Source organism: Rutidosis leptorrhynchoides, chromosome 3, assembly GCF_046630445.1.
Source record: "Rutidosis leptorrhynchoides isolate AG116_Rl617_1_P2 chromosome 3, CSIRO_AGI_Rlap_v1, whole genome shotgun sequence".
Lineage (NCBI taxonomy): Eukaryota > Viridiplantae > Streptophyta > Magnoliopsida > Asterales > Asteraceae > Rutidosis > Rutidosis leptorrhynchoides.
In genome coordinates this window covers 94,605,660-94,677,748 of record NC_092335.1, presented here as the reverse complement: position 1 = coordinate 94,677,748, position 72,089 = coordinate 94,605,660, and the positions used below count along the sequence as shown (strand labels likewise).

Sequence of the window (72,089 nt, the reverse complement as noted above, 5' to 3'; positions counted from 1 at the left end):
CACGAAAAACACCGTAAAACCGGATTTACGCCGTCGTAGTAACACCGCGGGCTGTTTTGGGTTAGTTAATTAAAAACTATGATAAACTTTGATTTAAAAGTTGTTATTCTGAGAAAATGATTTTTATTATGAACATGAAACTATATCCAAAAATTATGGTTAAACTCAGAGTGGAAGTATGTTTTCTAAAATGGTCATCTAGACGTCGTTCTTTCGACTGAAATGACTACCTTTACAAAAACGACTTGTAACTTATTTTTTCGACTATAAACCTATACTTTTTCTGTTTAGATTCATAAAATAGAGTTCAATATGAAACCATAGCAATTTGATTCACTCAAAACGGATTTAAAATGAAGAAGTTATGGGTAAAACAAGATTGGATAATTTTTCTCATTTTAGCTACGTGAAAATTGGTAACAAATCTATTCCAACCATAACTTAATCAACTTGTATTGTATATTATGTAATCTTGAGATACCATAGACACGTATACAATGTTTCGACCTATCATGTCGACACATCTATATATATTTCGGAACAACCATAGACACTCTATATGTGAATGTTGGAGTTAGCTATACAGGGTTGAGGTTGATTCCAAAATATGTATAGTTTGAGTTGTGATCAATACTGAGATAAGTATACACTGGGTCGTGGATTGATTCAAGATAATATTTATCGATTTATTTCTGTATATCTAACTGTGGACAACTAGTTGTAGGTTACTAACGAGGACAGCTGACTTAATAAACTTAAAACATCAAAATATATTAAAAGTGTTGTAAATATATTTTGAACATACTTTGATATATATGTATATATTGTTATAGGTTCGTGAATCAACCAGTGGCCAAGTCTTACTTCCCGACGAAGTAAAAATCTGTGAAAGTGAGTTATAGTCCCACTTTTAAAATCTAATATTTTTGGGATGAGAATACATGCAGGTTTTATAAATGATTTACAAAATAGACACAAGTACGTGAAACTACATTCTATGGCTGGATTATTAAACCGAATATGCCCCTTTTTATTAAGTCTGGTAATCTAAGAATTAGGGAACAGACACCCTAATTGACGCGAATCCTAAAGATAGATCTATTGGGCCTAACAAACCCCATCCAAAGTACCGGATGCTTTAGTACTTCGAAATTTATATCATATCCGAAGGGTGTCCCGGAATGATGGGGATATTCTTATATATGCATCTTGTTAATGTCGGTTACCAGGTGTTCACCATATGAATGATTTTTATCTCTATGTATGGGATGTGTATTGAAATATGAAATCTTGTGGTCTATTGTTACGATTTGATATATATAGGTTAAACCTATAACTCACCAACATTTTTGTTGACGTTTAAAGCATGTTTATTCTCAGGTGAATATTAAGAGCTTCCGCTGTTGCATACTAAAATAAAGAGAATATTTGGAGTCCATGTTTGTATGATATTGTGTAAAAACTGCATTCAAGAAACTGATTTCGATGTAACATATTTGTATTGTAAACCATTATGTAATGGTCGTGTGTAAACAGGATATTTTAGATTATCATTATTTGATAATCTACGTAAAGCTTTTTAAACCTTCATTTATAAAATAAAGGTTATGGTTTGTTTTAAAAATGAATGCAGTCTTTGAAAAACGTCTCATATAGAGGTCAAAACCTCGCAACGAAATCAATTAATATGGAACGTTTTTAATCAATAAGAACGGGACATTTCATGTGTCCCCTCGAGTGTGCCAGTCTGTCACATCTACCCACGCGCCTGCTAATAGTAGTTGTCACTTTCTCTCTCCTGCCTTTTTCACCCAATCACAACGGTTAAAAGTGTGTTTTATCTTCCATAATAACATTTGGTTATTCAGTTTTCAAATTCACACTCCTCTCTCTAAAAATCCCCAAATCTTCATATCTTCACTTTCTACAATCATCAATGGCAGAACAACAACAACATCAATCACCACCTGCTGAGACCCAGCAACCGGAACAACAATCGCAGCAACCACAAGCACCGGTGGAACCACAACCGGAACAGCAGCCACCGCCGGCTATAGAGGAACAAATTAAACAAGGTCCACTATTCAACCTGCACCCCAATCTTGTTAGGGCTGCAAACGCACCTGAACACTCTACGATTCGCCTTTCACGAGGCAATGCTGCTCATGCCCTTTCTGTTCCCAAATCGAAAGTCAATACCGGCTATGAAGAGCTGATTTCTTATATCCGTCAATCCCCTCTGGCAAGAGCCATTACCGGTGTACCTTCACGATTATATCCAGCCTGTTTGGCCAGATTTTGGTATACTGCCACCATGGCCACCATTGAACAGAACATTCCATGTATTCATGGCATGGTGACTGACAACTTACCCTGTTCCATTACTGTTGACGCCATCCGACGAGCTCTTCAATTACCCAATGGTCCATTTGTAGATTCACCTACAAGTGATGAGTTTCGAAGGGAGGTACTGGAAATCATTGGCTACTCTCAACCAGTATCTCATACACCACTCAGGAAACACATGCCACCACTATGGTATTATTTCTTTGGGTTGCTGAATCAGTGTATCAGTCACAAATCTGGCAGTTTTGATCAATGCTCAGATTATGAGTTGAAGATGGGTCACGGGCTGCTGTTCAACCGCAACATAGATTATGCCAGTGAAATCTACTTAAGGTTAAGGGAAATGGTGATTGCACCTAAACGAACACATCTAATCCCCTTTCCAAGGTTTTTGAGCCTTGTTTTTGAAAATGAGCTGGGTGAAGCTTACCAGTAGATTACTGACAAATCATACGACCTGCCTCTAAAACAAGGGGGATGCCAAAGGATAAGCCTACTGCTCCATATGCTGCGTTGACACCAGCAATGCTTGAGTATCTAGCTGCTCAGGGTGGAGCTGCCCCATCAACTGCCTCTGGTATTGCACCAGCTGAGGGGGAGGGTCTTCAGCAAAAGCCAGCTGTCAAGAGGAAGAAGCCAGCTACCTCAACTAGTACAGCCACCGTCTCACATACTGGTAATGCAGTAGTTGTATTAGAATCTAGTGCTCTCTGATCATAAAGAACAACCCTAGTCTTATATACTGACTACCCACTTCTAGTATTGGAATCCATTGCTTAACTATTTCTTGGTAACAGGCAAATCCAAACGTGCAAGAGCTGGCTCCAAGCAAACCACAGGGGGAATTGCACCAGTCTCAACTGTTGCTCCTGCAAAGGATGTGGCTATGGAACCTGGTGCGTTTCTAGACCATACAGCAGAAAATTCTAACATAATTAAAAATCTTTTATCTGCTGACTTGAAAAATGAATGTGGAGTTCAAGGTATAACCCTGGCTCCCAAGCTGACTGGTTTTAAAACTAGTGTTAAGAAGAGTAGCAACCCATACTCTTCTAGCCAGACACTTCCACATTTTTCAAATTTGAACTTAATGTTATATCCTCTGCTACCAGTACAATCAGCAGAACACATACCTGACCCCCAAAGCAAAACTGAGCTGGCTCCTCATCGTGTTGAACCAGCTCAGGATACTGCACAGCCATTATGTTACTCGGATCATGCTAAGAGTCTCACTCCTACATCATTACCACCCAGAACTCTTACACTATCTGAGTCAACATGTGTCGCCAATGAGTCAGCAGAGTCACAGCTGTACTTACAGACACCTTATTCTGTCTCATTCGAAGGGCTGACCAAATCACCAGTCTGTCCCCAGAGACCAACAACAGATGCAATTGTTGAGTCAAATTTATTTGGTTCTACAGTTGTTCACATAAAATGTTCTATTGTTTCAGTTCTTAGCAGGGTAGATGAACAGGAAGAGGGGGAGCAAGTTAAAGATGATATTATTCCTACTGAGCAGATTGCTGCCTCTGCTACTGGTATTGGTGCTACTGTTTCTCCTACTGGTGGTGCTGATGCTAGTACTGTTGCTTCTACAGCTGCTGGTAATACTGCTCCCAGTATTGTTGATTCCACTACTACACCTGAAGTGGAAGATGAAATCATAGTGGATCCTCCTGTTCTTAAAAAGGTAATTGACAATATTGTCAAGGATGTTCTACTTGATGAACCTGTCACTGAACCAAAGGGTAACATTACGTCTGCTGCTGCTACCGATGCACAAAATGTTATCATGGAAGCTGGTACAAGTGCTACATTTCCATCTGATGTTATCATGGAAGCTGGTACAAGTGCTACTTTTCCATCAGATTCTGGTTCACAGGGTGATACTGTTCTGGAGGGTCTTGATTTTGTTAACGCTGGCTATGTTGGCTATGTTCCCACAGAGCCAACGGTGGATACTATTGCTACTACTGGAGATGCTGCTTCTTCACCTACTGCACAGTTACTTACCGCTGCTAATGGTTCTACGGAACCCGTTATGGATGCTGGTACCTCTGCTATTGCCACTACTGACTCTTCTCAGGCTACTGTTTCTGCTGAGAAGAAACCCTATGTGTGCCAGGTGCCAGATCCTGATGAAGTTGTCCCTAACTTCATCTATCGGGGAGCATCTATCACACCCAGAGTTGCTCTGCTGGTGGATCAGCTAACTTTTGATCCTCAAACCGCCATAGTCTCAGTCAGCAAATTGCCTCGCTAGGAGCTGACTGAACTATTGTCTCAGCTTGATCGACCAGCTAGAGAAGAGGTTTATGAGAGGCTGGCTACTTTAGAACAGATAAACGAGCAGCCATTTTATCATTATTTTGGCATGGCTCCAGCTGCTTCCCCATGGCCTGGTACATGGAGGCCTCTCAAATTCATCAGAGATCCCTCTACTGGTAAATACGTTATGCAGAATATTCCTAATTCGCCAGTACCTTCTGATTCATCAGCTTCTTCCTCATCATCTTCTTCTTCTGATGGTGATGCTGATAAAGGTACTGGTAAGGATGAACCAGCCATTCCTGATAATATGACTGGTTCCAAAGACAAACCAGTGGATCTCACAGATGATGCTGATCTTCATGCTGACAAGGATACTAGTGGTTCTAACCGGGTGAAGGTAAAAATGATGGTGATCATGGTGACGAGTCAGATCCTGACCTTCCACCTCCACCACCCCAATGAAGTGCTTCCGTGTCAGCTGCTTCTGACCAGCCCTCAACCAGCTATCTTAAATTTAATGCTGATGAGGTGGCTGATATTTCCACCTTCGCTGTGCTTAGGACACTCAGAGAAGTTACACCAGATCTATAAAACACCATTCGCACTGCTATTGATGATAGTGTAACCCAAGCCATCCGGAACGCTGGGCAAGTTACCTCTTCGAATATTGAGGCCCAGCTAGGACAAATACGTGCTTTTGCTGATCTGGCAGTATCAGCCATTGTCAAGCAGATGGAGGGGGAGGAGGAATTACAGCAGCGAATCCTTTCTCACAATGAGTACATGGAGGACATTGCTAGCCTTACAGCTGATTTGGAGGCTGCCAATCGCAGAATCCTGTTTCTTAATGAAGAAAATGCTGTTCTACATGAGAGATTGGAATCGCAAGAACAACAAATGGCTAACATGATTCCTGTCTCTGCCTATGTTCAAATGGTGGAGAATATGCAACGCCTGGTTGCTCTACAGGGTGATGTTAGAGCTATGGTTGAACAGATTGCCATGGGTGTTGCAAGGAATGAAGTTAGATCCTCCAACTTTCTACTTAGACAATTTGGTGTGGATCCTGGTGCCCATCTTACTCATGAAGTTGCTGATTGGAACAATTTTGCTTTCTCTGTTCCCAACTCAGATAGTGACCTTGATGCACAGGTCTCCCCTGTTCCCTCTCCTACCCCTGCTGATGACAAAAAGGGGGAGAAGAAGAAATCTAAAAGGAAATCTAAAAAGAGAAAACAATCAGAGGGGGAGCATGAGCATGAAAAGGCTCCTAAACAACCAAGGAGGGATGGTGATGGTGATGGTCAAGACTCTGGCACTAAGCCCAGCAATGCTCATACTGAAACTGGTGTACAGGCAGCTGGTGGATCTTAACCCAGTGAGTCTGTCACATCATCAGTGGATGATATTGGTTCTGGCAGTAAGCCCGGTGATGTTTCTAATATGGCTATTGCTAAAGCTCTTCTTGTCTCTTAGTCTATTGAAAGGAAAATGAAAAGAAAACTTGAGAGATATCAGAAGAGACAGCAAGACTTAAATGATGCCTTCAATGTCAAATGGGATTTCTATGTTGCTCTTAAACGCCACAGAATTGATCATAGGAGATGGCTGACTCAACAAAAGAAGGACATTGATGATGACCTGACTGGCATTGATCTATACAAAAAGGAAGCACGAAAAAGAAATGCCAAGTTTATGATCAAATACGACAAAAAGAGGGCAAAGTTGTATGCTGAGCGTGCAGACAGAATTAAACGAATGACTCCAGAAGAAATGAAAAATTATCTTGCATCTACTGGGTTAGGGGGAGGAGTTAGAGCTGATATTTTTATGAAATGGTTAGATGCTGTGTTAGAAACCAGCTCATCTCCTCGACCAACATCCACTGCTCAGCAAGCTACACAGCAACAACCAGCAGAAACAATCAATCTTGACGATGATGATACTCAGGGGGAGCATCTTGCTATTGTTCCCTATCTGCCTCCACAAGAACCAGTATCAACACAAGAACCATCAGCTGAACCCAAGCCTGTTGACAAACAAAGGGTGAAATCCACTCCAAGGGATAACCAGCCCCTCAGGAAAGGACCCCTATTTGAGGCAGCTGATGAAGATACTGTGACAGATGTGCCAGCTGATACTAATCAATCAGCTGGTACTGAAGACTCAGCAAGGAGTGCTGAGAAAGAAGACCCAGCCAGAAGTGTGCTGCTGGGTGACACAAGCGTTGAAGACCCAGCCAAGGTGGTTGAGCTGGGTGCTAAACCAGATGATGATACGGTTGATCCTGTTGACTTTACTATCTGGGGTAGAGAAGATCACTTATTTGTTCAATCTCCTATCTCTCCTCGGACCCTCACTTATTTTAATAGAACAAAGGATAACCGTGTCAATCAATTCTCAGTAAGTTCATCTGGCATAGATGAATCAAACATGTATCCTCCATCTTCCCCAAAACGTCATGGTAAACACAGAACCTGGGAAGATGATTCAGTTGCCCATAGTGAGCCGAATCTTTTCAGAATGAATCCAGATGAAAGAGAAGCTTACAGGCGGGAGATCACTATTCCAGAATTGCTTGAGCAAAGACAAGTAGAGCTTAATGAAATAATACGCCAAGTCAGATTACTGCATCATCCTCTTGATCAGCCACTCTACATCGCTGCCTTAAACTTTGGCGTTGATATTGGTGTATATTTGAATAACAGTGGTCAAAAGCTCTCCACTGATAAGGAGAAAGCTTAATTTCATGAAGCTCATCAGCTGAGTATGGATCTGAAAGAGTATCAGGTTGCTCTAAGAACTGAAGATGGAAGAAAAATGATTGAAGCAGTCAGATCTCTAAAAATTAGCCACACTGATTATCTGCTAGGCTTAGTGGCAGAACAGCAAAGAAGAGAGGCTGCTGATGCTGAATTTACTGAGAGATTAAGGCTTCAGGAAATAGAAGACAAGCTGGCTACCGATAAAAAGGAAGAGGCTGAGTCCCTCAAACTAATTCAAGCCATTGTCAAAGAACAGGATAAGGCACTTGATGAGAAGGAAGCTGCTGAGAAAGCACCTGCTACTGCTCCTATAAAACCTGTCAGTACTATTGAAGTTCCTGATCATTATTACAGGAGCAGATATGGTGATGTAATGAATAGAAGATCAAATCCCAGCAGGATCATCAAAGTGAACAGAGGGTCAAAAAGAGCCTTCAACGTTATAAGGGAGAATAATGTTCAAGAAAGGATTAACTATGATGAGTTAAGATCCCTTGGATTTAGTGAATGGATGGAGATACTGGAGTATTTTATTGGCAAAGGTGATAGTGCCATCAAAAATACAATTAAATCTGAACTCCAACAGCTCTTCAACAAAGCCACGAAGTTTGGGAATGCACCAGCAGTAGATGTAGAAGAGGTTCTTTCTCAAAAATTTAAAAGACATCAATCTACTGGTGAAGGACCAACCGGAAAAGGCACCATCATTCTACCTCCTTCTATCCCTGTTTTTGACCCTGCTGAGATACCTATTATGTTCTATGAATCCTGAAGAATCAAACAAGAGGAGCTATCAGAAGAAGAACGGGACAAAGATAAAGATAGATAGTCTCCTATATGCTTGAATTGTATCTTTTGTCTAACTCACTTTTCATTCTATTATCACTGTATTTAATGTATATATCCTGTTGTAATGAAAGTGAAATGAGTTTATCTTCAAAATCATATCGAATTATAAGATATAGATAACTCAGCAAAAGATCCCAAAACAAACTTAAAAAGGGACATTCTCATTGCATATTCTTATTTGTTCCCTTGTTGCTGGCTTTAGTGTTTTCTCTATAAGTCATAGGTTTTGTCATCATCAAATAGGGGGAGATTGTTGAGTCCCCAAAATAATTAAGGATTTAATTAAGAAAAAACTGTAGTTTATTTACACTAAAATGTTATGTGCAGCCAGCACAAGTTTGTTTATGTACTATCAGCTAATATAGCTGTGTCGAGTGTGTAGTATGCTGGCTGATCTACCAGCACAAGGTAGAATGTATTTGATAATGCTAAAAACGAACATATATTTCATAGCATTATTCCTCAAGAAAGACAAGCTTTTAGTTGCAATTGTCCTATTTACAAGTGATATTCGGTTAAATAATAAAAGGTGAAGACAAAAGATAGATTCGACGAATTGAAGACGCAAACGACCAAAAAGCTCAAAAGTACAAAATATAATCAAAGAGGTTCCAATTATTGATAAGAAACGTCTCAGAATTACAAGAGTACAAGATTCAAAACGCAAAGTACAAGATATTAAATTGTACGCAAGGACGTTCGAAAATTCGGAACCGGGACCAGAGTCAACTCTCAACGCTCGACGCAAGGACTAAAAATTACAAGTTAACTATGTATATAAATATAATATAATATATAATTAATTATATAAATTATATATATATTATATTTATATATTAAAACCGTCGGCAGACTAGGATCCAAACTTGTGTGAGCTGGATTTACGAACTCCGCGACTTGCGGAGTTTGTAGTGCAAAAATGCCGCGACTCGCGGAGCCCCAAATTCTGAAACTGCCTATAAAAGCCAACGCATTTGATCCGTTTTAAATATCATATATCAATCTATCTATCTATATGTAAACGTATATATATATATATATATATATATATATATATATATATATATATATATATTTTAATTTTAATTTTAAATCCTAATAATAAGGGTATGTTAGCGAATGTTGTAAGGGTGTAAGTCGAAATTCTGTCCGTGTAACGCTACGCTATTTTTAATCATTGTAATTTATGTTCAATCTTTTTACATTAATGTCTCGTAGCTAAATTATTATTATGCTTATTTAAGACGAAGTAATCATGATGTTGGGCTAGAAATATTAAAATTGGGTAATTGGGCTTTGTACCATAATTGGGGTTTGGACAAAAGAACGACACTTGTGGAAATTAGACTATGGGCTATTAATGGGCTTTATATTTGTTTAACTAAATGATAGTTTGTTAATTTTAATATAAAGATTTACAATTGGATGTACCTATAAATAACCATATACACTCGATCGGACACGATGGGCGGGATATTTATATGTACGAATAATCGTTCATTTAACCGGACACGGGAATGGATTAATAGTCACTAGAATTATTAAAACAGGGGTGAAATTATGTGCAAGGACACTTGGCATAATTGATAACAAAGTATTAAAACCTTGGGTTACACGCAGTCGATAACCTGGTGTAATTATTAAACAAATTATTAAAACCTTGTTACAGTTTAAGTCCCCAATTAGTTGGAATATTTAACTTCGAGTATAAGGATAATTTGACGAGGATACTCGCACTTTATATTTATGACTGATGGACTGTTATGGACAAAAACCAGACGGACATATTGAATAATCCAGGACAAAGGACAATTAACCCATGGGCATAAAACTAAAATCAACACGTCAAACATCATGATTACGGAAGTTTAAATAAGCATAATTATTTTATTTCATATTTAATTTCCTTTATTTTATATTTAATTGCACTTCTAATTATCGCACTTTTATTTATTGTTATTGTATTTAATTGCACTTTTAATTATCGTACTTTTTAATTATAGCAATTTTATTTTATCGCACTTTTATTTATCGCAATTTCATTATCGTTATTTACTTTACGCTTTAAATTAAGTTATATTTATTTTTAATATTTTACATTAGGTTTTAACTGCGACTAAGTTTTAAAATCGACAAACCGGTCATTAAACGGTAAAAACCCCCTTTTTATAATAATAATATTACTTATATATATATTTGTATTTTTATAAATTAAAACTAATATAGCGTTAAGCTTTGTTTAAAGATTTTTCCCTGTGGAACGAACCGGACTTACTAAAAACTACACTACTGTACGATTAGGTACACTGCCTATAAGTGTTGTAGCAAGGTTTAAGTATATCCATTCTATAAATAAATAAATATCTTGTGTAAAATTGTATCGTATTTAATAGTTTTTCCTAGTAAAATAAAAGCTATTTCATATACACCTCTGCGCACATCAAGTATTTTTGGCGCCGCTGCCGGGGACCAATCTAGCTTAAAAGCCGAAAGCGCAACGCTATATATATATATAAAAAGATTTTTATTTTTAGTTTACTTTTATAAAAAAATACGCTTTTGTAAAAATACGTTTTAAAAATTCAAAAATATAAAAAGAAAAACAAAAATTTATATATTTTTAAGAGTTTGTTAAAAGTTTTATAAAGTTTCTTTATTTTTATTTTAGTGTTAAAAAATATAAGTTTTATTTAAATATTTCGTATTTATTTAAAACATATATAAAAAAAACCTGTCAAACGAAACCAGCCTGTCATTTGAATTTGCATTCTCCGCGACTCGCGGAGTTTGTTGCCAGCTAGGCACCGCACTCGCGGAGTTTAACCTGACGCGCCTGACATAACCCTAATCGCATTAATTACGGAGTATTATTAATTATTATTATTAATAAACCCTAAATTAGTTTAATTATTATAATTATTTAGGTTACGTTTTTTAAATTAATTAATAATATTAAATTATAATTAGTTTTATTTGTATATAAAAAATTAATACTTTTATAAAATAAATAATATAAAAATAATATTTTTATAAAAATTGTAATTTTTACAACTTTTAGTATATTTTTATATTTTGTCTCTTTTCATTTGTTTTTAGCGTAATTTTTGTATTTTTCGCTCATTTTTACTTTTAAGATATAGTTTTTACCATAGTTATTTTTATTTCTAGATTTTTAGGCTTTGCCGTAAAATCCCTTAAGTGCTTTTTCTTTAGACTAAGATTTAGGTGCTTTAGAATTTTGCGACGTTTTTTTAGTTTTTAGTACCTTTTTAAGTTATTGCCATTTGGGATACAGTTTTACTTGTAAGCTTTAATATTTTTAGACGCAACTTTTAATTCTTAGTTTTTAGTTCCTTTTTAAGTTTCAACGCGCTACTTTCTTATTTTTATTTTTCGACGCCTTTTACCTATGTATCAATTATCACTCCAATTAGTAATCTCAATTTGCAATTTTAATTTTAAGTTAGTGATAATAATAAGGTTGGGTTAGTCGAGTGTTTTAAAGTTTTATAAGTCACTCTTTTTCTTTCTTATTTCTCCAATTTTAATTTTAATTCCGACGCGCTCTTTTTCTTTCTTATTTCTCGCCATTCTAGTTTTTAGGACTTAGAATTTTCTCTACTTCTTCTCTAAATTTCTTTAAATTACGAAAATTTATTTTAAGTGGTTAAATTGATAGACATCAAAATTTTCTTTTCGTATTAATAGTTGGATTTGTACGTGGACCGGGTTATTGGAGCCAAACAGTACTCAATTATATTGAGACCAAACGAATCCTGACCCTCTGCTGCATCTTTTGGCTATTCGAAACGTGGGCAAAATCAGAAAAGTCTATTAATTGGATAACTTATATAATTTTTCTTTCCTTTTAAAAACTAATAGGATATTCAGTGAATGCACCGAGCAAGACGTTCACCACCTTTTGTACGTTCACCACCTGTAACTCGATCAAGACATCTAGCTAATATTGTCGCCGTTGATTTTTCTTTAGAATCGTCATCCAGTCGACCAAGTACTCCAATTCAAATTTCCGATAATCCATTTTTTGAACCCGACCTCACAATTGAGAATCCGGAGAATATTCAGGGACAATTCATAGATCCCGAACCATTAATTTTTCCTCCGGAACCACCAATCATTCAAACAGAGATTGTTGAGGAACGAACCATTAAATCAGAATCCTCTAGTGATTCAGATTCAACAAATTCAATCATGGAAAATCTGGAACCTTTAAGTATGGAAGACCGAATAAGAGCTAAACGCACTGGCCAAGGTCACACAATTACTCATCCAGACATTAATGCGCCAGATTATGAAATCAAAGGACAAATTCTACACATGGTGACTAATCAATGCCAATTTAGTGGTGCGACGAAGGAAGATCCAAATGAACATCTTCGTACCTTTAATAGGATCTGTACACTATTTAAAATAAGAGAAGTTGAGGATGAACAGATATATCTCATGTTATTTCCCTGGACTTTAAAGGGAGAAGCCAAAGATTGGTTGGAATCGTTACCTGAAGGGGCGATTGATACATGGGACGTTTTAGTTGAAAATTTTCTTAAACAATTCTTTCCTGCATCTAAAGCCGTAAGACTTTAAGGAGAAATTGTTACGTTCACACAGAAACCAAATGAAACTCTATATGAGGCGTGGACAAGATTTGGAAAGTTATTAAGAGGATGTCCGCAACATGGTTTAGACACCTGTCAAATAGTACAAATATTCTACCAAGGATGCGACATCACTACAAGGAAAGACATCGATATAGCAGCTGGTGGTTCTATTATGAAGAAAACAGAAACTGATGCTTACAAAATTATTGATAACGCTGCTTCTCACTCACATGAGTGGCACCAAGAAAAAGATATCGTTAGATCATCTAAAGCAGCTAGAGCCGATTCTAGCCATGACTTAGATTCCATTTCCGCAAATATAGATGCTGTCGAGAGACGAATGGAAAAGATGACTAAAGATATTCACTCAATACGAATTAGTTGTGAGCAGTGTGGAGGACCACATTTGACAAAAGATTGTCTTAGTATTGAATTAACAATGGAACAAAGAGAGAATATTTCATACATAAACCAAAGGCCTGGAAATAATTATCAGAATAATTATCAACCGCCAAGACCAATTTACAATCAAAACCAGAATTATAATCGCAATGTTTCATACAACAACCAACAAGGTCCAAGTAATCAACAAGTATCCAACAATACTTACAACCAGCAAAGACCTAATTTTCAAAACAACCCACCACAACCCGATGATAAAAAGCCGAATTTAGAAGATATGATGACGAAGCTAGTTGAAACTCAAACGCAGTTTTTCACATCTCAGAAACAAACCAATGAACAAAATGCTCAAGCATTTAGAAATCAACAAGCTTCTATTCAAAATCTGGAACAAGAAGTAAGTAACCTAGCAAGGTTAATAGGTGAAAGAAAACCAGGAAGTTTACCTAGTGATACAAATGCTAACCCCCGGAATGAAACAGCTAAAGCTATTACCACAAGAAGTGGTATTACACTTAAACCACCTGAAAAACCTGAAATTTCTGATGAAGCTATTCCTACTCCACAAGAACCACAACCTGAACAAGATAAGGAAAAAGAACCGGTAGTTGAAAAGGTTAATGAAGATAACACAGTTAAGGCTAAACCTTATGTTAAACCATACCAACCACCACTTCCTTACCCGAGTAAAATGAAAAAAGAGAAACTTGAAGCCGAGCAATCCAAATTCTTGGATATGTTTAAACAGATAAATGTAAATCTTCCTTTCATTGATGTGATTTCAGGAATGCCTAGATATGCTAAATTCCTGAAAGATTTAATCACGAATAGAAAGAAAATGGAAGAACTCTCGGCTGTTACTATGAATGCTAATTGTTCAGTAGTGCTGTTGAATAAGATACCAGAAAAATTATCTGATCCAGGAAGTTTCACAATTCCATATTTTCTGGGTAGTCTTAGTTCAATAGAAGCATTGGCAGACTTAGGTGCTAGTATAAATTTAATGCCGTATTCACTATACGCTAAACTAGACCTTGGAGAATTGAAACCAACAAGAATAAGCATACAACTAGCCGATAGATTAATAAAATATCCTAGAGGGATAATGGAAAACATGCTAGTTAAAGTTGGTACTTTAGTATTTCTAGTAGATTTTGTTGTTCTGGACATGGAAGAAGATTCTCAAGTTCCTCTCATATTAGGAAGACCATTCTTAAACACGGCTAAAGCAATGATAGACGTGTTTGGTAAGAAACTGACCCTAAGTATAGAGGACGAGAGTGTTACCTTTTCAGTTGATAGAGCAATGCAACAACCACAATCTGCAGATGATACGTGTTATTATATTCAAACTATAGATTCACATGCAGAATTGTTAGAAGAATTTCCAGAATTACAAGGAACAGAAGAATGTTCTTTAGGAGAAGGAACTGAACCAATTGATGAAACTGAAATGTTAGCTACACTAATGGCTAATGGATATGAACCAACAACAGAAGAAATTCAAATGTTAACAGAAGAAGACAGATATCGATATAAATCATCGATAGAAGAACCACCGAAATTAGAGTTAAAGCCACTTCCAAACCATTTGGAATACGCTTATTTACATGGTGAATCTGAATTGCCTGTAATAATATCGTCTTCTCTTACTGAAAATGAAAAATCTCAACTCATTTCTGTATTAAAAGCTCATAAACCAGCCATTGCATGGAAGATTCATGATATTAAAGGAATAAGTCCTTCGTATTGCACACATAAAATCCTTATGGAAGAAGGTCATAAAACGTATGTGCAACGCCAATGAAGACTAAATCCTAATATGCAAGATGTTGTTAAGAAAGAAATTATTAAACTACTTGATGCAGGTGTAATTTATCCAATTTTTGATAGTCCATGGGTAAGCCCAGTTCAATGCGTGCCTAAGAAGGGTGGCATGACTGTCATCACAAATGAGAAAAATGAGCTTATTCCTACTAGGACTGTAACAGGATGGCGTGTTTGTATTGATTATAGAAAATTAAATGACGCCACCAGAAAAGATCATTTTCCCTTACCTTTTATTGATCAAATGTCACTTTCCCTTACCTTTTATTGATCAAATGTTGGAAAGATTAGCCTGAAACAGTTACTATTGTTTTCTAGATGGTTTTTCCGGATATTTTCAAATTCCAATAGCACCCGAAGACCAAGAGAAAATCACATTCACGTGCCCTTATGGTACTTTTGCTTATAAACGCATGCCATTTGGACTTTGCAACGCCCCTGCAACCTTTCAAAGGTGCATGATGGCAATTTTTCACGACATGATAGAAGAATGCATGGAAGTTTTCATGGATGACTTTTCAATCTTCGGTGATACATTTGAAACATGTCTAGTTAATCTTGAACGAATGCTTATTAGATGTGAACAATCAAATCTAGTTCTTAATTGGGAGAAATGCCATTTCATGGTTAAAGAAGGCATCGTTCTTGGTCTTAAAATCTCAAAGGAAGGAATTGAAGTGGATAGAGCTAAAGTAGATGTAATTGCTAAACTTCCACATCCCACCAATGTTAGAGGAGTTAGGAGTTTTCTAGGGCATGCCGGTTTTTACCGACGTTTCATAAAAGATTTTTCTAAAATTGCCACTCCTATGAATAAACTCCTAGAAAAAGATGAATGCATCAAATCTTTTAATATTCTTAAAGAGAAACTCACTAATGCGCCGATCATGATAACACCAAATTGGAATCTACCATTTGAACTAATGTGCGATGCAAGTGATTTTGCAATGGGAGCCGTTTTAGGACAAAGGATTGAAAAACGATTTCAACCTATATATTATGCTATTAAGACGTTACAAGGAGCACAAACAAATTACACAACTACTGAAAAAGAACTCCTTGCTATTGTCTTTGCTTTTGACAAATTTTGTTCATATCTCGTTCTAGCTAAAACGGTGGTCTATACCGACCATTCTGCTCTTAGATACCTATTTTCGAAACAAGATGCTAAACCAAGATTAATCCGTTGGATCTTACTCTTACAAGAGTTCAATATTGAAATCCGAGATAAAAGAGGAGCAGAAAATCTCGCCGCCGATCATCTTTCTCGTCTTGAAAATCCTGAATTAGAAGTTCTAAATGAATCGGCCATACAAGACAACTTTCCTGATGAATATCTATTGAAGATAGATCATAATGAAATTCCATAGTTTGAAAACTATGCAAGCTACTTAGTTTGTGGATTCCTTGAAAAAGGATTGTCGTACCAAAAACGAAAGAAATTCTTTAGTGATATAAAACACTATTTCTGGGAAGATCCACATCTGTTTAAAAGTTGTCCCGATGGAATAATATGCCGATGTGTATTCGGAGATGAAGCTAGTAAAATTTTAAACCATTGTCACACAGGACCAACAGGAGGGCATTATGGGCCTCAACTAACAGCAAGAAAAGTTTACGATGCTGGATTCTATTGGCCTACAATTTACAAAGACGCACACCTTCTTTGAAAATCCTGTGATGCATGTCAAAGGGCCGGAAAAATAAGTCAACGTGATGAAATGCAACAAAATGTCATTCAAGTATGTGAAGTATTTGACATTGAGGGTATTGACTTTATGGGTCCATTTCCAAAATCTCATAATAATCTCTACATTCTCGTAGCCATTGATTATGTATCAAAATGGGCGGAAGCACAAGCTCTCCCAACTAACGATGCACGAGTTGTAGTCAACTTTTTAAAACGTCTTTTTGCAAGGTTTGGAACACCGAAAGCTTTAATAAGTGATCGGGGTACTCATTTCTGTAATAATCAACTTGAGAAAGTTCTTAAAAGATATGGAGTAACTCATAAAATCTCCACCGCTTATCATCCACAGACAAGTGGACAAGTTGAAAATACCAACCGAGCTTTAAAACGTATTCTAGAGAAAACAGTAGGATCAAATCCGAAGGAATGGTCCATTAAATTGGAAGATGCACTCTGGGCTTTTAGAACAGCCTATAAAACTCCAATTGGAACCACACCTTTTAGACTCGTTTATGGAAAAGCATGTCATCTTCCAGTAGAAATTGAACACAAAGCATTTTGGGCTTTGAAGACATGTAATCTTGATTTACATGAAGCCGGACGTCTACGGTTAAGTCAACTAAACGAATTAGAAGAATTAAGACAAGAAGCATACGAAAATTCGTTAATCTATAAGGAAAGAAAGAAGAAATGGCATGATAAAAGAATCAGAAGTTCAAAAGAATTTAAAGAAGGAGATAGAGTTCTTCTTTTTAATTCACGATTCAAGCTATTTCCTGGAAAATTGAAATCAAGATGGTCTGGACCATTCATATTCAAAAGAGTTTTCCCATACGGAACAGTAGAATTAATAAATTCAAATGGGATTGAATTTAAAGTTAATGGTCACAGAGTTAAACATTACATAGATAGTCCAATGGAAGTTGGCAATGAAGTTAATCACAATTTCGATACCACAGCTAACTAAGTGTGGGGAGAATCAAGTCTTTAAAGGATAATATGTATTTCTGTTAGAGTTAGATTTTCTGTTTTTGTGTAGTTCTCGAAAATGGAACCCGAATGGTCTTTCCCTAGCAGACCCTAAAGAACTAGTCTTCTTCCCCCCATTCTGAATTTTTATTTTTTTAGGTTTTTACGAAATGAAGACTTCCTGTGAACTAAACCATGGTCTAATGCTACACGCTTTGATCACTAAACGTAATAATGACACACTTCCAAGTGAACTGGTATCAGTAATCAGAGAAAAATTGGACGGAGTAAGAAAAGAATCCAGATGCGAAGATAATAAGTTACAATTTGGTAAAGGAAAATCAAAATCCGCAGCGAAAAGAAGAGCACGACACCTTGAAAAATGTCACAAATGCGGAAAATGGTCACACGAAGGTAAATGTTCAAATAATCAAACCTATTCAAACACCGAATTTGTTACTTTATGCAGAGACGGACCGTTCATATGTTTAGAAGAAAAAACACTGAATGCTCGAGGTTACGCCTATGTAGCCATGGAAAACCAATTAGTCCGACTATCTTATGAGTGGGCTAGAGCATATCACTAAGAAATCTATTTCACAGGTAAGTTTGTACAGTTTTTATTTTTATTTTTATTTTTAACCTTTTGATAATAAACGCTAATTTGTTCGCTATAAAGTATTAAATTGGTATTCAATAAAATTAGGTCTTGCGACCGAAATTATTGATATCATACAAAAATTTATTACATCACTGCGAAATTTACCGTTTATTCTTAAGGTATAAATATCTTTAATCAATCAACCCAAAATATTTCAAAAATTTGTCATGAGTTAAATTAGGTTATGTAACCGAAATTACTTTACCGAAAAGAGGGGCGCATATTTTTGATAATATTTGATTGATTAAAGTGGAATAAAAGCCAAAAAGATTTTTAATTTTATTTTTACCATGTTTTTAAAATTAATATATAAATCTTAAAATAATATTGTAAACTTTTTAAATCAATATATTTAAAATTATAAATATTTGAAAAATTAATATTTTTAATATAAGTTTGTATGTATAAAAACAAAAATATAATTTAAGTTTGGTGTGAATTTAAAAACAAAAATTTACTTTATTTCGCTAAGTTAAAAATATGATTTTTAAAATTCGTCGTGAGTTGAAGACTAGGTCTTTGAAACGAAATTGCTTTACCTGAGGGAGGGACGAGAACTTTTATTATCATTATTTTTAATCTTATTGAATTAAAGTATGCCAAAAACATTAAAAAAATCCAAAAATCTTTACTTTTAAAACCGCGCTTTAAAATGACGAAATTTTAAAATTTTGTCGAGGGACAGACTAGGACAACGATCCGAAAAGCCCTCATCCTAAAAAGAAACAAATTTTTAAAATTGTATAAATTTATGTTTTAGAAATTATAACTTTAAAAAAAAAAACGCCAATATGTTTGGAAACTTTGGTAAAATTTAATCATTTCTACGCTAATCACCCTCAATAATTTAAATTGTTACTGATTTCTTGCAAATGAGGGCATTGCAAGATCTTAAGTGTGGGAAGGGGTTAAATTCTTTCGGATTTTTAAAATTTTTACTTTATACACTTGGTTATCATTAGAAATACTAGTAACGCAGTAGTTGTATTAGAATCTAGTGCTCTCTGATAATAAAGAACAGCCCTAGTCTTATATACTGACTACCCAATTCTAGTAAAATTTTCAAAATTTTTAATTAAATGAATTCAAAATCATGTTTATACATATTTATGAACAATAAAACTAGGTGTTAACACCGAAATTATTGTTACCTCGGAAAGGACATAAATTGAGAAACAAATCAAAATGTTAGAATTCATTTAAAATAGAATAGAGGACAATAAAAAGGCAAATAAAAGAAAATAAAAGCCAAGTGTGGGAATATTTACCAAATTATTTTAAACATATGTCACATATTTTTGTACAAATAACTGAAGATACTTTTGTTTTGGACAATTTCTAAAAAGTTTTACCCAATTTTCTGTAAGAAAAATGGATCTACACGATGAATAAATTCCATCATTAAAAGGAAGTAAAGTCTTCTGAAAAAGAAACGCGCTTCTTGATTTAGGTCATGAAGTTGTCGTCCAGACCAGCTGTAGGTTGACGAAAAACCTAGAAAAGTCATCTCTAAAATCAGCAGGAAATCCACGGACCTCAGCATAAAACAGGGTCGCCAAGTGGTCAGACTTATCCTAACCATGAGAGGATCTGTCTTGTAAAATGGGGAGGACGCCGTGCAAATTAGCTTGATAAGACTAATGAATCAGATCTCCAGAAAGGATAATCTCCTTAAAGATCAAAAATCAGCTTGTAAGACTGATATTACTCAATCCTAGAGATTGACCTTAAAGATTGAGAATTACAAACTCATGGAATTCGATGATATCTAAACTCGAGCTTGAACGAGAAAATATTTTGATCAAATTAAAACCGATTTGTTTTCTGAAAACCCATTTTCAATGCGTTCATTACCATTGAACGTAAAATCCTAGGAATTCACCTGGAATTCATTAGGTCACCTGAACCAAATCGGGTGTCAACCGTAAGAACGGTGGTTGCATAGTATGGTCAAAGACAGGACCTTGTGCCAGACCGGAAAATTATAAGGGTGAGCTTTACTATTGCTCCTACAAAGGATAGTAATTGCGTCCGACACATTATAGACCATAATCAAAAGCATGTCACTGGACATTGCCTTAACAGTTGCTTGTTCAACGCTTTCCTTTACAACCGGACGGTAGTTTATCGAAAGGTAATATACGGAGCAAGTATACTGGACGTGTTGCTTTCCTAATACAAGGTTAGCAAGTGGGTGACACAAAACCATAAGTTTTGACCTAAAATTTTCAAATCTGAAACCCACCAAACCCACAAAAACATTTTGCATACACCGGTGAAGGGTTATTCCGGAAAACTTATCTAGGGTAAAAACTAGATTTAATTTTCAAAAGATCAAATGTTTTCATAAAGATCCAATTTCCTTAATGGATCTAAATTTTTATAGTCATGTGGGACTGTAAACCACATCGTTACTACCATTGTTTATACCGCCGTATAGAAATCACTGATGTACAAAGTGTGAAGAATAAAGAAGTGATTCTAGTATTTCAAGACTATATTGCTTGAGGACAAGCAACGCTCAAGTGTGGGAATTATTGATAATGCTAAAAACGAACATATATTTCATAGCATTATTCCTCAAGAAAGACAAGCTTTTAGTTGCAATTGTCCTATTTACAAGTGATATTCGGTTAAATAATAAAAGGTGAAGACAAAAGATAGATTCGACGAATTGAAGACGCAAACGACAAAAAAGCTCAAAAGTACAAAATACAATCAAAGAGGTTCCAATTATTGATAAGAAATGTCTCAGAATTACAAGAGTACAAGATTCAAAACGCAAAGTACAAGATATTAAATTGTACGCAAGGACGTTCAAAAATCCGGAACCGGGACCAGAGCCAACTCTCAACGCTCGACGCAACGGACTAAAAATTACAAGTTAACTATGTATATATTATAATATAATATATAATTAATTATATAAATTATATATATATTATATTTATATATTAAAACCTTCGGCAGACTAGGATCCAAACTTGTGTGAGCTGGATTTACGAACTCCGCGACTCGCAGAGTTTGTAGTGCAAAAATGCCGCGACTCGCGGAGCCCCAAATTCTGAAACTTCCTATAAAAGCCAACGCATTTGATCCGTTTTAAATATCATATATCAATCTCTCTATCTATATGTAAACGTATATATATATATATATATATATATATATATATATATATATATATATATATATATATATATATATATATATATATATATATATATATTTTAATTTTAATTTTAATTTTAATTTTAAATCCTAATAATAAGGGTATGTTAGCGAATGTTGTAAGGGTGTAAGTCGAAATTCTGTCCGTGTAACGCTACGCTATTTTTAATCATTGTAATTTATGTTCAATCTTTTTACATTAATTTCTTGTAGCTAAATTATTATTATGCTTATTTAAGATGAAGTAATCATGATGTTGGGCTAAAAATATTAAAATTGGGTAATTGGGCTTTGTACCATAATTGAGGTTTGGACAAAAGAACGACACTTGTGGAAATTAGACTATGGGCTATTAATGGGCTTTATAATTGTTTAACTAAATGATAGTTTGTTAATTTTAATATAAAGATTTATAATTGGATGTACCTATAAATAACCATATACACTCGATCGGACACGATGGGCGGGATATTTATATGTACGAATAATCGTTCATTTAACCGGACACGGGAATGGATTAATAGTTACTAGAATTATTAAAACAGAGGTGAAATTATGTACAAGGACACTTGGCATAATTGATAACAAAGTATTAAAACCTTGGGTTACACGTAGTCGATAACCTGGTGTAATTATTAAACAAAGTATTAAAACCTTGTTACAGTTTAAGTCCCCAATTAGTTGGAATATTTAACTTCGGGTATAAGGATAATTTGACGAGGATACTCGCACTTTACATTTATGACTGATGGACTGTTATGGACAAAAACCAGACGGACATATTGAATAATCCAGGACAAAGGACAATTAACCCATGGGCATAAAACTAAAATCAACACGTCAAACATCATGATTACGGAAGTTTAAATAAGCATAATTATTTTATTTCATATTTAATTTCCTTTATTTTATATTTAATTGCACTTCTAATTATCGCACTTTTATTTATTGTTGTTGTATTTAATTGCACTTTTAATTATCGTACTTTTTAATTATCGCAATTTTATTTTATCGCACTTTTATTTATCGCAATTTCATTATCGTTATTTACTTTACGCTTTAAATTAAGTTATATTTATTTTTAATATTTTACATTAGGTTTTAACTGCGACTAAGTTTTAAAATCGACAAACCGGTCATTAAACGGTAAAAACCCCCTTTTTATAATAATAATATTACTTATATATATATTTGTATTTTTATAAATTAAAACTAATATAGCGTTAAGCTTTGTTTAAAGATTTTTCCCTGTGGAACGAACCGGACTTACTAAAAACTACACTACTGTACGATTAGGTACACTGCCTATAAGTGTTGTAACAAGGTTTAAGTATATCCATTCTATAAATAAATAAATATCTTGTGTAAAATTGTATCGTATTTAATAGTTTTTCCTAGTAAAATAAAAGCTATTTTATATACACCTCGCATAACATCAGTATTCTTCGAATCAGCACAGGATGAGTACTCAGCTAATTAACAATCTCAAGTGACTCAGCATATGAAGAACCAGTAAATCTGGATAGCATCATACAACACAAGACAGCCATGCTCCATTACAAGCATGGTAGTTTCCCAGAGTGGTCTACATCAACGCACTATTCAACAGAAGTCGAAGACAAAGTTGAACAGAAAAGGACAGGAGTCGGCGGCTGACAAGTGACCTTACAAGACCACATGGGAATGCAGAAGTGGAACGCATGTGCAGACATGTGTTATACTTTATTCATACCTAGGGAACACAACATTCCATTTGTTTAAAACAAATTGTAGTGCCAAACCGAATTGGTGTGTTCCTGCAAATAGCTACCTAAGAGGAAAGAAGGAGAGCACGCCTTCTGACATAATTGTCCCCACAAGTACAAGGCATCCTATGTACTAGTGGACAATAGATTAATTACACGGACAATAGGACTACTATATAATTGTTGTATTCACTGTTGTATCAACTAGTGGTGTGGGTTTTATTATTTAGAGTCCTAAACGTGTAATAGCTTTTAGTTTACCTCTTAGCTATAATCTACGTAATCTGTATCAACCAACTATCATTCCGCCAAGGATAGTTGTAATTCTTTGTGATTCAATCAATAAAGAATAACCGTTGAAAATTACCTGTGACTCTATCTAATTTGCATTCTTGAATACATAATCGAGTTTAACTGTTTAGTTAATTGAAAATAAATTGTATTCACCCCCCCTACAATACTCCTGTTGTTTTTAAGGGACCAACAGTTAGATCTAAGACTTTGATGTAACTTTGGTTCATCAAAACACTTGCAACACTTAAGTGAGTTGTGCTTCATGTCTTAGACTTGCACTTGGGTTATGATGGTCAAACCTTGGGGAAAATGATGCAAACACATCAACGAGTTGTACACTTGAAGCTACATGCATCAAGGATGAGAACCGTGATAAGCATCGAACACCAAGAACCACCGGAACCTACTGACCTGTCTGTTTTCTGTATTCTGGGTCTGATCAGTAAGACCTGAGCTGTTGTGATTATGATTTTCAAATAACTCTGTTCGAGTAGATAACTTTTCATATAGGACTCGTCTTAATCCGAGTTACGGTTTAGGATTTATGGCCCTCCGATCGTCACTATGTCCTTTTAACGTTGTGCAGAAATTTCTGGCCTACTCGCACTTAGACCGTCGCCACGGTCAAAAAAAGATGAGTTTGCTTCTGGGATTTTTACCACAACTAAAGGACTCATATACGGAGCTATGGCCACTGGTCTCACCTTATTTCAGTAGGTGTAGAGGCCGTGGTGACTGACTGAAGTCAGCCTTTATTTTAAACTGCTTTCATAAACGAAACTTACTTTACGCCTTTTGTTTGATGATGAATGATGATAACCCTTAAGACCTTATTTACATACTTTTAAACCTATTCGGACGATTTACTGACTTAGTACTATTTGACTTAGGTTGAGGACCCGTTTGGACAACCTTCATTACTTGCTTACTTTCCGAGTCATACTTTACCGCTACATTATCATTGTGAGTTATAACATTCCCTTTTTACTTTAACTTATTTTGGGAACTGAGAATACATGCGGATTTTATGTTTTACATACTAGGCACGAGTACTTAAACTTATATATGTGTGGGTTATACAACGGCATAAACATTCCCTTTAGCTCGGTAAGGTTTAATCATTGGTTTTTGAACCGTGAACGCGAATCTTAGATATGGATCCATAGGGTTTGACATCCCCACTCGGGCTAGTAGCGCTAGCATTTAACAAGTGTTTAATACTTCATAGACATACGCACTTGCCAAGTGTACTTTCAGGTGGTATAAATATTAAGTTAGTTACCAAGTGCCCACGGTTAACATATACTTTATCATATTGTTTTGAAACGCTCTTTGTAGCACTGAAATCTCGTGGCCTACCTTACATACTGTTATACTTAAACTATAGCTCACCAACCTTTGTGTTGACATTTTTAAGCATGTTTTTCTCAGGTGCTTAAGGTTATTTGCTTCCGCTGTCGTGCTAGTCTTGCCGTAGACACCCGCTGCTCTAGTGTTATCACCGCATGAACTGTTTATCTTGCATTCAGACTTTAATACATTTGAAACTATATTTTGTAATAACCTAAGGGTCACATACATTTATTCATGCTTCCTATTCATAGAAGCATACTGTTGGTGTAAAACATTTGATGTCGGTTATGACGTCACCTTTTTATCGTGAATGCAACTTCTTTTATTACAGCATATAGTACTTAACCTTGTAATGATCCTGTTGTTGATGATTCGTACACGATGGTTTTGTACGGGGCATCACATTTGCTATCAGAGCATTGGTTGTAGGGAATTAGGTTGCATTAGTGAGTCTAAGACCGACCCGAGTAGGATTCACTAATAGGACTAATCTACAACTTGCTAGTTTACTTATTTCCGCTGAACTTACTGCATGCTGCTGCTTACTTTTACTGCTATATGCCGTATGCTATTACATGATTTCACTACTGCATGATATTACTTGCTTTCGATTGCATGCTACTTCTGTACGCTTCGTTATTATTGCCATGCTACTTATTGTTATACATGATTTAAACTGTTGGCCTAATACGTGCTTGCTTTATGACTTACTGACATGGAAAATTTATTTTTCCTTATTCTGATGTCGGATGTTCCACCTGCTATCGTTTTGGGCAGTTTAGACTCGTCAGTCACCCCACCTGCTGCTGCTGCCGACACACCGATCCCGCTACCCACGAGTGACCCCGGCGCTTCATCTTCCGGGACTAGCAGCCAGGCGCCTACACACCAGTGGCTACTATTGATGGACACGTAGACCCTACGGAGATTCCAGCTCCGTCTGCTCCCGGACCCTCGGAGCCACAGCCCCGCATTGGTGGTGTTGTGATTCCTGCGGAGTTCGGGGAAGGACCATTTAGTAACCATATGCGCATGCCGTGCCGACGCGCTGCTAATGGACGTTTAGTGCCGATTCCGCCAGGCAGACACAGAGAGATGTTGGCCGCCTTCGGATTGCTAGTTCAGCCACCCGTGCCGCCACCACATGATTCGGACGACCCGTCATCCACTGATGCTTCATCCGACAGCACCTCCTCAGGCAACTCCAGTGATGATGAGGACCCTGCCGATATACCTATTCAGCCACCCTCCACCCCGCCGAAGAAGCGATATCGCTTCGACGGTACCATTATTCCGGAGATCAACGGAGGACGAACCTTCACTGACGCGTTTGGTCGGCGTCGTAGGGTTACTGCTCGTAAGCGGCTTGTGCCGTACCCTGCCACCCACAAGTGCGTAAGGCACCCCGTTACGTGCTGACTATTTCTGGAGCCGGAATGTCTGCACCCCGTTTCATGCGGTCTGCACCACCCGCACCACCTGCACCGCCTGCCCCACCTTCTCCCACAGTCGAGGAATTGACAAGAGAGGTGGGAATCCTCCGAGCTCGAGTTACTTAGCTCGAGGAGCAGTTGGCTCAGGTTTTAGTAATCCTACACCCACCTTCACCGTAGGACCTTTTGTATTAGATTTCATGATGTAATCTAGTTGTAGTTTCATATTTCACTTATGTATTGTACGAACTTATTCAGATGTATGAAACTTATTATTAATGAATGGAAACTTTGTGATGTTACTTTTTGCACAAGTGTTCTATTTACGTTACTATATGGTGTTTTGCAGTACTTGTATCAACTTGCGTTACTTAATTAACATGTGTTGTGCTGTTTACATGTTGGTTGTTATATACTATATTATTATATATTGAATGCTGGATTTTGACTTGAGTCAAAATGTTTGTATAGAACACCATGGCTAACGGTCGATCCACACCTACTGCTGCTCAATTTGAAGAGATGATCCAAGAACGTGTAGCCGCAGCCATTGCGGAAATGCAACCCCAAGCTCCACCGCCACCGCCACCACCACCGGTTATTCAACCCGTTCGAAATGGGTGTACTTACAAGGAATTCCAGAGCTGTAAACCACATAACTTCAGCGGCACTGAGGGACCGGTTGGTCTCACCAGATGGTTCGAGAAACTTGAATCAGTATTCCGAGTTAGCAACTGTTCGGAGGACAACAAAACCAAATTTGCTTCTTGCACGCTATCTGACGGCGCGCTCATGTGGTGGAACACAATGGCACAGGCACAAGGCATTGATGAGGCGTATGCTACGCCATGGGAAGAATTTAAGTGTGCCATGATTGAGGAGTATTGTCCGAGAACCGAGATCCAAAAGATGGAAATGGAATTCATGCAGTTAAAGGCCGTTGGGAACGACCTTGATGGTTACAACAGGAGATTTTTGGAACTAGCCTTGATGTGTCTGACAATGGTCACCCCAGAATTCAAGCAAATGGAGAGATACTTCTGGGGACTCCCTAAGAGCATTAAGGGAAACGTCACCTCGTCCAAACCACCGAATGTTCCCGAAGCGATGCGCATGGCGTATACTTTAATGAATCAGATAACCATCGATGAACCGGAGAAAACTAAGACTGAAGCGGGTACTAGTGAGAAGCGCAAATGGGATAACCACAACAACAACAACAACAGGGGAAGAAACTATGAACAGAACCCGGCGAAACGACATGGGGGTTTTAGGGGAAACAACAACGGCAGAAACCCCAATCCGAACACCAACACGAACCCGAACTACAAGGGAACCCTACCTCAATGCAAGAGGTGTTACAAACACCACACTGGGTATTGCAATGTTGTCTGCGAGAAGTGCCAACGGTCTGGACATGTTGGAAAAGACTGCAAGGTCACCACTTTGAATGGGAAGCCGAACCCCACAGGGCCAAGGAAGTGTTACGAATGTGGGCAGACAGGCCATTTTAGAAATGCGTATCCAAATAAGCGAAAAGATGGCGGACCACCCCGCGCTAGAGCTTTCAATGTTAATGCAAGGGACGCACGCGAAAACCCCGACTTGGTGACAGGTATATTCAAAATAACAATCTTTTAGCTTCTGTCTTGTTTGATACTGGTGCGGATAGAAGTTATGTATGTAGACATTTTTGCGATAAGATTAATTGGTCATTAGTCCCGTTAAAAGAGAGTATGCTTGTCGAGGTCGCCAATGGAAAACTTGAGAAAGTTGACCATATTAGTCGAGGAGCTATTATCAACATAGCTGGTGCAGATTTCGAAATTGACTTGATACCTATCAAACTGGGAAGTTTTGACGTGATCGTCGGTATGGATTGGTTGAGCAAGATAAGGGCCGATATTATCTGTGGAGATAAAACACTTCGCATACCACAAGGAGATGGTAAACCACTGGTTATCTATGGAGAGAGATGTACCTCGAAGTTTAACCTCATTAGTTGCGTGAAAGTGCAAAAGATTATGAAGAAGGGGCGTTTTGCTGTCCTAGCACATGTGAAAGCGGTAGAAACTGAGGTGAAGAATGTGAACGACGTTCGAATTGTGAACGAATTCTCCGATGTCTTCCCTGAAGAATTGCCTGGATTACCGCCACCGAGAGCAGTAGAGTTTCAGATTGATTTAGTGCCAGGAGCTGCACCTGTAGCTCGCGCACCTTATAGACTCGCACCTTCCGAGATGCAAGAATTACAGAGTCAACTACAAGAACTACTTGACCGTGGATTTATCCAACCAAGTTTCTCGCCTTGGGGCGCACATGTATTGTTTGTGAAGAAGAAGGATGGATCCTTCTGTATGTGTATCAACTACCGTGAGCTCAACAAATTGACTATCAAGAATCGGTATCCTCTTCCACGAATTGACGATCTTTTTGATCAACTACAAGGATCGAGCTTTTACTAAAAGATTGATTTGCGATCCGGTTATCACCAGTTGAGGGTGAAGGAAAGTGACGTGATGAAAACTGCATTCAGGACCCGTTATGGTCATTATGAGTTTCTCGTGATGCCATTCGGTTTGACAAATGCACCTGCCGTGTTCATGGATCTCATGAATCGTGTCTGCAAGCCGTACTTGGATAAGTTTGTTATCGTCTTCATAGATGATATCCTCATCTACTCTAAGAGCGAAGAAGAGCATGAGCAACATCTCCGACTAGTACTTGAACTCTTGAGGCAAGAGCAACTTTACGCCAAATTCTCCAAGTGTGAATTTTGGTTAAAGGAAGTCCAGTTTCTGGGTCATGTTGTGAGCGACCAGGGTATCAAAGTTGATCCCACCAAGATTGAAGCCATCAGCAAGTGGGAGACCCCCACTACTCCGACTCATATTCGCCAATTCCTAGGTCTCGCCAGTTACTACCGAAGGTTCATTGAAGGATTTTCTCTGATTGCGCGTCCTTTGACCACGCTGACTCACAAGGGCAAAAAGTTCATTTGGAAACCCGCACACGAATCAGCATTCCAAACTTTGAAGAAGAAGTTAACCTCCGCACATATCCTATCACTTCCTGAGGGCAGTGACGACTTTGTCGTTTATTGTGATGCATCGAAGAGTGATTTTGGTTGTGTACTAATGCAACGATAAAAGGTTATTGCCTATGCCTCCCGCCAACTGAAGATCCACGAGCGGAACTACACTACGCATGATCTTGAACTTGGAGCCGTTGTCTTTGCACTCAAATTGTGGAGACACTATTTGTATGGAACTAAGAGTACTATTTTCACCGATCACAAGAGTCTCTAGCACATCTTCGATCAAAAGCAACTGAATATGAGATAGGATCGATGGATTGAGACGCTCAACGACTACGATTGTGAACTCCGTTAGCATCCTGGCAAGGCCAATGTTGTAGCTGACGCTTTGAGCCGAAAGGAGAGGACGGCACCTCTTCGTGTTAGGGCTCTGAACATCACCATCCATTCGAACCTCAACAGCCAGATCAGAGTAGCCCAAGATGAGGCTCTCAAGGAGGAAAATATATCTCACGAATATTTGAACATACATGTCTCTTGATTCGAGGTTAGGGAGTCTGGACTCCGATGTTATGCCGGAAGAATTTGGGTACCTTATTATGGAGATCTACGGAACCTTATACTTGATGAAGCACACAAATCGAGATATTCGATTCATCCTAGAGCGGGCAAAATGTACCACGACCTTAAAGAACAGTATTGGTGGCCGAATCTTAAGAAGGACGTTGCAACTTATGTTGGTAAGTGTTTGACTTGCTCGAAGGTTAAAGCCGAGCATCAGAGACCTTCTGGGTTACTTCAACAGCCGGAAATCCAGCAATGGAAGTGGGAAATGATCACAATGGATTTCATTACTAAGCTGCCGAAGACGGTGGGCGGATACGATACCATCTGGGTTATTGTTGACCGCCTTACTAAATCTGCTCATTTTCTAGCGATAAAAGAAACAGATACAATGGAGAGACTTGCTCAACTGTACATCAAAGAGGTTGTATCTCGTCATGGTGTACCTTTATCGATCATCTCAGATCGTGATCCCTGTTTTGCTTCCAGATTTTGGCGTTCTTTGCAAGAAGCCATGGGAACCCGTCTCGACATGAGTACTGCGTATCATCCACAGACTGACGGACAAAGTGAACGAACGATTCAGACCTTGGAGGACATGTTACGTGCATGTGTCATTGACTTTGGAAAAGCCTGGGAAAGGCATTTGCCACTCACCGAATTTTCTTACAACAACAGTTATCACTCGAGCATTAATGCCGCACCTTTTGAAGCATTGTATGGCCGTAAGTGCCGATCTCCTATTTGTTGGGCCGAAGTAGGCGAAAAGCAAATCACCGGACCCGAAGTAGCCCACGAAACGACGGAGAAGATTGCTCAGATTCAAGCTAGACTTAAGACTGCCCGTGATCGCCAAAAGAGTTATGCCGATCTTAAACGTAAAGACTTTGAATTCAACGTTGGTGATCGTGTAATGTTGAAGGTTGCACCTTGGAAAGGTGTGATCCGTTTTGGAAAACGTGGAAAGTTAAACCCACGATACATTGGTCATTTTGAAATCTTGGAACGTGTTGGACCCGTTGCTTACCGTTTGGATCTACCAGCACAATTGAGCTCAGTTCATCCTACCTTCCACGTGTCAAACTTGAAGAAGTGTCTTGCTGCACCCGAACTCATCATACTACTTGAAGAACTTACAATTGACGACAAACTCCACTTTGTGGAAGAACCAGTTGAGATTATGGATCGTGAGATCAAAACTTTGAAACGCAACAAGATTCCGATTGTACGAGTACGATGGAATGCCAAACGAGGACCTGAGTTTACTTGGGAGCGAGAGGATCAAATGATGCGAAAGTATCCTCACATTTTCCCGACTCCCCCATCTACCTCAGCTTAAAATTTCAGGACGAAATTTTCTTTAACAGGTGGGTAATGTAACGACTCTGGATTTTCCAACGTTTATTTATTAATAATTATTATTATTAATACGTGTGATTAAACGAATGTATGTTATTACATTTACATGTTGCCATGATTGCCCGTACTTGACTTTAATTGCCCGAAACGTCTTTGTGACACACAAAACTTACACGAATAATATTTTCACATATTATTTACATTCATGATTAGTTTTATTAATCATTTTAATTAACTATGGTTATTAGTTAATTACTTGGGCTTTAATTGGATTCATTTGTTAATTACATACAACTTGGGCTTTATGATCAAACATGGGATTATAAAGCCCACCCTACTCCTTAGTTGGACTATTTAGCCCAACACTACATGTAAGTAATCCATTTGAACTTAACTAGTTAGTTAAAGACTTAAGGAATCTAGTTAACATACAATCCCCATGCATGGCCATCCATTAACCAACTTTTTCAAGCTTTTCATGCTAGGAACCAATGAACTAATCCCTCCCCTCTTGGGAGCAGCTGACCGTCAGCCTATAGGCCTTTAGATGGGGTTTTTGTTTCAAAATTTTGATTACATATCACTTGCATTTTGCTCTCTTTTTCTCACACACAAAACACTCTCATACTTGCAACCATTTTACTCTCTATACTTAGTAAGTAACTTGATACTTTTTCTCTTCTTTTCTTCTTGTAAAAACCGAACCAAGCACCCTTAAATCATCATCATCTTTGTTCTTTGTTGTTAATTGTTTGTAGTTGTTAGTTGTTGTTACTTTGTTACTTGTTATTATTTACTTACTAGTTTCCAAGAATCAAACTCTTTAGTTTCATTCTTCATTTATCTTGTAATTTCAAGAACACACAAGAACTAAACTTACTAGTTTATGTTCTACATATATTGTTTCAAAAGATTGTAAGTTCATGTGTTGAAAGCATACTTGTGAATCATGTTTGTAAACTTTAAAGTTTACATTCTTAAAGATCAAACTTAGGCTTGAATCTTTAAAGTATGAACAACCATGAACCTTTTACTTGTTTACTTAGTTTATGTCTTCATTTTATGCACTTTAATTTCTTGTTTGTTGGTTGTTATTGGTCAAATGTTACTAGTTAACTTTGATCTCATTAATCTTGAACTAAAAGTTAACTTAAAAGTTCAAGAACATGTAAGTAAGTTTTCTTTAAATATAACTTTGTATACTTATGCTTAATCTAGACTTTTGAGTCTTGGATCTTCAAGATCAAACTAAGAACTATGTTCTACATCTTAAGATCTTGATTTCATAAGTTTACTTTCAAGTTTGTAACTTATTATTAGTTTTAAAGTTCATGTATGTGTTAGATCTAAGACTTTGATGTAACCTTGGTTCATCAAAACACTTGCAACACTTAAGTGAGTTGTGCTTCATGTCTTAGACTTGCACTTGGGTTATGATGGTCAAACCTTGGTGAAAATGATGCAAACACATCAACGAGTTGTACACTTGAAGCTACATGCATCAAGGATGAGAACCGTGATAAGCATCGAACACCAAGAACCACCGGAACCTACTGACCTGTCTGTTTTCTGTATTCTGCATCTGATCAGTAAGACCTGGGCTGTTGTGATTATGATTTTCAAATATATCTGTTCGATTAGATAACTTTTCATATAGGACTCGTCTTAATCCGAGTTAAGGTTTAGGATTTATGGCCCTCCGATCGTCACTATGTCCTTTTAACGTTGTGCAGAAATTTCTGGCCTACTCTCACTTAGACCGTCGCCACGGTCAAACAAAGACGAGTTTGCTTCTGGGATTTTTACCGCAACTAAAGGACTCATATACGGAGCCATGGCCACTGGTCTCACCTTATTTCAGTAGGTGTAGAGGCCGTGGTGACTGACTGAAGTCAGCCTTTGTTTTAAACTGCTTTCATAAACGAAACTTACTTTACGCCTTTTGTTTGATGATGAATGATGATGACCCTTAAGATCTTATTTACATACTTTTAAACCTATTCGGACGATTTACTGACTTAGTACTATTTGACTTAGGTTGAGGACCCGTTTGGACAACCTTCATTACTTGCTTACTTTCCGAGTCATACTTTACCGCTACATTATCATTGTGAGTTATAGCATTCCCTTTTTACTTTAACTTATTTTGGGAACTGAGAATACATGCGGATTTTATGTTTTACATACTAGGCACGAGTACTTAAACTTATATGTGTGTGGGTTATACAACGGCATAAACATTCCCTTTAGCTCGGTAACGTTTAATCATTGGTTTTTGAACCGTGAACGCGAATCTTAGATTTGGATCCATAGGGTTTGACATCCCCACTCGGGCTAGTAGCGCTAGCATTTAACGAGTGTTTAATACTTCGTAGACATACGCACTTGCCAAGTGTATTTTCAGGGGGTATAAACGTTAAGTTAGTTACCAAGTGCCCACGGTTAACATATACTTTATCATACTGTTTTGAAACGCTCTTTGTAGCACTGAAATCTCGTGGCCTACCTTACATACTGTTATACTTAAACTATAGCTCACCAACCTTTGTGTTGACGTTTTTAAGCATGTTTTTCTCAGGTGCTTAAGGTTATTTTCTTCCGCTGTCGTGCTAGTCTTGCCGTAGACACCCGCTGCTCTAGTGTTATCACCGCATGAACTGTTTATCTTGCATTCAGACTTTAATACATTTGAAACTATGTTCTGTAACGACCTAAGGGTCGCATACATTTATTCATGCTTGCTATTCGTAGAAGCATACTGTTGGTGTAAAACATTTGATGTCGGTTATGACGTCACCTTTTTATCGTGAATGCAACTTCTTTTATTACAGCATATAGTACTTAACCTTGTAATGATCCTGTTGTTGATGATTCGTACACGATGGTTTTGTACGGGGCATCACATCTTCTTTGGGTGGTGTGTCAAACGTCGGTATGTAAGGGCTTTGAGGTTGGTTATATTGAGGCGTGTGAGGTTGGTTAAATTGAGGTGTTTGTGGGTTGTTATATTGATGCGTTTGAGATTGATAGTAGGGGTTATTCATGTAATGAGGTATGGAAAATGGATTCACAGTTCAATTGTCTAGTTGAGGATATTGAGATTGATAGTGGGGGTTAGAAGACGAGCTCATGGGAGATTGATGTTGCATATTCATGAGAGATTGTTGATGGAGATTTTTTGGAGCTTGATGAAGCTTGTTTTGGAGGACCGAATTTCACATATCTTCATCGACGGTAGTATTTTGTTGTTGTTGTTGTTGTTTTTGTTTTAAATTTTTTTTTTTTTTTTGTTAGAAGACATGGTGATGAATGAGATAGAGATGATGAGGTTGAGACAGTGGCGATTGTAAGGCATTGACAATGGGGTCCAAGGACCCCACTAGAGTTAGATTTTTCTTTTATAAAGTATAACATGAATTTCGTAGGACACCACAAAATTTAATGATGGGACCCCGTATATTTATTAAACTAATGGGTTTTTTAAAAGAAAACACTCATTTTTTGAATTTTTTTACAAAGTACTATAGGACCCCATGCAATTTTGTTTTTAGAATCGTCACTGAGTTGAGATGAAGTTTGATGAAAATGAGAGTTGAATGTTGGTGAAAAAGAGATAGTTGTTGGGCGTATATAAATGAGAGTGTAGTTGGAAAAAAAAAAAGTAGCCGTTGAAAAAAAAAAAAGAGCCGTTTGATAATTAAAGTGTATTCATCCGTGAACCAAAATTGTAATGCAACGAATATTTCTCTCACGGTCAGTCAACGGCGGAGAGTATACGAGCTAATATCGGCGTCGTTCAACGGGCTGAGGCAACGGATAAGAGGTCCTCTCACACACAAAATAGTTCCTATGTTTGTTTCACGTCGTCGCTTATACACCTTCTCCATTCTTAAAATTGTAATCAAAATAATTCGCCGCTTGAACAATCGGCCAAACCCTCCACAGCCTCTTGAGTTGTGTAATTTTACACTCCCTGCCTAACTCTTACAGTGATATGGATCACAGGAATGGTTTCGCACCCAATCATCATTCGTCACTTATAATTTTACCTAATTCTTATTTTTCAACTTATTCCCGATCTATCTGGTGCTACTTGTGTATCATTTTCATTATTTTGCTAATTGGATAGTATTGGAATTCAATTATCAGGTAAGTAAGCCTCTTTTATTTATCTCTTCAATAACCATCAATTATGCCTAGCGATGATTCTTCTCCTACTCCTTCGTTGGCTGCGAACAAAGTAGGTTCCATCGAACACCTTGTGACTGAAATCCTGTTAAGATCACCGGTAAGATCCTTGATTCTGTTTAAGTCTGTTCCCAAACATTGGTACTCCCTAATTACAAACAACCCTTGTTTCATAAACCCTAATAAGCCGCCAGATCCTCCTTCCAGTTTGTTTGTCCGAACTTTGTCTGGGTATGTATTTGTTCCATTCAACATCCATAATCCGGTTAAATTCCCAACCCTCAATCACATTTATCCATGGGAGGATATACGATTTAAACATTCTTGTAATGGTCTCGTTCTTTGTGGTAACCGAAAACTATTAGATGATGATAAACTAGTCACTGATGAGACTTACGTATATAATCCTACCATTAACCAAATAATTAGGCTTCCCGTCCCTGGTATTAGAAAACATGTATTTGGTATGAGCATAGCTTTTGATCCTTTGAAATCACCTCATTACAAAGTTATATATGTTTTTGACGATTATGATTACGTATCAAAGACCTCTAAGTATCAGATAGATATGTATTCCTCACAAACTCGCGCTTGTAAGCTTTCATATAATCTTACCGTGACTAGACACCATAATATAATGTTTACTACCGGTGTTTATTGGAACAACAGCATTCATTGGGTTGACATGGTTGGATATATTGTGTATTTTGATTTGGATCGAGAGTTGACTTACGAAATAAAAGCCCCTTTTGCTCGCTCTGGCTTGGATTACAAGGACTATTTATGTTATATATTTGAGTCTCGGGATCGGTTGCTTCTTGTTGAAATTGATCGTTCTCTCATTACCAAGTTCAAAATATATGAACTAAAAAGAGATTATTCAGATTGATTACTGAAATTCCATGTTGATATTAAAGAGTTTGGTGGGTTGTTGTTCCCTAAAAGTGTGAACATGCTTCTTAATCACTATATTCAGTTTGATGTATTATCTCTTGTATTGGGGAGTGATGATGATGATGAATCCTTTTTGGTGGTGGAAATATTTGATAAAATCGTGAGGTTAAACTTGGGATTAAAGACATACCACGAGCTTGGTGAAGTTTCTGACCGATGCAGGAAATATTGGCGTCCGAACACCTTTCTATGGCCGAAAGTTTATCAATTTGCAGCGTCTCTCTACAATTTGCAGCGTCTCTCTACAACTTACAGTATGAAGAGGTATCCATTTTTTTTTGTTTTTGTGATTGCAGTCTTCAGTTTATAACGCTTACATAGTTCAATAAACAAGAACATTGGATTACTAACAATTGAGGCTATATATGTTATAACTTAAAAGTAGGCTGTCTATTAGTTTGATAATCAAAACATGTTTGTATTCTTGAATGTGACAGGGAGTAGATATTGCTTGTGATAGGAGCGTGAAGCTGCCCTGGAAATTAGAGTATTGTTGACCATGATTTTAAAAGTTATAAAATTCAAACATGAGACCTCTTGCAAGGATGTGAGGACCCTAACCAACCACTAGGCTACTATGTTGGTGACCATGCTTTGTTCGCAGAACATAAGACTGCATTTTGTTTGAGAAGACTTACTTACGTTATGTTTTCTAAATAAATCTTTCGGTATATCATAAATTTATGTAATGTTGACCCAATATGTCTTTCATATTTTACGTTTTATTATTATAATATAACTTGCAATTTGCGGGATTGAAATATAGAATTAAACTTTAACAAATTGATATGATAGACCTAAATATAAACTTAATCTCTGGAAGGCGAAAATGCTTTTGGTGTATGGTAGGCTAATCTCAACTAAATCGGTTTTGGGTAGTCTCTATTTGTACTACTATATGTCCCTATTTAAAACACCAATTGGATAGTGAAGGCATGATCATCAAACACATTGTAAAATAGAATATCAAATGTTCGCTTGCTAATAGATAACAAGCTTGCAATATACGTGATAACAAGAACATGTAATAAACTAAAGTCTTTAGAAATAAAAGATGTGCTGATAGGGGAGATCGGTAATGTATGACCGCTACCGGCGGTTACACGTTCGGTACCTGGATAGGATGTAGTCGAATCCAAGTGAGTAGCGGATGGGGTCATATGTGCAGTTGCTTTAGATAAATAAACATAACAATCTGAAGAATTACTGGTAATATGTATGGATTGTCTACATCTCACCTCCCCCATACACTACTCATGTGGTATTGGGTTTTGTTGTTGTTGTTGTTGTTGTATGTATGGAATGTTTGTGCTAAGTTAGTATCCAAGGCTTCTGTACGAGCAGCAACATGTGATCGAAGATTAGGATATGAAGTATTATGTCCATCAGTTCGGCACAATTGACAGTGAGGTTGGCAACGACCACGGGACCAGTTGGAAAAAGAGTAGGGATGAGGTAGTAACAAATACGGCTTGTGATGGAAAATTGGAAAGGATTGTTGTGCCGAAGCCAAAAAAAGTTCATGACTGCACTGGTATTTTTTTTTTGTGATATATAGCATACGTTAGAACAAAAATAAAAGTACAAAGCTATTTGGTGTACTTAACCAAAAAAAAACTTCGGAGAAAAGAAAGTAAACAACGCGGGTTGTTTTTTTAGCGTTTGATTTAATCATTGAATGTCACCCCTTTTAGCCAATCAGAAAGTTACATGGTTTACGGGATATAGAAGGTATGTTATTGTGGCAACAATTACTTCTACCTAAACTATATTTCCTTGACCATGGCATCCACTTTGGAAAATTTAAATATATAAGAGTTATTAACATGATTGTACATCTACCTGGAATAGCTCAGTTGGTTAGAGCGTGTGGCTGTTAACCACAAGGTCGGAGGTTCAAGCCCTCCTTCTAGCGTTTTTTTTTTTTTTTTTTTTTTTTTTAAAGGCACTTTTATCGTAATGTTCATAAATGTATCATATGTTTTTGCTAGCCTATTCTTGTATGTCATGTTCATAAAAACGAAATTTTACATTCAATAAATAGCATTCGAAAGGTTAAGCAACCATGTTACTGTTAAAAGAAAATTAAATCAAGGGTTCAACTTACAATCATATATAACTAAATTGTAAAACTTTTTAAAATTACACGAGCACGGTATCCTTTCATAAACAACTAGCAATATGATGTAACAAATTACATATAGAAAAACTTGAAACTTTTCCTAAAAAGCAACTTTTCGTATACCGCAAAGAGAGAGCTTGCCTAGAGATGATAACCGTATGCTCATACAAGCTTAGCAACATCCTTCATCAGTCCCTTGTTAGCATTACAAAAATCCATGTACTCTTTATACGAAATAAATCCATCACCATCGGTATCAATTTCTGCCATCATACGTTGCACTTCGTCAGGTGATACAGAACCAAGCAGCTTCAAAGCTTCTCCAAGTTCTGAAGAAGAGATCTTTCCATCTCCATTGATATCAAATTTCTTGAAAATTCGCTCAAGGTTAGCCTGCAGATCTTCATCTGCCATTTTGGTTTCCAAATATGCGTAGCACCGAGCCTTTGCTTTTTGTTTACGTGGTTTGTGTGCTTAATTGGTGGTTTCGATTTTTGTGAAAAGATTAAGAATAGTATTATTGGCTTATAAAATGGTGATTTGGGGTGTAAGTTGTGGCAATCCTAATAATTTGGAGTGTTATCAAGGTGCCATCACAAAATTGTCCTAAATGAAAGGGTTAAAGATGGACCTTACAAGTGTTCCTTTATAATTTGAAATTGTCTTTACATACGGTTGTTGTTAGTATATATTGCCAATTCCTAGTGGATCAATTTGTAATTTAGTTTAGCATAGGAATTTAATCGTACTTGGTCAATCAATTTAGGATTAGACTTAAACTATAATTACACATTCACGCATATTATTCTTTTAAATAACGATAAAAAGGAGGGATTCAAGCCCAAAACTTTATTAGCACCTAAAAAGGTACACCATATTATTCAAACTAAACACTAGATGGGTATGAATCATACATATTAACACAAATCGGAAATTAACAGTTACAACAACAGCAAGCTACATTTGTTACAACAATCGAGTTTATTGACTCACCGTTTCCGGAAAAATGGCTAATATACAACCTGAATTTGCAAACAGAATTATGCAACAGTCTTCAACAGAACATTCATGACAGCTTCTGTAGTAGGTAACGCTGGAATTGCACCTCTTTCGGTCACAGTAATTGCACCACAAGCATTTGCAAAACTAAGGGCTTCTCGTAGCCGCTTTTCATCCTATAATATTCGAAGCATAGATCATATTATTGAACCATAATAATTATACCATAAGAAAATACTCCTGCTAATGAATAATTATATATTGTTGCTGCAAAATGATTAATAATACCTTCAGTATTGAGACATCTGCAGCAATTTTTGATAATACTCCGGCAACAAATGCATCTCCAGCACCTGTTGTGTCCACAGGTTCCACCTTCAAACCTTTAACTCTTCCACTAAACTCCTAATTATATTTAAAAATTTGACAAATAAGCTTTATTATTATTAGGTTATAGACATAAACATAACTTAAAACACCACTACTAAATTCGATTTTTTTGCGCCAGTGGTCCCTCGTTTATACATCAATTTGACTGTCACGTCCATGTCATTATTTTTTAATTTCGGTGATCCATTGATTCTACAAATGTTGCCTTGGTGGTCCCTCCGTCTAATTTTCGTTGAAAAAAAGTCTGTTCAATGTCATCGTGTGATGTCGTTTAAGATGTATTAAACGACATCACGTGTTATTCATGTGACGGAACTTAACGGAAATTTATAACGGAAAATATACGAAGGGACCGCCAAAGAAACATTTATAGAATCAAGGGATCACCGAAGCTAAAAAATAATGACACGGACGCGAGTAAACGAGGGACCACCGACGTAAAAAAGTCACTAAATTCACACCTTGGTGTAATATCTGCAGCCATCTGGTCCTTCAGTCACAAGTAGCAATTTAAGATTTGAATGGTACAAATTACGGACAACATTATCGTCATATGGATCTTCTCCGTTAGTCAAGAAAACAATCTCCTCTTCACTTATCTGATTACAAGCAACCATCAAAATGATAAGTTTACATATAGCATAAAATAAAATATAAGTATTTGATTATATAAGTATTTGATTAGAAGAAGGTTCTAGAAGTGGATTACCTTAATAATGTCCGCGGTATCCCATATACTCAGGATTCCTTCTCTAGCACTCTCAGCCGATGGCCATAAAGGAAGCCTCAAATTGGGGTCATAAGACAAAAGAACACCAGCATCCTTTGCAACTTTTGTAGCTGCAATATGAGCCGATTTACATGGTTCTGTAATCAAACTTATAGAACCATAATGAAATATTTTTGCCTGCCAGAAAGTAACAAAAAATTTAATAAATGTAAACATTATAAAAGAATTATTCTCGTCTTGGTACTTTCGAGTGTTGACATATTAACATACCTTTTTTATTAAATCAAGATCAAGTTCAGATTCCTCTAAAAGCATATCAGCACTAGGATTACGATAAAACATGAATTCACGTTCACCATTCTTTTTCAGTGTTACAAAAGCTAATGCAGTACGAGCACCAGGATCAAACCGCATACCTTCACTATTAACATTATTTTCTTTTAATATATCAGCAAGCATGTAACCAAACTCATCTTGTCCAACCTATTAAGTAAAATATAGAAAAACAAATCAACCATAGCATCCAATAGTACCTATTTTATTCCAAATGTCAAAGCTTTATTATTAAATTATTAAATTAGTATCGGGAAGATGGACATGAAGTAGTAAGTACCTTCCCGATGAAAGCAGACGAACCACCGAGACGAGCAATACCTACAGCAACATTTGCAGGTGCACCACCAGGTGCTTTTTTAAACGCAGGGGCTTCAGCTAACGCAAGCCCGTTAATTGTAGGAACAAAATCTATCAGCATTTCGCCAAAGCATACCACAAGTGACGATTCATCAGTTTCAGTTGTTTCCTTAACCGCTTGTACTTTTCCTAAAAACGAATAACCACAATCAAAAAAGTATGATAATTTATCCCCCACTCTCTTGAATCCTTAGAAACTAGACCAATTGTTGTTTATTACTTTAGAATTATGTTCCGGTAAACTTATTTTTCCATCTTATGGGCTTACTGTAATTTTGAAAAGCTTATTAGTTCAGTTTTAACAGCTTAAGAGTTTGTTAACTTAAGGTTAAGAAGCCATAAGCCAAAATTTATAAACTCATAAAACATCAAAACTGAGGTTATATGATTTTTCAAATTTCAATAAACCTGTAGGCAGAGGAAATAAGCTTAGCCAAGCACCACATAATCACGTGACATAATGGTGCAACCAAAGCAATAATAAACTCTAAGCCTGTTTTTATATATACATAAATAAATCATTGTGAATCTACATACATTGTCATTGATAGTTATGCTAACATGTGATTAACTGTCATGAAATATCATATTCGCATTAACAACTGATATAACATGGTCAATGCAAAGTCAAAATTACCTGGGCGTGATAACCGTGATGACGAATGAATCGATGGCGTAAACGATAAGCGAGAAGGTTTAACTGTAGTACAGGATCTGGAATCAAATGAAGTTGAGGATCGAGTGGACCAAGAAGATGCACGAAAGGTTGGAGAAATTGAAGTAAAAGAGAGAGCAGATGACTGAAGTACTAAAGCCATAAATAAATTGATACAATTAAAAACCACAGTTATATTAGGATGATTGTAGATGAAATTGATTAAGTTAAAGTTAGTTCCGAGATCTAAATTTCAGTAGCTGATTAAATCTGGTTTGAAATTCAATATAGGGAGTATATAATTATTGAGATAAGGAGTAACAGTAGAAACCCTAGGTGGTAGTTATTGTTTACGTTATGAAGACGATGATTGGTATAATAATAATAATGGATATTATAGAGATAATAGAGATGATGTACGTATAGGCGGAGATTGCCAAGGGGATCCACAGAGGGTACAACAGTTTCGTAGTCAAGTGTGTCCAAACCAACGGATTGTTGGTAACGCCGATGTAACCTCATCTGGAGTAGTACTTTTTTTTTCTTTTCTTTATTAAATACAACTGAAATAATAATTACTTTTACTCTGTTGCGTAAAAAAAGAAGAAAAAAAAGTTTCTCCTAACAAAGTGTCCGTTCTTCACGTTTATGGATTCTTCCTGTCAAAAACGAAAATAGAAAGTTGAGTGTCAATGGTCGACGGAGAAATATCAGGCTAAGACGAAATCAAGACTATGGGTTGTCAAGGGTGTAAGTTTGTCATTGTTAAATACGGAGTATTTTATAAGACATAGTAACTTTTTGTTATGAATGTGATTATGTGTCATTGTGTTATTATAAAGGTGTTGATATATACTAAATATTTTTGTAAACTCATTAAACTTGTATTCTAAGCTTGTACTATACAAATTAATGACACATACTTATTATAAATTCAGTAAAAAAAAACTAGTGACATTATCGACACATTATTGAAAGGATATCGATCGAGCTATCTCTTGGTGTTGACGACATAGTTTTTTAGAACGTGACAATGTTGTTTAAAAATGTGATGTTATGGTAGTGTTGTTTGGGAGTGTACGATGGACAAAATATAATTCGGAGTTGAGTAAAAAAAAGATGACAATAACTAAGTCAAAAATAATAAAAAAATTGATTTCAGCCAATCACAAACAAGCAACGTCCGTTGATGTATCCATAATAAATTCATCCACGCTCAACCCACTCCCCGTAACGTGAGAAGTAAACGTTGATTATTTTGCAACATGTGCAACCCACGACGTGGGCATGCTCACATAACAAACAGGCTAATAAGAAGTTTGATAAACCAAGTACATGATGGACATGATAGTACGAGATACATACAACATTCATTGAAATAAGTAAATGACTTATCAAAGACCTTTAGAACCAGGAACATTAATCCATTCTAGTTGAATCTCAATTTCACCAGATACTACATTTCGTAGTCGAAGGACCATATTTTGGATAACTTTTCCTTTCGACCATGTTATGTTGCTCTCTTCCGATAAACAATTTGTTCGTGTTGGTTTTACAGTCGAAATGATCGTTTCATCTGGAAGATCATTGAACTGCATTTTCAGTGCTTCTATAAAAGGTTTAATGTCGAACTCAGCATCACCCATTTCATCATCTCTTGAGAACGTGTCCTTATCGTAGACTTCCTATATTATTGCAATTTACAAATCCATATTACAAAATTTTACATACGTATATAGTAAAATAAAATATACAAATTAATGAGCAAGATTAACCATTTTTATTGGAAGAGGTTCGAAAACAGCAATGGTAACAACTTCATCCCATACAGGATTGATGTTCTTCTTTATTACTCCAGTCTTGAGTGTCTGCAAATAAACCTCTTGCAACATTAGTCTTCGAAATGGAGTCATAATTAGTTAAATACTAATTTTATAAAACTAATTAAGTTACAGTTTACAGATAATGAACACACATAGTTGAAGCAGAGGAAGCATCAAAGAAAATTGACCTACCTGTTCCCCTATTCGAAAAATGATGTATGGATCACTACTTCGAATATCCCTAGCGGCGAGGTTGACGCCTTTTTGCACATGAATGCTCAATAGACCTAACAAGCGATCCATTCGAGTAAGAAAGTTTGTGACAAAACAGAACAACTATTGGAAAAGATATGAAGAAGATAACCGTTTAGTAAAAAACAACAACGAGTATCTAACTATGTTGTTTGATTAGTTGTTTTCTGACTTTCGGAGTAACCCATCAGATCACACGAACAATGTTTTGTTTTGATTCATTGTCGTGTAAAAATAAATACTCCAAATTTACATATACTAAAAGCTCTCAAATTGTACCTTTCATTTTCTAAAGTCACACCAAACAAATGTTTTGTCTGTAAATGCTCTAACTTGAAGTTTTATTAAGACACTTATATCCGTGTTATATATATATATATATATATATATATATATATATATATATATATATATATATATATATATATATATATATATATATATATATATACTTACAGATATAACACGGATATAAGTTAGATCAATGGGCTTTGGATTAAATACTAATCTGTGTATGTAAGCTAGTAACTTCACTTCATTATCTTCGGTTTATATGAAACTAATCCATATAAAAAAAGCAGAACAAAACAATAAACAAATTATCAGGGGACGAAACACCAATAAATTAATGGTTCTTCAATCTACCATTATATTCAACCACTTTTGTACAACACTACAACCGATTAACTAGTAACTAAATTTAAAGAAAAAACGTCACCAGCCTAAAAATGCAATACACTAACCACCTATGGAAATAGATACAGTCATTGAGCAAGTGCGGCTAGTAAAGTGCTACATTTGTCTAGAACCGGGAGCACTGATCCAACTTAACTTAATTTCAAGTTCACCACGTTCTACGTTTCGTAATCTAAGAACCATGTTTTGTACAATTCGTCCATCTGTCCATGTTATGTCGCTTTCCTCTGCAAGGCAGTTGGTTCTTGTTGGTTTAACGGTTGTGATTATTGTATTGTTTGGAAGATGATCATCATTCTTATGCGCCTTTACTGCTTCTAAAAATGGCGTGATGTCAAATTCTGCATCCCCCATTTTATCATCTGCCGATAACAAATCTCTATCGTACACTTCCTACATTTGTTAATTCATCCATCAATAATTCATCCATCAATAATTCATCCATCAATAACAAAATTTTAAAAACATACAGGTTTAAAGTTGTAAGAAAACCAACATAGAAGTTGCTTCAGATTGTTTCTTTAAGCACTTATTGACCTATTTTAAAAGGGGTTCTTGAAAACAGCAAATTGCTTATTCTACCGGGTATACGCATATTTTAAAAATAAGCATGTTGCCACTTTTTAGGTCAATAAGCGCTATAAAATAACAGCAGTAGTTATTGCTCACTAAGCCTGGCAAACGGGTCGGGTTTTGGGTCGAGACCTAAATGAGTTTGGGTCAAAACGGGTCATGGGTCGAACGGGTCTCAAAATTCAAACGAGTCGAACGGGTCGGGTCCAAACGGGTTAGGGTCGGGTCGAGACCCATTTTCCTTATAAAAATTTTTCTCAATAAAAAAAATAATTTTTATAAAAAATTTGAAGTTTTTAAATTTTTTTACTATTTATTAAAATAAATAAAAATATATATTTTTAAAATCTTAAAATTTTTTAAGTTTATTATTTTTTAATGTTTTCATTTTGAAACTAGTTGGAAACGGGTTTCAGCGGGTCTACGTGGACATTCTAATATATTAAAAGATTAAAGATGGGTTCATAATGGACTCATTCCATTTGTTTTCTCGAGGCCCAATGGACCCAAATAATTGACCCAATGGACCCAATTGTTGGTGAATGAGTCTTGATTGTCTAAGTATACTGCTAACGTTAGTATATTTAATTTATAATCTTATAATTCATATCATCACATTGCAATGTTACAGTAGACAAACAATAAATAAAAAACTTACGAGTTTAATTGGGAGTGGGTCTCCAATTGTTAGAGTAAAATCTTCATCCCACACAGGATTTAAGTTTTTCTTCACCACTTTACTCTTCAATGTCTGTACACCAAAATTACATAAAAATGTAAAACTTCCTTTTTATTTTAGCTGAAAAACAAAGCGATTATACAACTATCTAGAAACTTATACTACCATTTTTTAAATTTTAACCAATTAAATTTTGAAAATATAACTAAGTAGAACGATGTTAATCACTAATACAAGACGATTTAAAAAAACTGAAAACAGAATTTACATGTTCGCCCATACGGATGATGACGTAAGGATCACTGCTACGTAGATCTCGAATAGCAAGGTCAACACCTTTATGTATATAAACACTGAGTAAACCCGGATCGCTAGAGTCACGAACACCGTTCCAACTTAACTTAATTTCAAGTTCACCACGTTCTACGTTTCGTAATCTAAGAACCATGTTTTGTACAATTCGTCCATCTGTCCATATTATGTCGCTTTCCTCTGCAAGGCAGTTGGTTCTCGTCGGTTTGACAGTTGAGATTATTGTATTGTTTGGAAGATGATCATCATTCTTATGCGCTTTTACTGCTTCTGAAAACGGCGTGAAGTCAAATTCTGCATCACCCATTTTATCATCTGCCGATAACAAATCCCAATCGTACACTTCCTATATTTGTAATATCAAAAATTAAGCATTAGTTTAGAATTGTCAGAAATCCAACATAAAAGATGTTTGAGATTGCTTTTTGGACAATGATTTATTTACTTTCAACACAATATTTTATAAGGAATATGTTTTTTTTTTTTTTTTTTTTTTTAAGATAAACATGTTGTCATTCTTTTAGGCTTAATTTCATTCTTTTAGGTCATTAATATCTATTGTAACGCAACGTGCTCGACTCTTAAATCTCTAAGAGCGTGAGGTGTGGTGCTTGTCACTTCGGCGTCGGATGCCGACATCTTTCCAAGTGACCGTTGCCCCACACCATTTCAGTGTCAGTTTCCAAAGTCTTCTTCCAAAGTCTTGTGCAAGACGTTGGGAATTTAGTTGAGAGTGGGTCCCAAATTCAAAAATTGATCCATTGCATAATTACACTTTCCCTATTACTTCTCTCTCCAAGACACTGAACTGACCATCTTCTCAATTCCCCTATTTTTTCAGCAATGTCAGTTTACAATGTCAGTCCAGTCAGCGTCCAGTCATCAGCAAGGCACTGAACTAACACTGAACTGACGCGTCACGACACCCTGTGCTCTAACACGCCGGTTACACGGTGTGCTTAACTCAATTTTGGTGTGGCCTGCTCATCCTAGTGAAAACTCATGACATGCCATCAAATTTTTTTAATATGTTTTTAATACTTTTTATCTTTTTTTTTCACTTAACTTTCAATCATATTTTGACATATCACACAACACGTCACTCCACTACTCCATTTTACTAACACATCTGTCATGTAACCGCCAACTACCCCACCCCACTCTCCAACACGCTAAAAAATTCCACCACCGTTGCAATAAGCGCTTTCAAAACAAGCAATCTCAAACATCACCTAAACAATCATTTGATACGTCATGTTGATATTTTAAATTATGATTTGACTTCTAAAAAATGTGAAGAAAATGTCTTCAACAAAAGTTACAAGAGAAAACCCTACGAGGCTCGTACTAGAAAGCGACAAACATACAAATTCTCAATGAGTCTCATCTTGATCATACCGAAACCAAAACCGAGACGACGCTCAAATTTCAAAACAGGATAGAAATATGTGGAGATAATGTTAGTAGTTACTTAAATTAAAGTTAACATGTTATATAAATTTATGAGAAATGCATATCATCACATTGACTAAAGAGGCATTGAGATAACGACATCGATGTAATCCTCCAATAAAGAGTCTCAGTTCAGGTTCAAAAGCGAGCACACACACGTATATACCGAAAAAATTATGATGTGGTATATGTGATTCGTCTTTTATAAAATATCATCACATTGCAATTTTACAAAAAAAAAAAAAAAAAAAAAAACAAAAAACAAAAAAAAAAAAAACTTACAAGTTTAACTAGGAGTGGATTAACAACCGGGAGAGTCAAATATTCGTCCCACACAGGATTTAAGTTTCTCTTTACTACTTTAGTCTTCAATTTCTACACTCCAGAAATAACAATTACATGTAGAACGATGTTAATCACCCAATCTTGAAAACAGTCTAACTCACTCTAAATTGAGTAGAAATGAGCATGTAGAACGACGTTAATCACTAATACAAAATTGCAAGAGAACTAATAAGAACTGGAAATATAACTTACCTTTTCCCCCATTCGAATGATGACGTAAGGATCGCTACTACGTAGATCTCGAATAGCAAGGTCAACACCTTTATGAATATGAACTATCAGTTTACCCAACAAGTGATCCTGATTCATCGACATAATAATGTAACTAATATTAAATCAAGTTTAAAAGTAACTAGGTGAATTATTTATTGAAATCAAAATCTGTTTTTGGAAATGGAGAAAAAGAATATAAATAGAGCTTGTAAGGTTCTAGATTTGCCAAATACTCCGTAACACATCGGTCAGTTTGTGCATGGACTGTATGCGTGTGATTATTATTTTTTTATTTTATTAATTACTCATAAATTTAAATAATTTCCTCCATTTACTGTATTTTATTTATTTCTCCATAAAGCGTGTTATTTAAAAGCAAACGACGGAAATGGTCGTAATTTAATTGAGTTGTCAATTTTGACGATAAATGAGTGTTGGGAAGTAAGTAACGGACAACCATGAATTTTCATACACAATCATAATTTGATAATATAAAATCAAAGTCTTTCCATTAAAAGATAAAAAAAAAAAACAAATAAAGGTAAAATTGGATAAAATAACCACAAGTCTCGGATGCACTAAACGAACCCCTAACATTGAACATCAAGAACAAACTAACAAAACTCGAACCTTAATCAAACCGACCACAAAGACAACCTGCAACACAAATACAAAAAACAAGTCACAACAAATTACCAAACCGAAGCTAACAAATGAGAACAACATACCTAACAAACGAATAATACCGATATAAGTATATAACTAACCGACAACGATTTACCTTACCTTTCTGATACGTAATGATCGGCTTACAACCATGTCATCAACTTTCAAACGATTAAATTTCTTAGCCAATCGATTACACTAATTGTCAAAAGATTGGTCTTTATGCTATTATAATAATTATTTTTTTTATACTTGACTCTTAATTATATTTTATGATACCACTTAAATTTTTTTCATAAAAAAACCTCTCAAACTTGATTATAATAATTATAGGCCTTCAAATAATTACACTGTCACATTAAATTAAAGTTAAAAACCCTTAAAGCTCAAAATTTATGTAACGAGTGGTCCTAAGAAATACCAATAATGATAGAAACTAGATATCTCTTTCGTTTTACATTATTAACTAGTGCAGTAAGATCCATTAATCTTTCTTGAATTTAAAATATACTTGAATAATATAAGTTTTAATCTTATATCAAATGTAAATTCCACGGAATTTATCTAAAGGAGAAATTATTATTATAACTAATAAATAAGAGTAAATTCGAGAAGGTAAGAATAGGAACGACCATGTGTTTAAAAAATAAAGCATATGCAACGCGAAGATTTTTTTTTTGAAAGGCAAGCATAAATATATGCAACGCGAAGATAGTTTCCGAGATTCAAATCAAATCCTTTGAATGGATTTCATCGAGATTGAAGAAACTCGAAATAGATTGGTTAAATTGGCTTACAAACCCGAGAATCTTCAACGTTAACCCTCCTAACAAAAAAGGTATCGGCTAAAAGGCAGGGTTTTTTCATCCTCATTTCCAAAAGAGTTCTTGGTTGGATCCTAAATGAGTCGATATTGTACATTGCTTTCGCTAACTAAAGGAAAATCGTGTGTACTTTTAAATTTTATAACGCAGCGGAACGATAAAAATAAATATATTTTATTATATTTAATAAACATCTTTTATTTTTATTATCATTAAAATAAACATCATTTATTTAATTATAAACTTTCACACGATTAACGGTTACACTAAGATCCAAATACACCACTAATAATTGTCAAATAATAAATTCACAAAGTGGAGTTTCGATATACCTTTCCGGATTGATGTCCACATGTAGATTGAAACGAGTGTCCAAAGTAGAACACCTCTACAGGTAATCCACAGAGCACGTCAAGCAAACACCGGAGACTGCTAGATCTTGAATCACCAAATAATTATAATACAACTACAATCTTGCGACTTGCTTTGCTTAGGTGTAAAACAAAAAAATTAATTCACATAAACACACGTTGCACATGGAATTAATTTGCAAGATTTAATTGCAATATTGTTTCACAGGAAACGATGAACAACAAGCAAAACAAACAATTTGTTTTGATGCTTGTTAACGTAGACCAAATCACAAGAGATATATATTATGTTTTTGTTGTGTGGCTTCAACCAAAAACGAACAACCCTTTTTTTTTTTTTTTTAATTCGTGAGCCACACTCCAGTTTTAACAAAACCCCTTTTTTGTTAAATATATATTTTGTGATGTATATAATCTGTAGAAACGAATCAGACGCAAAAACAAATATGTCAAGCCCATATTTTAGGATTTTATTATTAGAATATATATATATTGAAAATAAATATCTCTAATAGCTTAATCCTAAATTATTTCCTTTTAGACTATCTAAAAGAATAATTTGACTTGGCAAAAATTGATAATTAATAAATAATAATTAACTCAACAAGTTAATAAAGTCAAATATCATTTCTTTCTATTTGGTGATTAAAAATATGCATATACAATATATACACATAACCGGATATCTAAGTGCCCATTATGTGTGACCCCGTAGGCTTGTATATAAGCGGTAGTATAGATTTGTGTTATGACGTGCACACTAAGTCAACAAACTCCCACTTGTGCATGACATAACATCTAGAAAACTATACAGACATATATTGACGTCTAGCAACACGTCAATGCCCCTAAAAATATACAAGTGTTTGTTTCAACTAAACGAACTATCATTATTATTAAAAATGGTTTAATGATTGAGTGTCTAACGTCCCTTATTACCGATACCGAGTTGACATGAGACATGGATCTAGTCATTCTCATTTGTCAACCAATTCTGTTTCTCGATCTAGAAAATTTGAATGCGATTACCAAGTTAAAATTGATCTACAATCAATATAGCTTGGACACGGCCGTGTAAATATCCATTCACTTTCATCGAGGGGCCCAATGGTATCATACTCTCACATAGAGGTATAAATTCCATTTTGACTATATGCGTTCGTCACGTACTTCATATCGTACCCAATGATGGCCTTTAGAACTACCTTGTTCAGGACAGCGTTTAACCATATTAAAGTATTATATGTTATACAATCAAAAACCAACATATACATCTCAGGTCTAAGGACATAAAGACATAACCATTATGAGATTCACTATTGACGACGATCCATGTAGTGACATCTCATGATTAGGTCATTTCAATATTCATCATCAATGAATATATATGAATTTTGGCCTCAACAAGTTAACTATTCACCATCAGTGAATAAAACCAAACATTCATAATAATCTTAATTCATGTTACTCCCATAACATGACCGATTATGGGGATTTAGAATAATCAACAATTATCCATGGATTAAACATGCTAATATAGAACACAGTGATATAAATGAAAACGAGCATACCAAGTATCTCAATTCATTAAGATAAAACTGATTAATGTTCCAAAAATAACCAAATGAAAAAGATTAGTAGCATAACGAAGTCCAATACTACTAGCATGATCATCATGCTTGTTGTGCACTAGGGGCTTCGTCAACGGGTCAGCCACGATATCTTCTGTATGAACCTTAAGAATACTTATTTCATCCCTCGCGACTTCACGAATGTAGTCAAACTTTCGAAGAATGTGTCAGATACTTTTATGTATATGTGATTCTTTTGAAAGTATATAACAATCGAACTATCACAATACACCTTTTATAAATGTTAGGTACTACTCTAAGTTCCGAAACAAACTTCCTTATCCTGACAACTTCCTGAGCAGCTTCTCAGGCAATAATGTATTCTGCTTTTGTTATAGATTGTTCAACCGTGCTCTTTCTAGAGCTCTTCCAATCAACTGTCTTGCCCATCATGACAAAGACATAGCCTGACTGGTATCGAGAATTATCTCGATTTGTTTGGAAACTAGCATCTGTATAATATTTAATATTCAACTCTTCTTCCAAACTACCGTAAACCAAAAACATATCTTTAGTACTCTGCAAATACTTAAGAATATTCTTAACAACAATCCAATGTTCTTAACCTAGATTTTGTTGATAACGACTCGTCAAACTCAAAAATAAAGAGACATCATTTTAGTACATAACATGGCATACATAATGTATCCTATAGCCGAAGCATATGGGATACATTTCATTCGTCTTATCTCATCATGTGTGATAAGACTTTGAGACTTGCTCAAGGTTATGCCCTTTTTCACATGCAATGCTTCAAGGTTGGAGTAATGCATGCTAAATCTCTGCAAGATAAGATATGTACATTAATTCAAACCAATAAGCCATTTGAGTCTATTTCTATAGTTCATAATTCCAAGTATATAAGTAGCTTCTCCAAGATCCTTTATGGAAAAACATTTTCAAGCCAAGACTTGACATCTTGCAAGTTGAAATGTTATTTCCAATAAGCAGTATGTCATCAACATACAAGATCAAGAAGACTACTTTGTTCCCACTAGATTTAATGTAAACAGAGAGCTCATCTTGGTTTTGAGAAAAACTAAACTCTTTGATATTCTCATCACACTTAAGATTCTAGCTCCTCAATGCTTGCTTTAATCCATAAATGGATTTTAGAGGCTTGCAATCTTTATTAGGATGCTTAGGATATATAAACCCTTTCGACTAAACCATATATACGTCCTCGCTTAGGTTGCCATTTACGAAAGTGGTTTTGATATCCATTTACCATACTTCATAATTATGAAAAGTAGCTATGGCAACAAGTATCCTAATTTATAAAGCTCGCGATCAGGGGAAAAGTTTCATCATAATCTTTTGCCACGAATAGAGATTTAAAAGTGTTTATATTTCCGTCCATGCCAGTCTTCTCTTTGAAGACTCATTTACACCCTAATGTCCTACAATTAGGTGGAAGATTAATCAAGTCTCATACTTTATTATCTTTCATGGACTGCATCCTTGCATTTATAGTATCTTGTCATTTGGCAGATTCTCATAATCTGATATGACCCTTCACGATAGCTAGAGAGTTCATCATAATCTCCTAAATGAGGTTCATCTGAATTAATCAGAAGATAATACCTCGGGTCTATGAAGAGTTCTAATAGATCTATGACGTGCAGGTGCAACACGTTCTGGCTCACCAACAGTGTGTTTAGCTTTAACGTGTGGATAACCAGTGTTTATAGAAGGTATGTTACTTTGTGTTTCTTGAATTCTTCAAGATCTACTTTACTCCCACTAAATTCTTGTAAGAGAAGATCTCTTTAAAAGAACTCAGCAGACCGAGAAGAAAACACGTTGTTTTCAGCTTGGTAGTAAAAGTAGTAACCCATTGTTTTCTTTGGGTATCACAAAAGTGACATTGATACTTATGGGTTTTGTTTGAAGTGTCATGTTTCACATACACTTCACAACCCAGACTTTCAGATAAAATGTAACACCCCAGCTTAACATGACCACAATATTGTCCGCTTTGCCCGCAGGCGCACGGCTTTTTCTTGGCAACCACACACGAGGAGCACTTTCCCAGGAGGTCACCCATCCTTGTAGTGCTCTCGCCCGAGCACGCTTAACCACAACGTACTCGCACTTCTACTCAGCTTGTGATCCCAAAACGCGTTGTGTCATTTAAGCGTGAGTATTACCTTATAATCCCATGATCACTCATGCATGTGGGCGATGTGGGATTTTCCTAGGGTGTTACATTCACCCCCCCTTAGGGACTCATCGTCCTCGATGAGGTTTGCCCCACCACCCCCTACGGCACATGAGTGGCTCTGATACCATTCTGTAACACCCCAGCTTAACATGACCACAATATTGTCCGCTTTGCCCGCAGGCGCACGACTTTTTCTTGGCAACCACACACGAGGAGCACTTTCCCAGGAGGTCACCCATCTTTGTAGTGCTCTTGCCCGAGCACGCTTAACCACAACGTACTCGCACTTCTACTCAGCTTGTGATCCCAAAACACGTTGTGTCATTTAAGCGTGAGTATTACCTTATAATCCCATGATCACTCATGCATGTGGGCGATGTGGGATTTGCCTAGGGTGTTACATAAAACAACTTGGGACTCTACAAATGCCAAAGCTCATATGGTGTCTTTTTTACCTTCTTAGTTGGAATCATAGTGAGTGTGCCTGCAGCAGACTCTAATATATATCCCCAAAAGACAGTGGTTGAGTAATCAGACTCATCATATACCAAACCATATCAAATAAAGTTTGATTTCTTTGCTCAGACACACAATTGTGTTGTGGTGTGTAAGATGAAGTGAATTGTGAGACAATCCCACAATTCTTCAATGATCCAAAAACTCTTAACTCATAAACTCACTTTCTCCATTAAAGTGAAGTGATTTAATGGTCTTTCTAATCTGACTCTTTACTTCGTTTTGAATGACTTCAAACATTTTAAAAAGTTCATGTTTATGTTTCAGCAAGTAAACATAACCATATCTACTATAACCACCTGTTAATGTAACAAAGTAAGATTCACCATTTCTATACATTGGTCTAAAAGGGCCACATACAACAATATGTATCAGTCCTAAAAGGTCTTTGGCTCTTTCACCTAAATCGGAAAAAGAAGCTTTTGTCATCTTTTCATATAAACATGACCTGCATACATCAATTGACTCAAGACCAGTTGATTTCAAAAGTCCATTAGAATGGAATTTTGAAATGCCTTGTTTATATGACCAAGACAACAATGTCATAGATAGGTTTTATTCAAGTCTTCCTTGAATTATTTGGTGATGCAGGTATACACAGGATTTATCATTTGAAATCACACAATGTACATAAATTTCAAAAACACCATCACATGGATAGGCATTAAGATAAAAAAATATTATCCTTAGAAACTTAAAAAACAAAGTGCGTAAATGCAAGTTCAAAACCAGCATCTTTCAAACTATATTGCTCCTAATACTAGGAGCATAATCACATTGTTCCAACAAAACAATAAGACCACTTGGAAGAGTAAGCTCATAGTGACCAATGGCTTCAACCGAGGCTTAATTTCCATTGCCCACTCGCAAACCCAGTGTCTCTCTCTTCAGTCTATTACTTCTTCTCACTCCCTTTATATTGTTACAGGTGTGAAGGCCACAACCGGTTAACAAAGATTCGGGAATCACTAGAAGAAGTATATAAATATATATGAAATATACCTGAGTTTGCTAGTCTTACTAGCATCTCCTTTTCTCAGCTCAAATTGGTAGATAGGAAAACTTCCTTTTCCAATTGTCAACCTTTCCACGATGGAAACATTCGGCGTCTTTTTTTGGGATTTCCTTCTTGGAAGGTGGAATAATTTTCCTGGAAAATGATTTATCATTTCCTTCCACAAAGTATTCGGCTTATTCTTTTTCACTCTTTTATCCTACTTCTCCTAGTCATCGAACAACTTCCGATAAGTATTTTGCTGAGCAGCAGGAACTGCGCAAACAGGAGGATCGGATAAGGGTTCTATTTTTGTTCAACTTCTATTTATGCTTGAGAACAGTTCTCAGGTTGCAGTGCCAGTCTAAGAAGTTTGAACATTGAGTTTATCATTCTTCAACAAAGAATATTTTGGTTTACGTTTTGATTGTTTGACATCTACAACAGATATAAGATCCAATTTAGTATTTTCGATATTGAGCTTTAATAAATTAACTACCTAAGTTTTTATAATATTTTAAAAACAATTAATTTACGAAAGCCTAAGATCCACATAGAGGTTCCATAGCCACATCTGTTGATCAGCTAGCAGTTATGGAGTCTATTGGTAGGTAGCGTGTACCAATTGCATTACAAGTACAACTCTTAGATCTTTATGGGACCTAGAGATATATGTAGTCCAACAAACCACTATTATCTACTGACATGTTTGTCCCATCCTTGCCTCGAACTCAGGTCTCACCGTGAATACGATTAAGTCGTCCAATTTAGAAACAGTGGAAATTTAAGCTAGTCTCACTAGATCGAAAAATCCACCTCGTGGCTATAATTCAGCCTAGTCTCACTAGATCAGAAAAATAACGAGGAGTGTTTGCAAGCTCATTGGATGGCATGACTTAAATTTGACGGGTATTTTAGAAAAAGTTCGTGTCAACGAATAATGCATGCACACAAGATTCGCTACACTATTAGTTAAAAATTTTTAAACCAAATATATATGTCAATTATGTTTGTCCATTTAATTTCTTATTTAATTTATAGCATAAAAAAATAACAAATACACAAACATGTATCGTTTTAAAACAATTTTAAAAGATGTCCACCCATATATATTATTTGAGTTTTAAAATCATCAATTTTAAACTCGTTAGAGTTTAAATTTTAAAATCAACAATTTTAATCTTTAAACTCGTTACGTGTTTTATTTAACGTTTTCATCAAAAACATTTAACATATACTCTAATCAACAATTATATATACATATGCGAAAGAAAATAAAACACAATCATGCATCACACACATACATAGCCTAGCCCAAAATCCTATGCTTGATCCCATGAGCCGACATGAGATCAAGAGGTCAAACTAAGGACAATATTATATCTCCCATTTGATTCAAGAACCAAGTGAAAACTTGTCGAACGCCATTGTTGTTAACTTAATCTGTGCACCATCTTCTAAACCAAAGTCCATGTCGCATCTTTATCTTCAATATGCATCCTTTTACATTTATATAAAATAGAAAGTACAACTTATCTAATACTTTTACAATTTTAAATAAACCTAATTACAAAACTATGAAATTGAAAATAAATACTATACAATTTTGGCTTCAATGGCCTTTCAATAAATCAAATAACCCAACAATTACAACAATCACAACAATAATACATAGGTCGGGGTATCATGGGCTATGTATGCAATCACAATTTTAATAACTACATTATTAAAACCTATATATGGCTTGTCCATGGTTACAATGCATCAGTATAACCTTGGAATAAAACAATCAACAATTATAACAATATTCAAGCCATAACAATTAAATCTACAATTTAAAATAGTGATATTCTTTCAATCATATTTGTGCGTCATAAGGTTAAGTCTAAATCAACCGAGTTGACTTGAAAAACCAAAAAGTTTTTGACTTTCACCAATACACCACAAAGCTAAATCTAAAGAATAATCACACGACAATTAAAACGGTGTAAAAGCGGCTCTGATACCACTAAAGGAAAATCGTGTGTACTTTTAAATTTTATAACGCAGCGGAACGATAAAAATAAATATATTTTATTATATTTAATAAACGTCTTTTATTTTTATTATCATTAAAATAAACATCATTTATTTAATTATAAACTTTCACACGATTAACGGTTACACTAAGATCCAAATACACCACTAATAATTGTCAAATAATAAATTCACAAAGTGGAGTTTCGATATACCTTTCCGGATTGATGTCCACATGTAGGTTGAAACGAGTGTCCAAAGTAGAACACCTCTACAGGTAATCCACAGAGCACGTCAAGTAAATACCGGAGACTGCTAGATCTTGAATCACCAAATAATTATAATACAACTACAATCTTGCGACTTGCTTTGCTTAGGCATAAAAAAAGAAAATTAATTCACATAAACACACGTTGCACATGGAATTAATTTGTAAGATTTAATTGCAATATTGTTTCACAGGAAACGATGAACAACAAGCAAAACAAACAATTTGTTTTGATGCTTGTTAATGTAGACCAAATCACAAGAGATATATATTATGTTTTTGTTGTGTGGCTTCAATCAAAAACGAACAACTCTTTTTTTTTCTTTTTTTTAATTCGTGAGCCACACCCCAGTTTTAACAAAACCCCCTTTTTTGTTAAATATATATTTTGTGATGTATATAATCTGTAGAAACGAATCAGACGCAAAAAAAATATGTCAAGCCCATATTTTAGGATTTTATTATTAGAATATATATATATTGAAAATAAATATCTCTAATAGCTTAATCCTAAATTATTTCCTTTAAGACTATCTAAAAGAATAATTTGACTTGGCAAAAATTAATAATTAATAAATAATAATTAACTCAACAAGTTAATAAAGTCAAATATCATTTCTTTCTATTTGGTGATTAAAAATATGCATATACAATATATACACATAACCGGATATCTAAGTGCCCATTATGTGTGACCCCGTAGGCTTGTATATAAGCGGTAGTATAGATTTGTGTTATGACGTACACTAAGTCAACAAATAACTTCTAGCACTGTGATTATAATTGTCTCGGCTTGTTTCAAGTGAGGAAAAACCGAGAACAACTTTGATTAATGAGGGTTTTTTCCCTGTGTATATTTCTTTCGAGTTTTAGCTTTAGCACAAGTAGGGTTCATATTCTTGTAATTCATTTTCGGGTATGTATTTGTCTCTTTCGTTCGGGCCTTAGGCCTTGTTGTGTACTCATTCTTATATGCAATAAAAGTTTGGTTGATCTTTCAAAAAAAAGAAAATTCGAGAAGGTAAGTATAATATTTAATACTTGGCTTTCATAAATGGACAATTACATTTATTTTGTGATTCATACAAAATTACAAATAATATAAAAGTGTACACTCTTTTTTGAATGGATGGAGTATAATATACTCCGTATATAAGTTATTAATTACTCCGTATTTTTTTTTTTGGGTAAAGGGTATCACCCGGTAAATCTTTATTAAAAGAAAATAGAATGGTAACACAATAAGCACAAACGACTATAGAAGAGTACTATAGCCTCTCAGCCAACCTAGCTAACACAAACTATTACCTACCTGAGCAAGAAGCTCACTACAAGAACTAAACAATAAAAAAACTTAAGATATCTTCCAATCGGACTTCAATCATAGAGCTTGAGGCGTATTCTTCCATTTAATCGACATGAGTTTCATCCGGACATTAGAGTAAATGGTATCAAAAACTTGATCACTCGATCTTTGCCTTTTCTTGAAGAATCTGTTGTTCCTTTCCTGCCAAAGGGAATACACACAAGCTGCAAAAAGAAGCTTAATTACAATGAAACAAGAGATATTTCGCCTAGCAAATGGCCGAATCAGATTCGTGAAATCACTCCAAGAATCGCTAAAAATCGGAAACTCCATAACCTGCTTGGTCCGCGACCAGACTTGTAACGAAAACGAGCAGTTGAAGAAAAGGTGGTCGTGTGAATCTGGATGTGAAAGCGATCATGGGACCACCAAATAATCGGGTTACCCTTTTAATTCACCTAGTAATTAAATTATTTAGCTATGCTAGAACTTAATGTTGGTTATGTGAGGATTGTAACACATAACTATAACTATAACTATACTATTAATTAAATATGAGTTTATATAAAGGCACACACTTAAAACATCAATAATCATAAATATATAGCCAAAAGTTCAAACGAGAACCACAAAAAGGACGAGAACTGCGAGAACTTTTAATTTACGAAGATTTTCACATATGAGTAGATTGAATCACCCATAAATGTTGATGGAGAGCAAGAATGGACATAAAATAGATTGAAAAAAACTAATAAATTACCTAAATAATCAAATATATAGTTTCTCGTTCACATGTGCATATTTATTTGTGAACATGTAAACAGATTCATATAATTAACAATTTAAAATATAATTTGTGGTAATGAACATATGTTTGTTAATGATATGAACATTAATTAACATTTTCAATCAATTTGTTGCATTTAAATGCATAAAAAATATGAAATTAAAAGGTTCTCGTAGTTCTCGCTCTTTTTGTGGTTCTCGTTTGAACCTTCCCATATATATATATATATATATATATATATATATATATATATATATATATATATATATATATATATATATATATATATATATATCAATGCATCCCGAAGCATGCGTTCATCCTGAGGTTGGTTATGGGTGAGCGGCTTAAAATGCAAGATAGGTTGAAGCCATGGGACCTTCATGTTCATCCGATCTTAAAGTGTTAGCTATATATAGCGGAGAGTTTAATACATAATCATCAAAAAGCTACAGAACTAACTAATGTGCATAGATTTACACTTGTGCACAGATTTACACTTGTGCACAATTGTGCACATTTATAAAGTTTTGTATTTGTGCACAAAAATACACTTGTGCACAATGATGTCCATTAAAAAGTTTTGTATTAAACTTTTGGCTATATATATATATATATATATATATATATATATATATATATATATATATATATATATATATATATATATATATATATATATATACAGGGGCAGGATCAATGGGGAAGTAACCAATCGGGGGAAGCGGGGGGAAGCAAAATTTATTTTTTTTCGTTTTTTTTGATTTTTTTTTCCGGCATCAAGATCACACGAAAATATGAACATTTAGAAAAGACACTTCGTGATGAATGTTATTATTTAGGCGGGAAAACGATCGACAAAAATAACATTCAAGATAATATTGTTCGTGAAGAATATGAACATTTTTTTACTTCATATTTTGTGAAGTAAAATTTAGCCCGATTTAGAGATTAGGGTTTAGGGTTTAGGGTTTGGTGTTTTGGGTTTATGGAACTCTAAACCGTTAGTGTTAAAAACTCAATCTAAATCCTAAATCTAAACCCTAAATTTAAACCCTAAACCCTAAATTTCTAAACCCTAATATCTAAACCCTATAAACCCTAATATCTAAACCCTAATATCTAAACTCCAATAGCTAAAACCTCAAAATACGATCGAAAAGCACGATAATTGTTATATATTACTTCTTCGAGCGTTTTTCCGCCAAAATAAAAACATTTATCACAAAGTGTCTCTACTAAATGTTCATATTTTCATCTCATCTATAATGTTCGTGAACAAAGTTTTTTCAAAAAACGAAAAAAAAAAAAAATAGTTTTTGCTTCTCCCGCTTCCCCCCGAATGGTTACTTCCCTCTTGATCCTACCACTATATATATATATATATATATATATATATATATATATATATATATATATATATATATATATATATATATATATATATATATAACTCACGCACACCTTTTTTTGCTCACGACGAAACTTGAACTCACAACTCCTAAGTTGATGAGTTGACTTGATACTGCTATACGAAGCCTTTTGATTTGTTGATATGTATCTACAACATATCGTTTAGTTTGAAAGTGTAATTAATTAAATTAAATAGATTTTATTAGACATAAAACTTTATATAATTAATTAAATAAATATTACTAAATTGAGTTTGAAATCGAAGATTACTTTGAATTTGAGTTTGAGAATAATTGAAAATTAAATAGAATTTAAATAATATATTATCTTTAACTTAAAATTTTAAATATTATAGTGGTAAAAAAAGGCTGAATTTGAATGTTGGTGGAATTCAAGTTTGATAAATATGTGAATTGCTACAATCAAATTCACATGCATTCATTCGGGTGTGAATAATGGGTTGACCCAACCTTCGAGATGTTAATGTATGAATCAATGTTAATAGTGAACCTCTTTTTATGATCTCACTTCGTCAAGTATGAAATTGTGTGATGGTTTGTAGGTCAAGGTATTCCTTCCTCATTCAACCTAGCTTTTAGGAGTGAGTTATACATTTGAACTTATGGGTAGTCCAAGCCATGGTTGCAAAACTCGACCGACTTGGCCGAGTACTCGGGGAGAACTCGGCAGATCGGAGAAGACGAGAAATCGGCCACAAAATCGGTCAAAACTCGGTCAACTTTGGTCAATGTCGGTCAAACCTGCAAAATTTTCATTTTTTTTTGTTTCTCACCCTTTTCATATTCTTGGGGGCTGGAAAATGAAATTTGATGGCTGAAATTGAAAGTTAGTGGCCGGAATTTGAGTTAAGAAAGAAAAAGTTAAAGAAAAAAGAGTTAAAAAATATAAAGGAATGGGATGAGACTTATATATATATGCTCTATAAGTTAATAAATCATTATTATAAACTTAAATATATATAAAATTTATTAAAAAACTAAAAAGTAAATGAGAGTTAACATCCGAGTTCTCCCCCGAGTTCTTCCCGAGTCGCCGAGAACTCCACACAAACCTTCTGTCGAGTTCTCCCTGAGTCGCGAGTTATACAACCTTGGTCCGAGCTCACCTCTAGTTCGTCCCAGGGTGAGAATGTGGTCTTCTCCGGTTCGTCCCAAGAAGACCATGATAATTGGAATCTGAGCTAGCATCATCTTTTGGGACCCGACACCTCGGAGTGGTAGTCTATGGAGTGGTGACTTGAACCCGAAGCGAGAGTGCCAACCGTGAACAATATAGCCGTGACCAACGAGGCCTCGAAGTGGTGGCCTATGGAGTGGTGGCTTGGACTCGAAGAAAGGGTGTCAATCATAACCAACGAGTACGTTGGCTCTTTAAGTGTGGGGTATTGTTACGATCCCACATCGCCTAAGTATGGGATTAGGTGATGACTTACAAGTCAAGGTGTTCCCTCTTCCTTCAAGCTAGCTCTTTGGAGTGAATTCTATACTTGAGCTTATGGCTAGTCCGAGCTCACTGCGGTTCATCCCAGGGTGAGAATTCGGGTCTTCTTCGGTTCGTCCCAGGAAGACCATGACAGTCTTTAATATGGGTTTATTCTTTATGTTCTTAGACCTAAGATAAATGGTGTTTCTCGATTACATGACTTTTCATACTTTGATATAATTAAACGATATTCCGAATAAGGTATTTATAAGGGTTATCTTTAGGTATGATGAGAAGAGCATGATAGACACATATAATCAATAGAGGGATCCTTAACAGAAAGATGATACACTAGTTCGAGAAACAGAATCCTTGACAATGAAGTAATCGATCCATGTCTCATGTCAACATGGTATCCAAACAAAAAGATGATACACTACAAATCATATAGGCATTTGAAAAAAGATTAACTCATAAGTTTTTATGGGCATTAGTGTGTTACTAGACGCTAACTGTGACGCCCCGTACAAAATCAACGTGTATGAATCATCAGCAACAGGATCATTACATGGTTACAACGCTACATGCTGTTTTAAAACAAGTTTTGCATTCATGAAAAGATAACTTCAACTGTTTTACAAAAGATAACGTGACACAAAGGTCGTTACGAAGCCATTATTCAAAATAACATAAGTTGCGAATGCAAAGTAAAAGTTCCATGATTGAGACATCTCTAAGTAATGCAGCGGAAGTCTAACACAGCGAGTCTTTAACAGCAAGCCTATAACACCAAGACTATAACAGCAAGTCTAATAGCAGAAGCAACAACATCTAAGCACCTGAGAAATACATGCTTAAAAAGTCAACACGAATGTTGGTGAGCTATAGTTTGTTTGTAATCAGTAATGTAATGTAAACCGCGAGATTTTGTATTCAAAACAGTATGAAAAGTATATGCTTAACCGTGGGCACCCGGTAACTAACTTAACGTATTATTACCTCCTAAAAGTACACTTAGCGAGTGCATCTGTTTACTAAGTATTAAACACCCGTTGAATGCTAGCGCGACTAGCCCGAGTGGGGATGCCAAACCCTATGGATCCATATATAAGATTCGCGTTCACCGGTTCATAAACCAATGACTAAAAGTTACCGAGCTAAGGGGAAGCTTTGTGCCGTTATGTCACCCACACATATATAAAGTTTAAGTACTCGTGTCTAGTATGTAAAACATAAAAAACGCATGTATTCTCAGTCCCAAAAATAGTAAAGTATAAAAGGGAGCTATAACTCACAGTGATAAATGCGGTAAAAGTCTATATGAAAAGTATGCATGTAGTAAGTCGGTCCAAACAAGTAAGTTGGTCTATCCAAAAGGTCCTCAACCTAAGTCAAAGGTTACTAAGTCAGTGTATTGTCCCAAAAGGTTTAAAAGTACTTAAGTAAAGTCCTAAGCATCATCATCGTCATCATCATTCGTAAAAGATAAAGTAAGTTTTCATCAAGAATAGAGATAGAAACAAAAGGCTAACTTCGGACAGCTGCTACGACCTCTATACAAACCGAAAAGATGTGTGGCCAGTGGTCAAGGCTCCGTATGTGAGTCCTCTAACCTCTATCCAATTTTCAGATCCTAACTCGATGTCATTTGACCGTGGCGACGGTTCAAGCGCGAGTAGGTCAGAATTTTCAGCACGTCGTTACAAAGGCGTAGTGATTTTCGGAAGGCTATAAATCCTAAAACGTATATCGGATTTAGGAGAGTCCTAAACAAAAATTCATCTACTCGAAACGAACTATCTGAAAATCTATTTTACAGAAGTTCCAGGAGTTTGATCAGACCACGAAAAACAGTAAACAAGTGCTCCGGTGGGTTTCTTGGTGCTTAGTGCTTGATGCTCATCACGCTTCTCATCCTTGATACGTGTAAGGTTCAAGTGTACAACTCTTTGATGTTTTAGCATCACTTTGACCAAGTTCCAACCATTAACACACAACCAAGAGTAAAAGCTAACATTCTACAAGTTTTGAACATCAAGGTTGTTTCTTTATTGCATAAACAACATAAAGCTTCAACCTTTGTCCTTTTGACACAAGTTTTATGCATCTTCATCATATGAGATGATGAAGACTTGTTCTTTATCATCACAACAATCACAAAAAGGTTCTAAGTAAGTGAGATCTACAATGATAACTTAGATCTCAAGTATTAAGAAAACCCTAAGCTAGAAAGCTTGGATCTTTACAAGATTAATGAGACCATAAGCTAGAAAGCTAAGATCTAGTAAAAGTAATGAGACCATAAGCTAAAAAGCTTAGATCTTTAACAAAATAATGAAACCCTAAGCTAGAAAGCTTGGATCTTTAATGTTCTTGAAGATCCTTAAAGCAAAAAACTAGATTTACAAGTTACATGAAGATCATAAGCACAAGTTTTGATCTTTTTAACAAAATAAAGAGATCATAAGCTAGAAAACTTAGATCCAACAAAGTAAATGAAGATTCTGTAACGACCTTGGATTTTTCAACGTTATTTATTAATAATTATCATTATTAATACTCATGATTTAACGAATGTATGTTATTACATTTACTTGTTGCCATGATTAACCGTACATGACTTTTAATTGCCCGAAACGTCTTTGTGACACACGAAACTTTCACGAATAATATTTTTAGAATATTATTTACATTCATGATTAAGTTTATTAATCATTTTAATTAACTAAGGTTACTAGTTAATTACTTGGGCTTTGTTGGACTTAAGTTGTTAAATACTTGGACTTGGGCTTTAATTAATGTTAGTGGACTTAAAGAGCCCACCCTACTTCCTTAGTGGACTAGTTAGCCCACTAACACTTGTAAGTATTATTTAGAATATAACTAGTTAGTTGAAGTCACTTGGAATCTTGTTACATGTTACTTCCCATGTAATCACCCATAATAACCAACCTTTTAAGCTTTACTTACATGAGACTAGTGGATTCTTGCCCTCCCCCCTTTCCTTCCTTGTGACCGACGGCCTAAAAGGCCTTGAAGGGTGCATTTTGTTTCACTTTTGTATTAATCCTCACTTGTATTTTCTCATTTCCAAAAACACACACATACTTGCTTCATCTTTTCTCTCATTTTTCTCTCCTTTTTCTCTCTAGATTGTAAGTAACTTGAACTTATTTTCTCTTCTTCTTTTCTTGTTAAAAACCGTGGCCTAGATCTTCATCATCATCATTCTTTATTGTTTGTTGTTACTTATCCTTGATTGTTGTTGATTACATATAGTTGTTTACTTACTTGTGTTACTTACTTACATGTTTTCAAGAATTAAACTTACTAGTTTCATTCTTCATTTTATCTTGTAATTTCAAGAACACACAAGAACTAAACTTACTAGTTTATGTTCTACATATGTTGTTTCAAAATATTTAAGGTTCATGTGTTGTCAATCATACTTGTAATTCATGTTAGCAAACTTTAAAGTTTACTTTCTTAAAGATCAAACTTTGGTTTGAATCTTTAAAGTATACAACCCATGAACTTAGTTACTTGTTTACTTAGTTTATCTCTTCATATTATGCACTTTAATTTCATGTTTGTTGGTTTTTATTGGTCAAGTGTTACTAGTTAACTTTGATCTCATTAATCTTGAACTAAAAGTTAACTTTGAAAGTTCAAGAACATGTAAGTAAGCTTTCTTTAATTATAACTTTGTACACTTAAGTTAGATCTAGACCTTTGAGTCTTGGATCTTCAAGATCTAACTAAGAACTATGTTCTACAACTTAAGATCTTGATTTCATACGTTCACTCTCAAGTATGTAACTTATTATTACTTTTAAAGTTCATGTATGTGTTAGATCTAAGACTTTGATGTAACTTTGGTTCATCAAAACACTTGCAACACTTAAGTGAGTTGTGCTTCATGTCTTAGACCTACACTTGGGTTATGATGGTCAAACCTTGGTGAAAATGATGCAAACACATCAAGGAGTTGTACACTTGAAGCCATATGCATCAAGGATGAGAACCATGATAAGCATCGAGCACCAAGAACCACCGGAACCTACTGACCCTACTGTTTTACTGTTTCTGTGTCTGACTTGTACGACCTGGGCTACTGTAATTATAATTTTCAAATATCTCTGTTCGAGTAGATAACTTTTCATATAGGACTCGTCTTAATCCGAGTTATGTTTTAGGATTTATGGCCCTCCGATCGTCACTATGTCCTTTTAACGTTGTGCAGAAATTTCTGACCTACTCGCACTTAGGCCATCGCCACAGTCAAATGAAGATGAGTTTGCTTCTGTAAATTTTACCACACTTAAAGGACTCATATATGGAGCCATGGCCACTGGTCTCACGTTAATTCAGTAAGGGTAGAGGCCGTGGTGACTGATCGAAGTCAGCCTTTGTTTTAAACTACTTTCATAAACGAAACCTACTTTACACCTTTTGTTTGATGATGAATGATGATGAACTTTAAGAAATATTTACATAGTTTTAAACCTTTTCGGACGATTTACTGACTTAGTACTATTTTACTTAGGTTGAGGACCCGTTTGGACGACCTTCATTACTTGCTTACTTTTTTAGTCATACTTTACCGCTACTTTATCATTGTGAGTTATAGCATTCCCTTTTTACTTTAACTTATTTTGGGAACTGAGAATACATGCGGATTTTATGTTTTACATACTAGGCACGAGTACTTAAACTTATATATGTGTGGGTTATACAACGGCATAAACATTCCCTTTAGCTCGGTAACGTTTAATCATTGGTTTTTGAACCGTGAACGCGAATCTTAGATATGGATCCATATGGTTTGACATCCCCACTCGGGCTAGTAGCGCTAGCATTTAATGAGTGTTTAATACTTCGTAGACATACGCACTTTCCAAGTGTACTTTTAGGGGGTGATATTTTATTAAATGTTAAGTTAGTTACCGAGTGCCCACGGTTGAGCATATACTTAAACATACTGATTTAGATTACTGTTTCGAAACGCTCTTTGTAGCACTGAAATCTCGTGGCCTACCTTACATTACCGTTATACTTAAACTATAGCTCACCAACCTTTGTGTTGACGTTTTTAAGCATGTTTTTCTCAGGTGGTTAAGGTTGCTTCCGCTGTTGTACTAGTCTTGCTGTAGACACCCGCTGCTCTAGAGTTGTCACTGCATGAACTACTTCATCTTGCATTCAAACTTTAGTACTTATGAACTATGATTTGTAACGACCATTTGGGGTCACATATACTTATTAAATGCTTCGGTTTATAGTAGCATACTTTTGATGTAAAACATTTGACGTTAGTTATGACGTCACCTTTTATTTAAGAATGCAAACTCTTTTCGAAATCGCATATAGTACTTAACCTTGTAATGATGTTGTTGTTGATGGTCCGTACATGTTGATTTAGTACGGGGCATCACATTTGGTATCAGAGCATTGGTTGTAGGGAATTAGGATGCATTAGTGAGTCTAAGACTGACCCGAGTAGGATTCACTAATAGGACTAATCTACAACTTGCTAGTTTACTTGTTTCTGCGGAACCTACTGCATGCTACTGTTATACTACTGCATGCCACTGCTTACTTCTACTGCTGTATGAGTTTACTGCATGCTACCGTTTCCTTTTACTGCTATGTAGACTCGCTGTATGCTTTTGTTTACTCTCGCTACTGCATGCTGCCATCTGCTTGTAGCATGTTACTTTGGTATGATACTGTTACTATTTGCCATGCTACGTGCTGTTGTAAACGATCTAGGCTGCTGTAGTTGTTATGCCTGATTACGCTCTTGCTACATGCCTACTATTCGCTATACCAACTTGGAGAACTTATCCTTCCCAGTTCAGATGTTTTCCTGAACTACTTTCCCACTCGTTTAACCCTAAGAACTAGTAGTGTAATCCACCTGTTACTACTGCTCCACCGTTCCAGAGATCGAAACATTACTTCACGCAATCTAGAAGATTGATCAGTTGACACATACACTGTACGCTTTCATGACCGTCACTTAACTCTTTCATTCTTCACGACTGCTCAACGATCTAACGACACTTCTGCACTTAGGTCCCTACCACTCCTAGACATTGGAGAAGTCGGGAAGGCATTCCCTTTAATGAGGTCATAGTGTCTTCTACTAATACTCAGCCATACCCAAAGACTTTCGAGTTGCCTCGAGACATATCGTACCACTACTTGCTACACGTACAACCCGACGCGAGACCTGGAATGAATATCTAGAAGGAACCTAACAACGTTACCTGAATCCGAACCTTTGAAGAAACTTCGGGACACTTAGGCATTAATACATGATCTACGGAACCTACATACCCACATCGAGAAACTGTGAGATTAGTTATGTCGATTCCGTTTTGAGATGACATAGATAAAGCACCGTTAGATGAATTGTGCATAATTGGAAGTGATCACGTTACATTGACCATATGAAATGATATTGGAATGAACGTACGATTTAGTACAATATAATAACGCCAGGCCAGCGTGATTATATTGAAGTAAATCATGCAGAAGTTCCAATGTTACCACATGAGGAATATGGGGTGATCCAGGGAAAATTTTGGCAGGGATCATTTGAGCATACGCAGCATAGTTTGTTAAAGGTAGGGAAGGGATAACCACGTAGCGTAGATACTGTACAAGAAGGGCCTTGATTGCAGAATTGATAACCCGAAAATTTGTTATAAATATCGACACCCTGGACATTTAAGGAGAAAGTTCTCATATAGGAAAAACTTTAAACTTACCTGTGGTAAAGAAAACATTATGGAAACTTGCATGGATCCTGATTCTTGTTAGGGTACGTTTCGGCACAACGTTTTATCTTTTCGGAGTTGTTTAATACTAGAATGATAGAAACCTTACATCTAAGAACCTTAGTATTATCATGAATAATAAACCATCAACAACCATGGGAATTAAGTATTCTATAGGACACAAGCAAATGGTAAACTGAGAAAGATAGAGGAATAATTTAAGGTAGTACTTTACGATTAACAGGTGGGTCATTTGAAGATGACCTCATATTAACCAAACTTGGGAGTTTTAAAGTAGTAGTTGGAAAGGACTAGTTATCTACGCACAAGCAGATGTTATTTGAGAAGGTTGATAGAATTTTTCACGATGGTATAATAAGACTTAGTTGGAATGAACTTTAAGATTAACTTAATACTCATCAAGTTAGGAAGCTTGATGAAATAGTTGGAACGAACTGACTTTCAAGGATGAAAGCGGAATTTATTTAACCTCGCAAGAATAGTGAAACTATTATGGGAAGAGATGTAGCCCGAAAATTTAACCTTATTAGTTACATGACAACAACCCCAAATCCCACAATGGAAATGGAAAGAAATTCATCACTAAACTACCAAAGACGGTAAGGCGGTTGGACATCATCTGGGTTATTATTGACCGTCTCGCCAAACTGCTTACTTTCTAGCCATGAAAGAAACCGATACAATGAACAAACTTGCACAACGATACTTAAAGGAAATCCTATTCCGTTACTTCAGCAGTTCAAATTCTATATTAAATATTACCCAAGAATCTCATTTGATACTTATTCTTACACGACTCTAAACCCTCACCTATTTCTAGAGATTCTTTATTCGATGATAACCACAACATCATCCTTCTTACTTCGATATTAGTCATACCAGTTCGAAATCTTCCTAAAATCAATGAGTGGTTAACTCTCATCCTCATACTCTCCCATTCGTATCTCACTTATAAGCAACAACTTCACACTTAAACATTTTTGGTCAAGGACTTATACCCTACTAATAGTCGTCAAACACATATAAATTCAATGGTTTTTATTACCTCAAATATCACTCGAAATTTTCAAAAGTCTTTTACTCGATTCTCATCAACCTTTTCCAACTTGTAACCTCCGAAATATGAAGATTTTGTTTGCCAAAATTTTACACACCTTATTTTACTGTGCTATCCTCTCAAGGCTTTATAAAAATAAATTTATTCTGTTTGCCATTCATACAAATTTTTGAAATCGTACCCGTTATATAAAATAAAGTAAATGATTACTTTTGACAAATACATATGAAACTTTACTTTCACTTTTACAAATCAAATCTTTCATTTTAAAGATATTATACTTTGAGCGGTACGTGTTGTACATAACCCTAATTTACTAAGAACTTTGTTTCTTCTCTTACATTGTCACCATAAATAATTTCTATAAAACTTTCGTTGCTTATTATATAAAACTTTTCGTGTTATTCGTATCCAAGTCATCATAAAGGCTTTATAACCGTCGAAATCGAGAGATTCGTGTGTATGTGATAAAGGCACTGACTACCAAGTCATGCAAGGCCTTCGGGCATCCGCTAACACTCAAACCATTCAAAACTATTGCGTTACCCCATGGATTTATTTCACCACACCTGTTGGAACAATGCTCTTTCTTACATGGCTCTAAGTCCTGACTCATTCCAAGGGATTCTCATTTAGTGGTATTAATACCATCATTATTCCGGCTTTAATACTAGTCATAACATGTTTGGCACTTTGCAAATTCAAGAAGCGATTAACTTCTCATCCCCGTGCTCTATCCTTCGTACCTCACTTGTTAGCAATGGCTTCGCACGTGAATATTTTTGGCCCAAAGACTTGTGTCCTGATAATTACCAAAACTACATTTATGTCATTAGTTTTCATTACCTAGTAACTGGCCACCCGATGATTCAAAGCTTTTCCACTCAATCTTTTCCAACTCGTAACCTTTGAAATACGAAAAAAACTATGTTTATCAAAATTTTTACACGTTGTTTATTTGTACGGTCCTCACAAGATTTACAGACAATGAAAATACTAAAAACTTTTCTGTCCCTTATACGATTTATAAAATCATATATGTATAAATTATACTTACTTATTTTGATACTAAGTTATATCTTCAAATTATTTAAAAACCGCTCCTTCACCGAGTTATTCAACTTAATTCAAATAGTTTTGTGCAAAATGGTACACGTTGTACCTACTTCTAAATTTACTAGGAACTTCGTTCCGTTTATGTCGTCACAACAAACGTTTAAAGGTTTTGTTTTTCAAAACTCCCTTAGTTGATTTTATTAAAGGTTTTCGTATCAGACTACACCATGTGTGGACCACACTTTTTCTCGCCCTCTGTTAAGAGATGAAACTTACTATTAAGATCTTTTGTGAAAAACTCTTGAGCCACTTTGGATGGCAGTCTTATAAAATTTGT

General features: G+C 35.6%; 5 protein-coding genes and 1 non-coding gene across 6 annotated transcripts; 2 read left to right on the top strand and 4 right to left on the bottom strand.

The window, feature by feature from the left end:
- The first annotated feature begins 35,173 nt into the window (after positions 1-35,173).
- LOC139896500 (F-box protein At5g07610-like) lies at positions 35,174-36,725 on the top strand. The gene has a single exon (XM_071879137.1). It carries the CDS (start codon positions 35,551-35,553, stop codon positions 36,433-36,435), a length of 885 nt encoding a protein of 294 aa, XP_071735238.1. The 5' UTR covers positions 35,174-35,550; the 3' UTR covers positions 36,436-36,725.
- A 1,616-nt stretch (positions 36,726-38,341) lies between these two features.
- Positions 38,342-38,415, top strand: TRNAN-GUU (transfer RNA asparagine (anticodon GUU)). The gene has a single exon. It is a non-coding gene; the product is annotated as a tRNA-Asn (tRNA).
- A 369-nt stretch (positions 38,416-38,784) lies between these two features.
- On the bottom strand, positions 38,785-39,095 carry LOC139896498 (polcalcin Syr v 3-like). Its single transcript, XM_071879135.1, has one exon. The coding sequence runs from the start codon at positions 39,034-39,036 to the stop codon at positions 38,785-38,787; it is 252 nt and encodes an 83-aa protein (XP_071735236.1). The 5' UTR covers positions 39,037-39,095.
- A 354-nt stretch (positions 39,096-39,449) lies between these two features.
- LOC139896499 (probable fructokinase-6, chloroplastic) lies at positions 39,450-42,497 on the bottom strand. The gene is made up of 7 exons (XM_071879136.1): positions 42,072-42,497; positions 41,355-41,563; positions 41,012-41,224; positions 40,721-40,918; positions 40,473-40,610; positions 39,910-40,026; positions 39,450-39,797 (listed from the first exon to the last, which is right to left on the bottom strand). The coding sequence occupies exons 1-7, from the start codon at positions 42,250-42,252 to the stop codon at positions 39,663-39,665; spliced, it is 1,191 nt and encodes a 396-aa protein (XP_071735237.1). The 5' UTR covers positions 42,253-42,497; the 3' UTR covers positions 39,450-39,662.
- Positions 42,498-43,483: 986 nt separating this feature from the next.
- Positions 43,484-44,215, bottom strand: LOC139896497 (protein C2-DOMAIN ABA-RELATED 4-like). Its single transcript, XM_071879134.1, has 3 exons — positions 44,105-44,215; positions 43,865-43,957; positions 43,484-43,774 (listed from the first exon to the last, which is right to left on the bottom strand). Exons 1-3 carry the CDS (start codon positions 44,213-44,215, stop codon positions 43,484-43,486), a joined length of 495 nt encoding a protein of 164 aa, XP_071735235.1.
- A 741-nt stretch (positions 44,216-44,956) lies between these two features.
- LOC139896495 (synaptotagmin-3-like) lies at positions 44,957-48,652 on the bottom strand. The gene is made up of 5 exons (XM_071879133.1): positions 48,414-48,652; positions 48,159-48,251; positions 46,381-46,770; positions 46,092-46,184; positions 44,957-45,253 (listed from the first exon to the last, which is right to left on the bottom strand). The coding sequence occupies exons 1-5, from the start codon at positions 48,534-48,536 to the stop codon at positions 44,957-44,959; spliced, it is 996 nt and encodes a 331-aa protein (XP_071735234.1). The 5' UTR covers positions 48,537-48,652.
- Between the last annotated feature and the right edge of the window lie 23,437 nt (positions 48,653-72,089).

Excerpts from the sequence above, each read along its gene's own strand:
- LOC139896498 (XM_071879135.1), bottom strand. The coding sequence starts at position 39,036 with ATGGCAGATGAAGATCTGCAGGCTAACCTTGAGCGAATTTTCAAGAAA.
- LOC139896500 (XM_071879137.1), top strand. The coding sequence starts at position 35,551 with ATGCCTAGCGATGATTCTTCTCCTACTCCTTCGTTGGCTGCGAACAAA.
- LOC139896499 (XM_071879136.1), bottom strand. The coding sequence starts at position 42,252 with ATGGCTTTAGTACTTCAGTCATCTGCTCTCTCTTTTACTTCAATTTCT. Across the intron at positions 40,919-41,011 it reads ATCTTGATTTAATAAAAAAG|GCAAAAATATTTCATTATGG; the intron begins GTATGTTAATAT and ends ACTTTCTGGCAG. Across the intron at positions 40,027-40,472 it reads GCTGCAGATATTACACCAAG|GAGTTTAGTGGAAGAGTTAA; the intron begins GTGTGAATTTAG and ends AAATATAATTAG.
- LOC139896497 (XM_071879134.1), bottom strand. The coding sequence starts at position 44,215 with ATGGATCGCTTGTTAGGTCTATTGAGCATTCATGTGCAAAAAGGCGTC. Across the intron at positions 43,958-44,104 it reads TTTTTCGAATAGGGGAACAG|ACACTCAAGACTGGAGTAAT; the intron begins GTAGGTCAATTT and ends GTTTATTTGCAG. Across the intron at positions 43,775-43,864 it reads AACCTCTTCCAATAAAAATG|GAAGTCTACGATAAGGACAC; the intron begins GTTAATCTTGCT and ends GCAATAATATAG.
- LOC139896495 (XM_071879133.1), bottom strand. The coding sequence starts at position 48,536 with ATGTCGATGAATCAGGATCACTTGTTGGGTAAACTGATAGTTCATATT. Across the intron at positions 46,771-48,158 it reads ATCCACTCCTAGTTAAACTT|GAAGTGTACGATTGGGATTT; the intron begins GTAAGTTTTTTT and ends TTACAAATATAG. Across the intron at positions 46,185-46,380 it reads TCATCCGTATGGGCGAACAT|ACATTGAAGAGTAAAGTGGT; the intron begins GTAAATTCTGTT and ends TTTGGTGTACAG.